Source organism: Strigops habroptila, chromosome 9 (genome assembly GCF_004027225.2).
Source record: "Strigops habroptila isolate Jane chromosome 9, bStrHab1.2.pri, whole genome shotgun sequence".
Taxonomy (NCBI): domain Eukaryota; kingdom Metazoa; phylum Chordata; class Aves; order Psittaciformes; family Psittacidae; genus Strigops; species Strigops habroptila.
The window spans coordinates 37,430,145-37,502,233 of record NC_044285.2 but is presented as its reverse complement, the minus strand read 5'-3'; the positions used below and the strand labels follow the sequence as shown (position 1 = coordinate 37,502,233).

Below are 72,089 nucleotides of genomic sequence, written 5' to 3'. Positions count from 1 at the left end.
CACATGTAAATGAACCACAGGTACTAAGTATATGTTATACACTTAGCTGCCTTGAAAAGGTAACACAAAATAGTTCACATTCTTGTACACAGGCAATGTGCTACTTTAATAATCTATTGATTTCCAGAAGAACTGTACTTACAGCAGAATGTATCTGAAAGAAGCCGATGTCATGTCAATGGCATCTTGCTGTCAGAAGAACTAGGCAGTCACATCCTTCCCCAAATACCCAAGTTTGGAAGGGGTTTATAAAATGAGCTAGTTCTATATTCTAAAATATATTTTAAAATATATTATTAAAATTGGAATGGAATTTTTGATATTCAACATCTTAAAATTTACATCATTCTAGTTGGTAGCGTGGCCTTGGAAGTGTTTTATACTTTGTTATGTAAACTGCATCAGTAAATGGGTTGTTAAATAAAGCTTTATAAAATATGTATGGTCTAGCAGAAGATAATACAGGTGCAAAATTGACTGATGCTGTTACCTAGCCTGTTTTTCACCGTCAAAATAAGAAATAGAATAATAACATCTGGCTCATGCCCCTTCTATTCATTATTTTTCATAATTAGTGTTGTGTACTACAGAATAAAACAATATGAAATATAATGTCTCATACATATGTGCTGTTTCCCTCAGAAATCTGTTTTGCCAGTGCTGGAGAGGGCACACCAGCCTAGGTACACTTGACATGGACTTTGGACGCGGTTCTGCTGTTCCTATACGCTAAATGTGTTAAGTGCACAACACAGTACTTCAGCAGAACTAATCAGTGAAAGACAGACAGTTGGGGAACACTTGGCCGAATAGTATCTCACACGAGAATGATGTAGAGATTATTTTGTTTTGCACAACATGTCTCAAATTTCTCTGTAGTGGGTAAAGTCGTATTTTATAACTGGACTTGTAACAGGCCTTCAAGGTTCAGCATTTCTGAACCAGATTATACAGCCTTACCTATCTTTTACTTTCAAGAAAGGTGTCTTAAAATCGAAGAGAATCCAGGGGAGAGTAGGAGTCATTAAATGCCAAGAAAATATGATCTATGCTATAAAATTGATGTAATATGGCAATTAAAATGGAGAAGCCTGAAAAGGAGACGCAACAGATTCAGACACCTTAATAACAGCTAATTACTCTATAGCCATGGCCTACCTTTTACAATTTCCTGTGAACCAGTATCCTCATCTGTTATGGCCATTGCCTGTCAGCTCATCTTGATCTCTGAGGCTGGTTGTTGGTTTTCTCCATGGGAGATGTCTTTTGTCTGGAACAGACATATTTCTCCCTCTCAAATTCTGAAAAAAATAGATATCCCAAATTATTACATCTAACTCAAGTACACTTTTATTAGAAATTATGTTTTTATGTGTTTAGAACAACTCCTGATGTTATAAATGCAAATTGTGTTACAAAACACATTTTGTTTTTCAGCTGTCTTCTAAGTATATTTATGTCTTTATATGTGTCTATGAAGTGACAGTGCAGCAAAATCACGATTAATTTATATGTATTTTCGCTTGAGACATTATAATCAAATAAAACTTTCAGGACTGTTGTGATGAGAAGTAATCACATGTTTGATTTTCAATATTAATATAAACTTTTGCATTTAATCACCAGGAGTTCAAGATTCATGGTTAACCTACTAGCAGAATCACTGTTCGTCGGAACAAGAGCTTCAGAAATTATAATGAAGGAATCAAAGGACAGACTCTGAATAAGGTAAGTGGAATGCATCTCGCTCAAACTTCGGTGATCAGAAACCATTTTATTATATCTAAGACATATAGTATAATGCATGTCAGAACAGAACATAAATTCCTTTGACAGAAAATTATACTGTTTAATGAAAACAAGCTACAGATGGATGGAAACTTCTACTGAATGCTCTGTCAACCCTTGCTATTCTGAGAAGAGTTGGCAACAATAAATATGGAGAAAAAGTGAAGATCTTTCTACTCAATTTTACACATCATTTAATGTACTTGTACTCATTTCCTTTTAAAAAATGGACATTTTCCAGTGTCACATGCAGTGTTTTGGAGAAAAAGTTAGTCTATAAGTTGTTGGAGTTGTTCAAAGTGAGCAGTTTGGCCAGTACTGGGCCCACTAAATCAGTAGGCTATATTCCCTAAGACAGTTACATACTTTCTTCATGAGAATTTATATCATTTTGTTTCAACCATACTATTTATGGAAACTGCCTGTTTCATAAGGCAACTCAATAGATTTAATTTGATTTGTTACACAGAGAAAGATTTACCAGTAAGAGAGAGCTTGTGCCCAGCATGGCTTATTTTGTGCTGGAACAGTGAACCAATAAGGCAAAATAAGTATACTACACTGAAATTCAGGTAGTTTTTGAGTACACAAAGTTCATTTTTGCATGTCTGTTAAATCTTGCTTTAACAAGCAAAATCTTGGTATCTTCCCATGCCCTGTTGCAGCTACTACTACGGTAGCTACCTGTGAGTTCTGAGAGTGCTTGAGGTATGTTCCTAGGTATAATTCTTTGTATTTATAGTATTGCTGATTGAACATCATTATGTAGGAAGAAAAGATAAAAGTCTGACTTTTCTATGTCTGCGTTTTTTCAAAGCAGTAAAAATTGTGTATACAAGGAGTATATTCCATTTTTCACATAGACTGGCTAGGCTAAGGACTCAAAGACATGTTACAAAGCACTTAAATACATTTCATTACTTCTAAACCCAGGCATTTTTTAAATATTTTCATATTGGAAACATCTCCATTTTTAAGTGTTTTTATTTCTTAAGGCCAAAATGTCGGGGGGGGGGGGGGGAAAGAAAGTGTTTTGGGGAAGTCTGTTGTAATCTGGATACATACTGATCACATTTATTATGTGCTTGAGCATAGATATTTTTATAGAACTGCTTGAAGCTTTTATGAAATGTTGATGTTTGTACTTCAACTCGCTCAATTTAATTCTCTCAAAAGTTCCAGTAATGTCAACTTTATATACATGTCAGTACATCCTTTATGAAATTGTTGAGCAGTCCTGTGATTCTGAACTTGAGATAAATCCTCTGCTGTGTGTGTCTTTGTGTAGAGACATGTGGGTCAATAATTAATGAAAACAAAATAAAACTACTACTGACAGGTGGGCTTTGAAAAGCAATCTTTGTGATAAATATAAACTTCAGTAGCTATCTCACCATTGATTCATAGAGTCTTTGTTAGCATCAAAAAATATTTGTTTGAGGCCCTGGAGAATTTCTTACACGTTGGCTTTGTCAGGTTGGAAAATATATTTACATATAACATTTATTTGAAGCTTGAGAATGCTGAGAAAGATAAAACATTCCTTTGGATTTAGTTTGCTTTCTGTTTCTTGATTAGATTTTCATTTCTGCAGTACGCTGTTGGGGTGCAGCGGGAGGAAAGTTAAAGGTGTTTTTTTTTTTTTATAGTTACTTGTTTCTGCACAATGTTCTCCTTTTTAAAATGACAGAGCAACTGTGATTTAGGCTTCCTAAAAATACTTTAGAGAAAAAAAAAAAAAAAGAGTTCTGAACTACCTTACCGTTTAATGACCAGAGTCATTAATGTTAGATGTTAATGTTAGTCATTAATGATAGATGTTAATCTATCACAATGTAGAATTTAAATCACTACAACAAACTTTGAACATTTTAAAAGCAGAACTGACTTTAGGTCCTCTCATCCTGTCATCTGTCCAGATCATCCCTCTAATAACCAACATATCTGCTACAGATACAGATCTACTCTGGAAGTTACATCTTATCCACTGTAACATTCAGTTATTTTACTACTCAGCATTTATTAGATTTTCTCTATCCTATGTTTTTTTTTTTCTCTTCTTTCTTCTGTATGATTTTGCAAGTACCTTTGACAGCTGAAAAACATTATTTTTCTTGCTTCAAAAAGTTTAAGGTTGTTGCATTTTTATTATTTTTTTTTTAAATCTTCTTCACATGAATATTTGCAAAATACTGAATGAATTAACAACAGATTTTAATTCACAGATTACATTTACACATATTTACAGCACAAAGCTCTTGGGTAGAAAATATTGCATAATACCCATCTGATTTTGTTCATCAATTTGTATTCATAATGCCTGTCAATATCAAGATTTTTGGTTCATTTATATTCCTGAGAAATGAATGGGGTAACTGAATCATGGCTTTGCCTTTTATAGTAATTTCCACACCAAAATTTAAAGCAGCTTATTCGGTTTGTTAAAGTAGAATTCGCAATGTGCAGTTCAGCAGAGGACAGAAACAGATTTCAAAGCATGGTCATTTCTGTGACTTTACAAAAATCTACCATGAACTAGGAAAGCATTAGGCAAGCACTCAGATTTTGACTGCATTGTAATTTATGCCAATAGAAGGTCTGCATTAGCATCAGTGAGCTACGGCTAAGTGCTAAGGTCAGTTGTGCATTTTATACTTCAGCTGCAGAGGAAGAATTTTATTGCTTTTCATAGTCATGGTGCAGTGAAAAAGGTGCTTTATGATGCCACAGACAATTAATTGAGGTACATTACCTAGAAACTAAAAAGGTCACACGTGGAACATAATTGACACCTCATAACCCCTATTAATGATTACAGAAATGCAAATTAGTACTTTTCAGTTTCCAACGAGTAGCATAACTCTTCTCCAGGTTTGAATTATGTTTCCATTTGCTTACAATCTTTACTCTTTAAAATGTTTAATTTACCTTTTTTTATAAAAAGTAACCTCAGTCTACATTAAAAATTATACATTATATAAATTATATTATTCATAAAAAGTCTATTAAGCCGCAATTATATTTCTATGTAATAGGCATAGAGTAAGAGAGAACTGATACAAATATCGGAGTAACACACTTAATGGTTCAGTTACCTCCCTTTAAGGTTACATCTGTTAATACCTTTTCTGTCTCATGGGATTTCAGAACAATGTTAGCCCTTCCTTGTGAAGACAGACTTGAAAATCTAACAGCATTTCAGGTACTGAAGTATAAATTATAGATTATTTAAAAGCTGTGGTGGTTTTATTGATGGTTGTGTACAAAAAGAGCAATCCTAACACAGGAGAATGGGGGGCGTTAACTAAGAGTTAGCTACTAAACTTGCTCCGATCTTACTGTCCCGTTATGTGCGACCACTTGTAAGGTTAGTACATCAGAGATCAGATCCGACTGATTTCACTATAAGTAATGTTACAGTTTATTGGTACTTTCTGGTGCTTGTATTAAACCTGTAGAATCACAGCATGACATGATATTACATCGCTGAACTCTGAGAGTTCCTTTCCTTGTAGGCTGTACATTTTTAACACCAACCAAGACCAAAGAAACATTTGGGGGAGTGTGAAAATCCTCTAAAATAGGATATTTTCTTTAATATCTTGATGTAGTTCCACCTGAAAATTAGTTCATTTGCTGTTTTTCTGAAGTGAAGAAGCTGAAAGAGTAAGATTAGAGCACTTTGCTTTTACACTTGAGCCAAGAGCTATGCTTCCAGGGAAGTATGTTGGTCTTTAAAGTCCAGAACATTTCAAGTATGCAGAGAGACAGCAAGTTTTGTACCAAGGAGAAAAAGGGAGGAAAAAAAAAAAAAAAAAAGGCAAGATTTGTTCTGAAAATAAAATAGTGCAATAATGGAACTTCATTGAAATTGAAACTTCATGTCATAGACTCTCAAAGGAGGCCTAACTCTGAAATTAGATCAGGTTGCTCAGGGACATGGCCATACGACAGAGAAGTTTTTTCGTACATGTTTCAGAGAGAATGGTTGAGCACTGGAACTGGTTGCCCACAGTGGCTGTGTCATCTCTATCCTTGCAGGTACTCAAAACCTGACTGGACACAGCAACCTGCTCTAGGTGACCCTGCTTCGAGCAGGGCAGCAAACTGTAAAGGTCTCTTTTGACTTCAGGGATTCTGTAATTTCCACCCCCCACAGACTATTCCTGGACAGCCTGCATTAAGGCACAAATATCACCTTTCTTAATGTTTGTTTCACTGATGATTCGAACTTGTATCTGCCACTACTTGGTGCCAGCTAACAAATTAAGGTTTCAGTGTCTTTGTCTTTCATAGAGAGCGCAGGTTTGGTTCCTTTTCTCCTGCATTCCCACTGATGTCATTAGATTGCAGTAGACCTAAATGTAGTCCCCAAGCACCTTCCTTATGAGCCTGCGGGCACAGCAGACATAGTAAAACAAATGTAAAGACCAATGTGGCCTTTCTTGAACTTTCTTAATTTTTCCCAAGAGCCCCTGAGAACTGATCATCCACATCCAGCTCTCCATCCTGATCTGTGCTATCAGTAATTAAAGGCTATGGAGTACAGACTTCCCAGCTTTATTCACAGAATTTAAAAAGACAGGTGGGTTTCAAGTACTGCTTATATCTCCATATTGAAGAACACTTTACTCTTTCAGAGCACTGGTTTGCTGGTCTCGCATGTGGTTTGTAATCTTTGTTCTGCAAAGAGGATCATTGCACCAAGTTTTCAGGTGTTGTGAACCAATATAGCTGTATACAGCCTGAGTAAGCAATAGTGCTGAGAAACTCCCTAATTGTGACTGTAAAGATAATCTTTAGCAGTTTCTGACCTTTTCAAATTTTTACCTTGCAGAAGCATTTTAAAATGAAACCATTGATTTATTTGCTTTTCCCAGATGACTGGTATGTTGATTTATAAAGTCATTTGATGGAAGAATTTTTTCTAAGGATGTCTAAAATACAGGACTGTGCTAGAAACTATTTATTGTTTAGAGCTTTAAAGATTGCAGTAAAATTAACACTTTAGAGCAGGTAGCCATCTTATAATAGAGTTTTAAGCTTTCCTTTGTAGCTGTCTATGTTATGATGCAGTGCGAACGTTGAAGATGAGTGGTGCAGAACCCTAACCTCGATGATTGGTAAATAGTGCAGAACTGGTGTTCCATGGCTCATTTCCCGTTTGATTCATTGTGTTGTTTTTTTCCCTGTATTTAAAAGTCACGAAAAAGTCTCCTTTTGTCCCTTGCTTCTGTTTAAGACCATGAAGACTGTATGCTTGTACTGTACAATGTAAGAGCATGGTGGTGATGAAGACAACTGAAGAGTTTCCCTAAAAGAATTTGAGTTTTTTGAAGTCCTAAAGTTCCTACTGTCTTGTGGCACTAAACTTTCTTATTTTTTCAAAACAAAAGGCTACTGAAGTCCAGTGGCCATTCCAGCTCTTAACAGGTATAAAAATAAATAATAGGCTTAGAATCATAGCCTGGTGTGATAGTAATACTTTTCTTAATAACAGTTAACTGAAAAGTAATTTCGTTTAATAAACATGACAGAGATTTAATGATGGTTTGAATTGAGTCAGATATATCGTCATTATCCAGTTACTGGAAGTCAGTCCAAATAAATAAATATGCAGTAGAAAGAGCCACTTTTGCTTTAAAATGTTACACATTTCAGTATACTAATTAGCATATGAAGTTCTAATATGAGTTATCTTCCCAACCAAGTCCCTTTCCTCATTAGCATTTTGAGTAAATGGGCACTCCTTCTCTCTCCCAAATAGAAGTCCACTGTAAAATTCCCACATGGAGACAGTACTATCCTTTTGTAAGAGCTGTATGCATCTCTTTTTCTCAAGAAATACAATTTCCTGCAGTGAAGTCTGTTACTATTGAGACAAGCTTTTAAACTTTAAAAAATATAAAAGTAATGGATATGCAGTAAGGGATATGGCGTATCTTTGTTTCTTTCATTTAAAATGCTGCTTCAGACCTACTTCAAATCTTCTATATAATCCAAACCTCATTTCTCTTGTGTTCAAATGCAGTTTTTTCCTCCCTCTTCCTTTATGCTATCAGCCATACAGTCTGCTGTTTGTGGTATTCTTTTCAAGTGGAAATTAAATTACTGATACCATAATTCAATACGATATTTAAAAATTGATTTGCTTTGTAAAAATAGCTTGGTGTGCTATTACAGATATACTGGCTAGACTGTGTGACTTTCTGAGATATCGCCTGCGGGAGGCTAAAAATAAAACTTGTCTGCACTGAATTACAAGGCTGTTGTGCATGCCATTAGACAGAGATGAAATGCCAGGAGTTTCAAGTTGTAGGGAGTTGTAAAGATATAATGTTTATTGCAATACAAACTTTTCCTAAGACTGAAATGCAAGCAAATCCCAAAGTCGTTCATTCAAAAGGGTTTCAGCATGTATTGAGTGTTTTCTTACTTTTATTGAATGGTTTCAGTCACAGGGTTCAGTATCTCAGCTTGAATGATTTATTATTCTAGTATTGGTTAACAAAATATTAGAAGTCAAAAGGCATGTCATATTTTTGTGTGTGTTGATCCTTCTCAAATAATTTGTTTGCTAGTTTGTTCTTGTTTCATCCTTGTTAGTTCTCCATGGTAAGAGACTGAGTTTCATTTTTTTGTTCCTTTGGCAGTCACAATTTCAGAGGACTATAAGCTTAATTTAGGAGTTTACACCTAAATAATGTTTTGGAGATTTACCACACTGCTCACCTTTTTTTAATTTTTATTTTTAAACAGTATTGGTAAAAAAGTTGATGGCTGATTGTGAGAAGTAATATACTTCTTTTAACCTCTAGTAATGTCCACATGCTTCCTATGAAAACTGCAGAAGGGAAGAAATGCATGAAATCAAAGCAAATATCTTAAGCAGAATATAGAATCATAGAATTGTTTGGTCTGGAAGGGACCTTAAAAGCTCATCTAGTTCCAACCCCCTGCCATGGGCAGGGACACCTACCACTAGACCAGGTTGCTCCAACCTGGCCTTGAACACTGCCAGGGATGGGGCAGCCACAACCTTTCTGGGCAACTGTTCACTGCCTCACCACCCTCACAGTGAAGAATTTTTCCTAATATCTAATCTAAGTCTATCATTTTTCAGCTTAAATCTATTCCCCCTTGTCCTGTCACTGCCTGCCCTTGTAAAAAGTCCCTCTCCAGATTTCCTATAGGCGCCCTTCAGATATTGGAAAGCTGCTATAAAGAAACTAATTTTAAAAAAATCAGGAAACTGAAATATAACATGTAATGATTAGTTTTTCAAGATTCAAAAATATATTTGTATTTCTCTTCCATATCCATCTAGAAACTATGACACTGTGTGTTTAGCTCAAAAGAGTGTTCAAAATTCAATAGAAGAGGAAGTAATAGCAGAGAAATGTTGAGGATATAAAATGCTGGAGTAGTAAATAGAACAAGAAACAAAAACATTCATAGTAAAGTGTAAAAAGTGCCATGTAATTGCTGGTATATACTGTAATACGTATAGGTATGTACATATACATTATACAGGTAATTTATCATCTGGAGCATATTTCTTTCAGATCATTAATTTTGCTTTATTGGTTCCTCCCTTTTTCTTTCATTCAGCCTCATCTTATATACACATCATTATTTTCAACAATATCATTACTTTGACAGACAGCCTACTTAGAGACCATGGTGTGATCTCTAAGAAATCGAGAAGGTCTTTTAAGACTGCTATTGAAAAAGTGATTTTGTTGAGTTAATTCCCCCTGTTTGGGAATAAAGGCCAGCTAGGGACAGGAAAGCTCATTGTGTTAACATACACTCAGTTTTCCCAAGGAAAAATCTAGGAAACACTACCAAATACGTGCAGTTTGGGGGTGGACTTGCCATACGAACGTTTTAAAGAAAGATGCTTCTCTTTATAGTTTCAGTTCAGTTAGAAACTTCCACGTTGGTTGAGCTCTGCTTGTTTCAGCTTATGGTTCAGAAGCACCAATATGTAACTAGTAAGTAGCTCAAGATTTCCTAAGTTAAAGTGAAATTTCAGTAAGATTTTCATAGTGTAATATCAGAAATTACAAGTCTTAGACTAAAGAATTAGCCTGTACCCCACAGGAGGGGACAACACAAGACCTGGATCATAATGACCTGTGTTCACAACCGCAGAAATTAGACAACCCTCCCCTATTCTTATCAGCTGAGCTATACAGTAATAGATAACTTTTTTACAGAAATAAAGATGACACATTGTAATATGGGTTGTAATACCTGCAGTCTGCCATATCTCAAACCTGGAAACATGGCCACATATCTACTTGTATATGAGAGTTTTGGTATGTAATCAATTCCAGTCATAGTTTATCTTTGTAGTGGGCTAGATTTTGAAAAACTGAGAACTGAACTGAATAAATAAACAAACAAATTCCTTATTTTACTACTGCAGTGTCTAGAAACAGGGCTGGCATTAGGCTGCAAAAGAAAAATAAAAATGTCACCACATTTAGAATACATGTCTGCCAGGCACTTTATTTTAAAATGAAGTTCTTGTTTTCTGAAGTGCATCTGTACATTCCGTAGGTCATGAAACTTAGAAAATAAAATCTGTTTACTGAAAGAGTAAGCATGATATGATGTATATAACAGAGATTTATTTCTCTGTGAACCATAGAGCCTGAATTTATTTTATTTAACAGCAGTGTATAATAGGAGATCAAATGCACTTTTAACAGTGGAAAAGAGAAACTTTTAATACACCACACAGGAAATATGTTTTAATTTGCAAATCGCTTTTAGATTCTTGCAATGACCCTTGAAGTCCTGATTCTAGCAATATGTAAGGTATTTAAAAAACATGCTTGTAACTATTGCTCCTAAGAAGTTGTTTTCTATTTCCCTTTGGAGGCTTTACATCTATCACATTGCACTGTTTCTCAATCATTGTGCTCAAGTGCAGTATTTGATGTATCTGATGCTGCATGTCCAAAATGGGCACTTGGGAAATAACTGGGAAAGATTTTGAATGCAGTGTTTTATTACAGGCTGGTTTGGAGAGGCATTGGGTATTTTTTCCTTTGGTTTTTATTTTGATTCTGATGTACTCAATAGTTTCCTCTGGAAGCCTACAACTCTAGCAAATACAACAAATCTGAAAAACAAGAAGTTAGTTGCAACATCAAATCAACAACTTGTTACTTGTGTTTATCAATCAATATCCAAGTACAATTCTGCAAAATCCTGTGTTCACAGTCTTACAAGTGTCTGTTCTCCAATGAAAGTTTGAGAATAAAATGTCTAACTCTGTGGTACATTTAGAAACAAATGGACAATAGTTTGAGTTGTAGTTAACTTTTTATCTTTCTTTAAAACACGATTTATTGGTCCAGGTTGGATGTGAGATACTGTGGGGCCTGTAACAAATTCTCGCCTTGTATGTCAGCTTACTTTAATGACATTCTGCCAACCATTTTGAGGTGGTACATACATATACTATGTGAGAAAAAAAAAAAGAGGGTTGCCTCAGTAGTTACTATGAGGGAAATGAAGTGATCAGACTACATAAAGATATTTCAAGGTTGTTTCCCTGGGAAGACTTTGTTTTAAATAATAATAGAGTTATATAAATAAATCATGGGACTATAAACCTTTCAAGATAGTGACAATTATTGAATCAGTTTCCCAAAATTATTCCTGAAATAATTGTAGCAAAAGTTTACTTTCATCTCTAGGCACAGTACGTTTATGACAAGATGCCAATATATGTAGTGGAACTTGCAATATACCTGTCTCCTGAGGGCTGAACAAACTTGACAGTCGCGAGAGAATTATAAGGGCTTTATGATGACAACCTAGTGAAGAAAAGGGGAAAAAAAAAAAAAAAAGGCTTGACTGAACAAAAAAGAACAAATCTAAATGAAGTGTATGTAAAGTGAATGCACAAAGGCTGGTGTTTAAAATTGAAGAAAGTTCTATTGCACTTTGTATTTTGCTGGTTTTAAACCAAGAGTCAGTTAAGGCCCTTAAATGCTCTGTGGCTACATGAAATAAAAACCTCTTGGTGATTAATCATCATGAATTTTACCTTCACTGCTATGTCTGCATGCCAGGTAATTGAAAGATGAATATATAGAAAATTTTCATCCCTAAGATAATAAGTACAGAGTGAAGCATATTCCAAACAGCACATTGCTTTCTGATCTGACAAAATTATTTAGTCGGCAGGAAGAAAACAGGAAACAAGGCTGTAACGAATACTCTTGAATACTCTTAGAGCTTCATTGCTTCTGCTTTGCTTCATGGTCCTCTTACTTCAGTGTAGGAAATCATCAAATGAGATTTCATATTGTTTTTTATTGTATTTAAATGATGAAATGGAGTTTGAGGAGGCTCCTCAGAGGAGTTCTAATCTTTTTCCTCTAGTTTTCTTTTTCAATTTTTTTCCTGCTCTTTAGTATCTGTTTTGGCTCCTGACCTATTCTCGCCAATCTTTTTCATTTTTATAGAATATTGTTAATGAAGTGTGTACAATGTTGCTTGGGAAAAACATGCCACAGTAATTTTTCTTTATTTTTAAAATGTGTTAGATTCCATCTAGCAGCTGCAGGCCCCTTTTTTCACAAACGAATCTGATTACTGAGTGTGATTAAAATGAATTTTTCTTTATATGGCAAACACAGTTTTTCCCAACTGTGAATCTGACAAGCACATTTTTTTGAGTACCAGTGTAATACTTAAAGTTGTAAAGACACAATCATCACAAGACTTTTTATTTACTATTGTTCAATACCAACAGTGTTGAGTGAAAGAAACTAACGAGGTCTTTGATAATCAATTCTTATCAGAAATGTCTTGGGCAGAGTGTGGTTTTTCAATTATCATCAGTTGTTCAGTAGCTGTACACACAGGCGCTTTTCTCATCTAGAAGTGCTGATTTTATCTTTATTTTAAGAAAGATGAACTTGCATTTGAATGCTTGAAATTAAAACTGTTCCTACTTGGACTGCTTTCTTGACAACTGGCGTTATTTTATCTCGCATGATTCTGCATGTAAGCACTGTCATATAACTATTGAGCTCCATCTTTAGAAGGAAAAACTCTAAGGTAGGAAAACCATGGAATAGGCATGTAGAGGTTTGGAGAATTTGAGGGCAGGATATTTATTATTAAGGAGTCTATGAGAATAGAAGAGCAGGTGACGGTAGAAGAGCCTAGCCATTCTCTAGGGAAATGATGCTTCCAAATTTTGGAGGAAATTGGAAGAAATCTCCTGGTTGATGAGAGGGAGGAGAGGACAGGGAGGGAGGGAAAGACAGCCACTGAGGCCGCATATGTAAACAGTTGCATCCAAATACTGGTTCTAGCTTTTGAAAGAGACCAGTTGGAGGCTGAGCAGTTTGGGGAGCTGAGACATTGAATCCGTTTGGGTATTTGTATCTCTTTCTATCTCTGCTGCTTGTACCACAGAAATAAAGACCTTTTGGGGTTTCTTTGGCCCAACAGTTGTAATTATTGAGGCAATGTCGGAGGGAAGGAGGGAGACTGGCAGTGGTGTCCTAAAAACGCAAAAGCAAACTTTGCCATATAATACTGGTGGTTCATATCAGATTATTAGTACATTTAAGGTGATTTAACTTACCTAGATAGATGATAGTCAAAAATCTCTGAGCTCAAATCTATCTTGAGTTGACAGAACCAGTCAGTAATGAATAGTTATCCTTTTAATCAAAGTATGGCAGAGAAAAGGGTAGTTTTCAAGTAGTGTTATACTTCACTTTCCTCAATTTTTTTTTTAATATCTATTTAGAGCTGTCTTATAAACTGTATAAAGCTGATTATAAACTGGTCTCTCTTTTCTGAAAGAAATAATTCATAAACTGGATTTTTTTTTTAATGTTGTAGCTCAGAATTTCTTTCTGAATTTAAGAAGTAATATCACAGAATTGTATATTAATTCTAGGTGATAGGGAGAAATAATTTGCATATATAAACGCAAGTTGCAGCCCAGTGGTTTTGCAGAGAGGTGGGTTGAGGTAAGACTGTTGGAGAATCCCAGAAAAGTTGCATCCAGTATCGGGAAGCAGTCTTTCTGTTCACTGCTTACAGAAGAGGGATGATGCTCTGCTTTACACCTTATAGGTAGAAATGTTAGGATTATTTGTAGTTTCCTTATCTTTCTTGCAGAACACATTGTATTCACCTCTGTCCCCTTTATGACTCTCCTAATATGTAAAACTGGGAAATACAAAAAAACCCCACGTTCTATTTATGGTCTTAACTTTTATGGTTTGGTCTTGCTTAGAAAATATGTCCCTTTTCTAAAAGGCAGATGTAGAGGTTATACCGAGTCTCAGGGGAGCGCATCTCAAATGTGTCTGGGTTAGTTCAGGGAAAGGTGATGTGGGCTAGCTGGCTACTTGATGTGGGCTAATGGGCGAACTGGAAAATACAGGCCTCTCTTCGTCAATCTGTCCATATGACGCTGATTTTCATGTTGAGCCTTTGCAACTGAAGAAATGGTTTTCATGATTTGTGCTCAGCAAAATGAAAACAAAGTAACTCTTTCAATGTGCCAAAACAACAGGACATGTACAGGGCCAGCAATACCAACTGTTGCATTGGAAATATTTACAAGAAGTTGCTTTGCTGTAACTTTGATGCCAAAATTGCTCTTAAGATGTCAGCAGCATGTGTGTTTGTGAACTGTGTGTGGCAAAAGTGTAGGAATGGTAGACATTTTCTCTGCAAGATGTGGTAGGCTCTTGAGATTAGGAAATAGGGAAGAGTTTATTTATATTTAAAGGATAAATATTACTACAGGGTAGGCTCATATGCTCTTAGTAAGAGCCGGGATTCTCTAAAAATTGTCACATATCACCATCTTCTGAGCAAACCCTGTATTGCAATCTGTTAAATCTAAACTGAATTCATGAGCTGCAGTGGTCTCACTCAAGCAAGATGAGAAAACCTCCGTATTCAATACCTGACATTTCAAGCACTAAATTGTGACGAAACTTGTATCTAATTTTCTGAGAAAAAGGGCTTGGATTGTTAAGAAGTGGCTCTGTGTTCAACAGGTTGGTGTCTTCCCCGACTGTGAAAAATTCACTGACAAACAAAAAGTAATTTTAAGGAAATCTGCAATGAGAAAATCCTGCACAGAAAATGTAGCACGTGTGACCCTGTTGGTACAAAAAAAGATCCTCATGTTTACTGCAGAGATTGAAGAAATGCTGACAAAGTTCCTATAAGTTTGAACGTAGGCTATTCAATCCCTGGCTTCTGCAATTCTAAGACATCAGTTGAGATTGTGGTTTAGCTAAATTGTTCTATGCAAGAAGTGAAAAATTACGCTTTTTGCCTACTTTTACTGTGTATTTTCAGTTAATATCACAAAATGTTTTCTGGGTTATATATTTGGCAAAACGTTGCAGGGATATTGCAATATTTTTGTAATAATCTTTTTTTGCAATGGAATAGAGAGATACTTATGATGCTTTAAAGGTTGAAAATTATGTGGCCAAAGGGTACCAGTTTTATAATTGCACACAAATTGAAGGGGGTGTAGAAAACCAAGAGTAAACCCAGAAAACACATTCAAGGAAATTACCTCACGTGGCCTCATATATATATAAAAAACCTGAAAATAATATGCATATGAAATGGTAAAGTTCAAAAGAAAGGTGTATTTCCAGAAGAAAAGAGAAAACCTAGGTAGAGAAATATATTCTGTTGTGAAATTTATTCAGGGAAAGGAACAGCTTCCTTTCACCAACTTTATCTATGGAGCAGGAGACAAAGGAATAATCTGCTAAAAGAACTTCAGTCTGTCACCTGACAATTCAAAGGCATTCTGATTTGTTATTTGGTCTATGTATCAAGGTTGGGTTGTTGTGTTTTGGTGGGGTTTTTTTTCTTTTCTACATATTTTTCTGCCTACATGCAAAGAACAAGAGAATGTGAGAGGCTGCCTCTCCAACTGAGCAGGGAATGCCGCCTAAGTTACATACACAAGAAGGGATAACAAAGAGTAAAGATAAGATAGAGAAATCCTGCCCTGAAAAGCCCTAGTTCGTACAGTCCACCTCGATGATATTTTGGTTTTGTATTCCCTCTCATACAGTCTTGCCCCAAATTATCCTAGTAATTCCTCAACACTTTTTGTAACTTTCAAAATGCAGAAATGATTTGGTCTAAACCTTAGAGTATTTTGTTAATAACTCCTGTAAATTTAGACTTTTTTGGACATTAAGTTTGACTAAAACAGATATTAATTCTCTCCGCCAAAGAACTGACAATGTCTTGTATTAAGCTTCCTGCTGGAGTAACAGGCAAACACACTTTCAGATATAGTTTTTCTATTATAAAGTATGAAATATTAATCTATACTTAAAATACAGTATTTAAAAGATCATTCCTGGACAGTCTTTCCCAAATGAGTTGTCCAAAAAGTAAGTGGCGATGTATTATTTTCTTAGTCACATGTGGTTGGCATGTGAAAATCTTGATAACGTGAAGTTGCTGCCGCCCTCTTCTGTGCGCTCCAGAAACATCATTATTTGTATACACAACACGGTTCTTAATTCTTTTTGCGTATGTAGAACTGTGATGGAGAAAAAAAAGTCCTTGTATGTGGACATGAAGAAGAAAAGGTGTGCAAACTTCAGTGACTGTGTGCCAGTGATGTAGCGGAGCTCTATTGAAAAGTAGCAATGGTCGAACGTAGCATTTTGTTGTCAGGTTTCTTTAGCAAGAGGTGAGGTCAGCAGAGATAAAAAGAATATAATTTTACTGTGAAAAAAGCAGACCTTCATCTTTCTGGGGGGAAGTGGCAGTGAAAGGATTTCTGTTCTGATGGAATTCCCCCTTTTCTTTGTAAGAGGAAATAGAGAATAAGAGGTGAGGCTAGAATATCAACTGTAGGTATTTAGCATACAACCTCTTAAAAATAACAGTGGTGACTGTTAGAGAAATTTAGTTTAATCTCTCCAGGAATTAATTCTAATTGACAAAATGAAATTTCCTCATGGGAAGGACCCGTGCTGAAACGTGCAAATGAATTCAGTCTAGTTTATTTGGCATGCAATTTTTATGTTGTGTGGGATCAGAGAAAATGAGCCGATTTCAGATACTGAAGCCCAGATATTCAGCATCATTCACTCCACCTCTGAGTGAGTCTAGGGTCAGGTGGGAAGCAAAAGTTTCATCATGTGATAAGCATGTGCAGAAATATACATGTCAAAAGAGGTAGGATTAGCATCACATGACACTTCATTGATTCCCTTTGAGCAGATTACCCTGGACATTCCTTCCTGGCACATGCAGCCAGCTGTCTCCTTTCATGGTAAAAGATTAATTTTCACTCTTCAACCAATTCAGCCTGTACTGTAGAACAGCTGGGTTTTTAAGCTCCTCAACCAAGAATGCAGAAAAAAAGAGAAGGTGGCAGCATGAGCTAGTTGGCTGGGTAGCTCAAGTAAGTTTTGAATTTCTGTGAATCTTGCTGGCTTAATGAAGATACTGTTTGAGACAGGCTAGCCTATGAACTGCTCTGGGTGTTGTAATAATTGGGCCTAAGCCCTTCCCTTAATATATATATATATTTTTTTTTACTATGGCATCAGGGAAATAGTTTATTTTTGCTCTGATCGTTGTAAATAGCTCTAGTACGGAATGTGTCAGGAAAATGAGTGTTCCAGTAGTGCGGTTACATTACTGAAAGTAATACTGCTAAAGTAATGGAAGGAATTTTTCTGGGCTAGTTGGTTCTTATGCTCTTTGTTTAAATATCTCCTATTGGTAGATAGACATAGGATAGTGGTTAAGCTGAACCTTCAGTCTTTCCCAGAATTGATTTTGTGGGGGGTTATTCCTGATTCCCATTCGTTACCTTATATAACACACCTTTGCTGGTCCAGTTCATGTAGAAAGTATCACCCAGTGCAAAAGGAAAAAGGGCTTAAGGGCCAGGGCTTAAAAACAAAGAAAACACAATTATTTGGGCAGAAAAGAAGTAGCACAAATAATAATTATTCTGCCAGCAAGAGTCATGATAGAAGCACAGACCGATGCAAGGTGAGAGATAAGAGAGGGTGGCTTCCTCCCAGACTTGGCGAGCGAGCCAGCTGTGTATGCAGCTGTCAGGGGACCTAGCAGGCAAAGATGCTACATAACTATTGCACCTACTTGTGTTTGGAGAAACAGAGGAAATGTGAAGGGATGACACCTCATCACAGAATCTATCTAGCGTTTCCTCTCACCTAATAATGTCTAAACATCTCCAACTTCTCTCCAGTTTTCTTTTCTTCTATCTTCCTGTTAGGTGTCCAATTTCCTTTTGCAGATTGCTAGTTTCCTTTCACATGATTTTTCACTGCTGTACAAATATTATGGAAGAAAAAAACCCTAGAACTTTAGTACTAAAAACATTGAGGAACTGCTTTCTCTCAAATTCAGTTGTGCAATATTATTGCTTGAATTCAAATATCTACTCAAATTTTCGCTGGACATTGGCACATAAAAGTAACATGTAAAGAAACATACTTCATCACTTCTGCTTTCCATAGCACTTTAATAGCAGGTCTCTCAGTATCACTTCTTCAGATAAAGATTGAAGCTTGAATCTTCACTCAAGCAGAGGGACATGCAGAATTAGTTGTCTACATGTGGCTTTCAGATCTATTCTTTCCCATGCTGACTGCTTTAATTTATAAAGTTACATTCAGATTGCGCTGACTTTTGTCTGCTTCATACCTTTCCCATCTTTTCCCATTTCCCTTTATCCATACTTACCTTTCTGTTTTCTATAACAAGATACATGCCTAAACAGCCTTGCCGTACAAATTAGTAGGCCATCTTATCCCAAAACACATACATGCAGATATTTACCTACTCTACCTCAGGGGTTGTGGCTCATGGTAGGAAAAGCTACTGAATTTATCGAACTGATAAATGTTGCTGCATGCTGCTACAGTTTTTCTTTCTTATGCTATTTTTTAAATAAAACCTCATGACTTGGTTTCTTTAGAGAACAGTGAAGAAATACAGAAAGGGTAATTTTCTTCTAATACTCTTTTTGAGACTTATGGAAATGGTAGTATATTTAAAGATATGTTTAAGGGGATTGTTTACATCTAGGTGTTTTTCCTGTGTTTCTGATGCTTTGTTGACTGAGAAAGCATTTAAGAAAATCTGCAAGTTGAAGGAGGAGAGAAAAGCAGGGGAATCTATGGCATCTCTGCAGTCATAGCATTTGCAAGCCATCCGGCTCTCATAGGCTGGTCCTGTGTGTTTGTGTTAAGGTACTCACCCACAGTTTCTGTTCTTCAAAACTGGCTTCTTATATGCTCAAGTCTTCATTTTTCTTTCCTTACTGTTGACTCGATCAGGTTTTTAAATATGGCTTTATGTTCTGTAAACCACTCTACTAGTTAAGGACCCATGCCTGCTTTCTCTCACTTGAGGCCGTGTTTAAACTTCAATTTCCATACAAAGGCTCTGTGAGAAAGATGCACTGGTATTTTATCCATGTCTGTTATGATTTAGATATTAGGAAGAAGTTCTTCCCTGTGAGGATGGTGAGTGAGGCACTGGCACAGGTTGTCCAGAGAAGCTGTTGCTTCCCCTTCCCTGGAAGTGTTCAAGGCCAGGTTGGACGGGGCTTGGAGCAGCCTGGTGTAGTGGAAGATGTTCCTGCCCATGGCAGGGGGTTGGAACTGGATGAGCTTTAACGTCCCTTCCAACCCAAACCATTTTGTGATTCTGTGTGCCGCTTGCAAATATCTTTATTAGTTACGCATTAGTCGTATAATTTGTATTTTAGAGTTTTAAAACTGGGCATCCAATATCACTGGTTTCCAAGCAAGAATAGAATAAAGGAGGTTATATTGGCTACTGGAAGCAGTGATGTGCTGTTATGGGAGAACATGAGAAAAGCATTGTTTAGAACCTGATTCATAAGCAGTAGCAACCCTCTCCCTCTGATCCACACAAGTCTTCTAAATATATACACAGAAGTATTTATATAAAAGAGTGCACATGGCTATTGCATGACCAAAGCAGGGATGGCAATGAATAGAGCAAAAATGTTAGAATTTTTATTACTAAAGCTTAAAAGTTAATATTTGCGGCAAAAAGGTGTTCTAGGTGGGTGGCCAGATAGGTTCCTTATGGAGCAGAGGGGAAGAAAAATAAAATTAGCATCAATCTCACATTCACAGATGTCTTACTACGCAGATTCACTGTGAAGCTTCCTGGCCAGCCCCTTTGCATTTGCTTCAAATTATTGAATTGGTGGGAAATAAAAATACCTTCTTCTTCTGATGTGAATTCTCTAACCTGTGATCTTAAACTAGCCGGTTTAGGGTTTGTTCCCCATTTGGTTGGCTGTTGGTTTAGGCAGGGAGGGTTTTCTCATGTTGGTTTTGTTTGTTTTATTTTGGGTTTTGGTTGGTTTTTCCTTCCACAAAAATAGATACAAAATGAAAATAGCCATGAAAGCAAGTTTGTTTCCTGGACTGCCAAGCTAGCAAGAGATTGTGTTGATCTAGAAATTCACAACAGCATTAGGGTAGTTCTAAGCCGATATACTGATAAGTTTCTATTGTAGGACAGCTTCATGTAATAGCCCCCCAAAAAATCATCCTCAGATGTCCTGTACTTTCAGCCCTCTGCAGGCAATCGGCTCAGTTTGCCGAGGGCTGGGGAGTGTGAACCTCTTTCATAGAGGGGGCCTCCTGATGTGTCCTAGAAGGAAGGTCAATTTTACTTTATGTGGTCCAGATGCAGTAAGGAAGTAAGGACAGTAAAACAGGATCTTTTGTTCTTTTAGAGCACAAAAATGAGATTTATACTTCTGTGTTTTCTGTTCTTGAATAAATGTAAAATAAACCCCATAAAATTGTTAAAACATAGTCTAAATTTTCTTAGCAGAGAAAGTAAAGTTTATTTGACCATAGCATGCTATATATGAACAATTGATTTTTCAAGTTAAAAATGTTTTTTTCCATTTATAAATATGTTTGAGATTTCATCTTTATAAGCATTCGATAGGATTAATGCTATATTTTCTTTTTAATATTATATTGCTGAATTCCAAAAACTCAGTATTCTATCAGGAAAGTTAGTCTACACGTTCAGAGAATTTTCATCTCTGTCCTGAATTTTCCGATGCTAACAAAACAACAACATAACACTAAAGTAGATACTGTCCAAATATTGTGCTTCACAGCATAGAATATCTTACATACATTCTTTTTCGAAAGTACACTTTCAGCATTTGAAATTACAAAAAAATGAAATTAATGTGAAACAAATCAAAACCTTCATTAGAAATTGGCACACAAAAAGAAAATATCATGCATGTAGAATATTATGTGCTGTTTTGAGGTGATTCTTTCCCTGTTTATTCTTGATTCTTAGCATTCTCTTAATTTCAATTGAAACATTAACATGCTTATATAAATGGTATAGAACATTACACAGTGGATCTGTTGGGGGTTTTTTTCTTACCATATTTCTACTGTACATGAGAGAAAGCTGGTAATCTTCAGCTGAGGTCAAAGACTGTCATATCAATATGATATAGAAGTTTAATTTTGTAAGTTATATTCAAGGAATGTAATTATATGATTGTTTTTAAAATCTAATGCGTGGTGATTATCCCAAGAATAGTCAAATTAGTTTAACACATACTGACAGATGGTTAGTGGGCAAAGACAAATCCATGAATAACCTGACACCCTGATCAGCATGAAAATATCACATATCTATGCACTGTGAAAATGATTGCAAATTATGTTAGCATTGTGTTTTGACAAAAGAGATCTCCTTCTGTTGGCACACACTTAATAACATAAAGATACCTTAGGCCTACTGCTTCTTTACTTGCACCATTCAGTTTAATATACTGCTAAAAATGGATATTCTATCACAGTACTAACAATGCCGGGAGGTTGAATAGCAACCAGATTCTGTATTTCTCTGATATGTTTTTAAAGTTAATTTAGTAATTTAATTTCTTAAAATAGAAATGAAGTTACTTCTGCAGAGAATATTCTGTTGCCAGTGATACTGATGGGCAAATATTTTGTTCTGTGCAGTTCTTGGTTGAAGGTATTTCTCTCTAATTCATTTTCATTTACATAAAATATAAAAGCTCTTTATCAACATTAGCATAACTGCCACCATAGAAAAGAAAAAAGTTTATGAAATCTTATACACCCGTTTATCACTTTACTATTGCAGTTTATAAATAACAGATACACTTTTGTAACAAACCTGAACCATTTAAACATATTATTGATTTTTTTTTTTTTTATGTGTTAAGCATAATAAAATAATTCAGTTATGCAAAATTCTCTGATTTCTGTAATGCGGGAAGACACTTCTCTAATAGCATAATGGCTCAGAGATGGGTGTTCTCTGTCATAGAGGGTTGCTAAGATGTATATAGTCTGTACGGCTTTCTGGAATGTTTCTTATCTTCGTGACTTCACAAAACTCCACTCAGTTTAGTTTCACAATATTTATAGTCTTCAAGGCAACTTTACAACAACAACACATGCTCCAGCCCTTCCAATATTGACAGGAACTTCCTAAAAATAAAAAGAAAAAAATAAACATTTTTAGTTACTCCTGTGGATAGGACTAGAAGAAATTACTTGCAGATTAAAAGTAAATCAATTTGTTTATTCAAATTACTGCACTAAAATATATATATGTATATATATAAGATTTATAACATATATATTTATAAATATTTATAAAATATATTCATATATATTATAATCTTTTATATATGTATATAAAAATCTTACATATATATATATAAAAATCTTAAATATGTATAAGATTTAACCAGGACTCTAAAAATGCAGTTTGGGCTTTTGGGGAAAGGCTTTGGCAGCCTCTGAGAGGTAGAGGAGTATAGGCTGGTGTTGTTGCTCTTAACTTTTGTAAAAGACCCTTGTATCCTGTGTTCCAAAAACATAAACTGTGTAGCTACAAAAGGATCTTGACAGTTAAAAGTATTTCCTCTTGCTCTCAATAGCAATGGTCATAAACATAAAAACTTGGAAGTGTCTCCAGTAGAGGGCATTGCCCACAAACACATGCCAGCTCCAACAGCTGCCAGTTTAAGCACTTTCAAGCACAAAATGATTTGTGCAACCTGGTTCACAAGCCCATGTACTGCCTCCACCCTTTAATCTGAAAAATTTTACACAGGGGAGGTAACCAATATTTTATAAAGCCCAACTACACTATTACCCCATCCTAATACAGCATTTTTCACAAAACCAGTGCTAATTTTGCAACATAATATTTTTTGTTTTGTCATTATTTGTACAGAATTCTGCCCATCTGCGTGAAAAATTCTTATTTCTTAGGCAATTCTTCCAGTTACCTCTGTCCATTCATTATTTTGAGCATCATAAGACTCCACGGTATCCAGGTACGTATGGCCATCATAGCCCCCAACAGCATATAATCTGTCCCCCAGAGGACAAATTCCAACAGCATCCCGAGGTACACTCAAGGGGGCCACTGTTGTCCAAGCATCTGTTTTAGGATCATACCTAGGGTTTTTTATAATAAAATTTAGAAAAATACATTGTAGAAACACATTTCAGATTTAAATGACTGATATTTGCTTATTTTCTACTACACTGTCGTTCAGTTTACACCATGAGCTGATATAGATAATCGAGTAATGTGATTGTATATTTGGCCACCAGAGGGGTCTTCAAGCACATGAAAAATGCTGATATTTTCACTTTCTGATTACAGTCTCTTCATTTCTATCAGATTAAAGAATCAGTACTTTTTCAACATAAATGAGGCCTGAGAGGATGATAGCATGGCCATCAGCAAAGTTAATTTCAATATATTATTTTTTCTTACTCCTTAAAGATTTCTGTTTTTCCTGTCAGAACTAAAGTTTTCAGGAAATTTTACTATAAAATAAGTTAAATATCTCATAGAATTGATCAAAGTTTTAACACAAAATGCATGGTAGTATTTTGCATCACTGTTGATTTTATTTCTGATTTGTATTCAGTCAACTTCCACTGTAAATTCAGGTGAATTCCAGGGTAGCTCCAGGTTTACATCATCTAACTGGGAACAGAACTGAGCTATCATTATCACAACAGGGAGATGAATGCTTGCTCGGTTTGCCTTTCTCGTCCCCAGATGACAACAGTGTCAATAGATACCCATTGACATTTTGGTCAATATCACCTGAGTTCTTGGAGGAAGAAACAGCTGAAAAGTGTTTGGTTCTTACTATATATGATGCAAGTAGCCCAAGCCTGGGTTTTGGCACTTGAGAAACAGAAAGGTCATGTGTTGTATTTGTCCTACTTGTTGACTTGTCTTTACCTGGGTCCGGGGCAGCTCAAATAGGAGGAGGAGCTGGGGGGAATTTGTTTCTGAGGGGTTTTTGTTACCACAGGTGCATTGGAAGTCAGTTACTCTGTTCAAAATATTATTTTAAAAAGTGTAATGTTTTGCAGACGTAACATTCCAATTGTGAAAAGATTTCCCTTGCTGCTGTAGGTTATTTAATATTTCCTTCCTGGAATGTATTAAAAAAAAAAAAAAGGAAAATTTAAAAAGAACTCCTTACCTTTCTACGCAGTCGGAAAGTCGAGAGCAGTGGTTGGAAGCAGGTGCATCATGACCTCCCACAGCATATAAAAACCCATTGTATGTTGCAACACCAACACCACCTCTTCTCTTGGACATGGAAGCACATATGCTCCACTTGTTCGTGTGTGGATCAAAACATTCCATTGATTTCAAGCAGGAGCTCCCATCTCGTCCACCAACAGCATATAGTCTGGGATAATTACCCACAAGAAGGCAAACAATTTCAGTCTTTAGACTCTCATTTTAATAGGAATTTTATGTGGTTAACTTCATTCAGACCCCTTTAACATTATCTTCAGGCTCATTATTTGCTGTCTGGCAGCTACGCTCTGGAACTTCCTTTGCACAAACTGTTTTGCATATTATATGAAGGAAGGTATATTCTTCATTTGCAGTGTATATTTTCAAACAATCTTATTTGAAATGTAAACTTTAAAATGCATATCAGCTTCTTTAAATGTGAGCTATAGATGGAATTTGATAGAAAGATGCTACATATGTTTGAAATATATGGGTAGTATTCCATATGACAGGCTTATGGAGTATTTGACATGTTACTATTGCATTAAGCATTTTTTCCTATACTGTTATATGTAAAAAAACTTCAATAATACCATCATATAACAAAAACATATATCAAAAATATACTAAATATAGTTTCCCCAGGGTTTGTATTTAAGATGATCTGCTGGACAGATGTTACCATACACGTAACTTGTCTGCTCAGCCTAAAGGTACTCAGCAAATGACCAAAAATGGAGATTTAAACTAGCTGATGTTGGGACAACATGTAAGAATAAATGATGGAAATCCACATTAAGAAGCATGGGAGTTCTGTTGCTTTTTGTCAAGGCATTTTGCAAAGCCTGAATTTCTCTTGTGTTTCAAGCTAACTTGTACGCTGCTAGCCTAATGATAGTATGCATTCTGGATGTAAAAACAGCAGAGGTGTTTAGATGGTGAGTGTGCCGATTGTTCTGGTCCCTTTAAAACTTGCCTAATACTTACTGCCATGAAATTGAACTTACTTAGTGAATGTAATTAAGAGACCTAGGAAACGTGGACTTTTCCAAAATCATTTAAAACAGATCAGTTGAATTTTGTTTCAAAAGTGCCTGTTTTTCTCCAGTGGCTGGGGAAACTTTCAAGCTGCTCTTTTGTATAATTTAACTAGAAGATTCTTGATCACTCTTAGAATAATACAGAATTTCTAGCACTCTCTTCTAATGTTTGTGAATGGAAGACAGACTTGAGTTCAGTTGTGCGGTTTGTTGCCTGACCCATAAAAAACTTGAGGATTTGATTGTTTTCTTTTCACATCATGCCATTAGATACAGACTACTTGTTTACACAGCTTTCACAGGGAGAGGAAATCACTGTATATACAAACAGATTGGTTGAGATCTTTTGTTCTCTGTAACATTTCTAGAAACATGGTTGTGCGTCCCATTCTCTAAGGAAAAGAAGTCAAAAAGTGATCAAAAAGTGTTATTCCACAGAAACTTAGTCTTTTCTGGTGGGGTTTAAAGAAAAAAAAATACAGTGTGACTTAGGGAAGCAGGAAAAGGAGAAGCATTCTGCTTGGTTAGACCATAGCAGTAGCACTGAGTGATGGACACTTGACCTCGGCTTCCCCTGGTGTGCCAGAAATGACATCACTAGACTAACAGACATGATTTAAGCCAGGCTGGAGACAGCTTGTATCAGGAGTGATTGAGAGCAGAGTCAAGATCAGGCTGGATTTCCTCTTTGACAAAGTGGTTTCCTGCATGTTGCTGTGGAAGGTACCAACAGGAGTTTCTGGTGAAGTTTATGCTGAGAACATTTCCTCTGAGATACAAAGGGACTTGAATAGGCAGTTCTGTCTTTCTTGGACTTTTGAATTGATGATTAAAATTGTGTTGTGTTGGAATGCAAAACCCTGACTTGTATGTGAAGAAGTTTTTGCACTTGCAAATACTGGTTTCCTGACATCTTTGTTTCTGCTTCTTATTCTTTTCTTTCTCTGGAATTTAAGTAGTAAACAGGGAAGCCAGTGATAAAGTTTCAATATAAATGTAGTGGTCTGCCTGCAACTGTATAATATTCCAGGCCCCTACAAACTCTCGCTGCCAAGAGCTTTCCACAGATTTAAAGAAGAAAGGTTGGCTGAAGCCATGCTCTCCATCAGAACCTAGGGCCTGTTACAAGGGTATTTTGTATTTCTAGCACCAGACTCTGGTGCTGAAGAAGGAAAACAGAATTCTGTTTGACATTACTTTATGAGTTATTCCTCCTACTTTCTAATAGGAACATACAACAAGGTGTAATACACTGTTAACTGCAGGCTACACAGTAGATTGGTACATGTGTCTGTTCCCATGTAAAAGTGCTTGAGTGACTTTAGTGTCTTAGGAGGATTTTAAATACATTTTGAAAATCTTTGTAGGAAAACCAATGTACAGTGAGCACATGATCTCATTGTATTTAAGCAATAGATGAAGGGCAGAATAAATCTGGGTAGGATAAGACTTATAGGAGGCTGTTTATTCAGTACCTAATTATGAAACCTGTCTTCCTTTCATTGAACACAACATATACTTTTCAACATTTAAAAATTGTTCATGACTGTGAACTTGTACATTGAAGATGTAGCTGCATGCAGGAGATGTAAAATGACAGAGGAATGACTGTTTCTGTATGTATTCTTTCAAATGGTGCGCCCTTAGAAACTGTGATTGAAAAGTGTAAATACAAACTTGGAATATTTTTTTAAAGTACCTGATCTTTTATCCCATAAGTTATATTCTAGGTAAAATTCTGATACACATGTAATAACATTTTCAAATTGTTGTAACTTTAAAGGGCTGAAATATGTTTAAAACATGACTTCAAGTTTGAAAACAATTTACCACACAACAGAGGAAAAGCTTTCCTTTCTTCTTGTTGTGCATTGTATTTTCTCTTTGTTTTCTCAAGGTGATTAATTACTATAAGATTGAAAAGAAAATATAAGAAACTATATTTGGAAGAAAGGAAGCAAATGAAAAACCAAAGAGCAGTTTTCCTGTTGACATACTTGCTATTTAATGCTGCAACCCCTACGGTGCTTCTAGGGGTTGACATGCTTGCAACATAATTCCATTGCCGTGCTTGTGGGTCCCATCTTTCTACGGTATTAAGGTAACTCCATCCATCATGGCCACCAACAGCATACATTGGTCCTTCAAGCATTGCTACTCCTGAAAAGATAGAATTAGGGACAAATTACAGTATCTAATAATTTCAGTGACCAATAGTGTATTAACTTCATACTTTAATTCTGCAGATTATATGAGCAATTTCAGCTGGTATTAAACTATCTAAAAGCTGCCTTGTCATTTGGCAGAATAAATAAAGATAAACAAAATACTTCATATACGGTGTTGTTCTGAATAAAATTATCATTTGCCAAAAGATTAGAGGAAATCTGCTTTAGTTCTGATGTTCTCTTCTTGGAGTTTTGTCTCTTCCACTTCTGTTGACCTTGTTCTGAAATGGATTTGAGCCCCTAAATGAGAAACATTACTATTCTTTTAAAGAAAGGCAAAGGTTGAGCCAGGCAAGGAAAAATATGCCCAAATCAATGACCTATCCTTACTCGGAGCCAGCTGAAGCTCTGTAGTCTGGCCAGCATGAAGCCTGAGTGGGTGGGTAGCTGGCTGTCCTTACGAGCTAAGTACCATAACATTTTAATGCCTGTAAGGGGAACACACTTTTGGATGAGAGCTGGCTTGCATCAGTTGTCCTTGAGGCCCAGGAGAATGAACTTGGCTGTCTCTGCAAAGCTCTGTGTGGACATATCCTTCTCCAGAGAGAAGGGCTTTGGTGCCTCTCCTTTGGGGAGCTGTTGCTGCTGCTGCTGCTTCCTTTGTTGTGTAAGGCAAAATGTTTAGATCTGTCTGCTTAGAAGTTTTCTAAATCTTTTTGGGCCTAAATATACATGGCCTGATTTTTTTTACAAAAGTGTTAAGTCTCCACAAAGTCACACTGAAGCTAATAGGAGTTGTAAGTGTAAGGCACCATTGCAAACCAGGCTGATGCACACATAGAAGCCTAACTTTGGGCACTCTAATTTACCACAGTGACCTACTTATTGGATAGAATTATGCCCCTGCAGTTGGTAATTATAAAGACTTCAATGAGAAGTATTTAATCTGTTTTGTCATCTTTTCCTCTGCTACCTACTAGTACTTGTTTTATAAATCTGACACACTAGCTGGTAGTAACCCCTCACCATACTTTCTCCACTCGTGGAGAAGGTGATATAGGCTACAGAGGTTTAGCAAATAATTCTGGATTAACCTTTTTCTATTATTCATTCAAATAAAAATATTCTCTATCATTTGAACTTGCCAAGGATTTCATGCAATACCTGTTTCTGTAAACTTAAGAGAAGCCAGCTTTTTCATAAGAACTGTGATATAGAAATTTTTCAGAAATCATCATATTCCCTCCCTCCCTCTTTAACTGTAAATTTATACTTATTTTTTAATACTTCCAGAAGTAAATTCTGGATTTCATATTCATATTACTCATTCACTGTGAATAATGTTAAGGAATATTGTGCAGAAAAGAACCATAGATACTAAGCCATGGCAGATCTCTGTAAAACTTCTTGTAGTTACAGCATTAGAATTAGTGAAGTTGTACTGATTTCCTTACGCCAGTGTTTTCTTCAGTGTGGGTAATTCTCTGATCTGATTTTCACAGGTATTTGGTACCTATGGGCTCAACTTAAGTTCTAATTTTAAGAAAATTTAAATCAGACTATCACTGTATCACAGACATATATACTGTTAAAAACTGTTAAATACTCTCTATACTGTTAAATTAGACAAAGAGTTGATTATTTTCACTGTTGCTTATTTTTTGTAACTTTCTAAAGGTGAAATTAACTTTGGAAGACCAGTGCAATAGAAGAATCGGTGAATACTAATAAATATCACTGTCATTAAATCATGGCAATAGGCAACTCTGTCTTTGAAAAATATTTTCTACAAATATGTCCACATGTTACTAAATGCTTAAGAAATTATGTCAGCAGTGTTTGCATCTACCAAAATTGATTTGTATGTGGTGTATTTACAAGGAAAGAGCACTTCTTACCTAGGCCATGCCTGTGTGTTGACATAGGAGGCATTATAGTCCAAACTTTGGTGATAGGGTTGAAACATTCCACAATGTTAGATGTTTTCAGACCATCTCTTCCCCCCACAATGTAGAGCTTGTTGTCAATTACTGCAACTCCAAACTGTAATCGTCTACCATTCATAGTACCAATTTGTATCCAACTGTTAGTCCTAAGGTCATATTTTTCAATTGTAGTGGTACCTATAAAAAACATAAGCATTATGAGACAGCCATGAATTAATCAGTACCCAGCAGTCAGTGGTCAGCACACTGCAAAACAGTATTAAATTGTTTTAATTCTGTGTGTGGACTTTAACAGTGGCTTCCCGAGAACTTCAGTTACGAAATGTGAACCTAGTGAGAAAGCTGCATTAATTGCATGCATGTGATTGTCAAATCTATGAGAATTAACTGGAGGCAAGAAGATGCAGAATTACATGCCAGCAGATTTTTTTAATGCTGAAAATTTTGGAGATATGTTAAACCTGTTACTCACTTAAATACAATGTTGGTAGTTGTGGCTTTTTAAATATTCCTTATGAATACAGTACCTCACAATTATGTACTCTTTAAACATGTTTGTGCTCAAACTATTAGTCATATCAGAAATGGAAAATGTATCCATGTGTCTGTGTGTCTTAGGACTTGGGCATGCATCTTCATGAATAGTTTGGATATTTCCTTTTTATGATAGGGACATGCAGTAGACTGTGTTGTGTGTGAGTACGCATTTGGTTCCCACAGGTAGCTTCACCGAGGTTCATCTTTGCAGCAGCCTTGCAGTAACTGCTTGTCTGCTGTAACATATAAGTTGTATTTTCAATTTTTTCAGGTCACTGAAATTCTAGTGATGTTTTTGCTGCAATTATTCTTAAGGACCTAGCTCTCTGCCATTCAGAATGGACACTTTTCCATGCACTGGGTCCTGACAGTCATTCAGCAGCTGTAATTGCTCCTTTGAGAGCTGATTTAGCACAGTGGGGAGATGGCTGAGTAGCAACCAAGCTAGAAGAGGCAATTGCCAGTTGCATATACAGTGCACCCTGGAGCTCAGCTTGAGCTCAGCCGAAGATGAGAAAAACAGAGCTGATTTCCTGTCTGTTCCTTGACTGGGACTTGACACTAGAGAAGTAGTATTTTGAGAATTACAATAGGTAGGTAGTGGCTGAGGAATTATTTACAACAGCAAAACAACCATGCAATAAAGGAGAAAAGAAAGGTATCATTTGGTTTAGAGATCTCCTAGAGATCATCTGATACACTCAAGTAATTTAGTGAAATAAGAGCCTATCTCAGGATATATTTTCTCTCATCTGTATGCTTTTCCAGAGGCATAGACTCAGAAAGAAACTACCAGACCCATCTGCAATAAAAGAAATTCTACCTTTTTCGCCTTTCCTGTCCTCTTTTACTTTGAGTAACTGAATTTCTTTGACTGTTCTTCCCATTTTGTTAGTCTCTTTGCTTTGATTCCTTCTCATTTATTCCATGCTAGTATGGGAGTACCCCAAAGTTCTTAGCTTCAAAAGAAGTTACTTGCACACTAACTAAAAGGAAAAATGCAATAAGGTATACAGCGTGTTCATACGTAGCCTGTAGGCTGCAATTTTTACAGAGGCTGGAAGGTAGCTTTTGAAAGTTAAATGTGGTTTAGACGCATTCACGTTTTTCAAAATACCAGCCCAAAGTAGCTCTTTGATCTTCTTTTGATCATTTGAAGTTGAGCTTTGACTTCATATACCACCTGAGATAAGCACAAAGCCAAACCTGGCATTCCGTGAGAGTTTTCTTTATCACAGAAAGCATATTATTGCCAGGGGAGGTTGTTGCGCCCTTCTTGGAACTGTTCTTCCAGTGAATCGTTGTCTTTTAGGTGCAGTTTCCTTTATCTTACAATCCAATACAAACTCAAAGTATGAGTCAGAGCTGTAGAGGACAGCAGGGAGGAGAGGAAGTGCTGTTCTTCTTAACCATCAAAAGGCAAAAGTTCAAACAATTGGCTTTGTTCCAAGGTAATAAGTAAAAGAGGCACCAACAGGAAGTGCAGATGTTGACTGAAATAGCCCTTTCTTTGCATAACCTTTACTGAGGAAAACCTATTAGATATTTTTTTTTTTTTAATTTTGGTAGAAGTTAGCTTAAAGATTACCTTGAATTCTTAGATGTTTGCTATAATTCGTAAATAATCAGTATCTTAAATGAAACTACACTAATTGCTATGGTTTAACTTCATTTTGCTGAATTATCCTAGAAATGAGTGTTTCCATGATGCGATGGTGATGAATGTGTATTTTGCACCTGATTTGATTGCACGGAGCCAGGAAGGTAGCACTGCCAGACCTCTCATACAGGAAAAATCAGTCATCAGCAACTTTTTGCAAACCATGAAATGGATTAGCTTCTTTGTATTTCTATTAAAAGTGAACTCGCACAGCTAAAAGTAATACTGTTCAGCAAGTCACTAGACTTTAAACTAATTATAGTTCTTTGGCTCCAAGCTGTGGGTTTGAAGTTAAGGTTGCTGTAGGAAATTATCTAATATACAGCTTACTAAATAGAATAGTGTAATATGTAAAGCTGTAAGCTGATTGCAGTTGTGAAAATCGAATAATAAAAACTGGAATACCTTTACAACATTTAACTTTCAACTGCAAACCTGAATAAAACCTGTGTATGAAGTCCTGAAAAAAAGCTGCACTTACTGTTGCACTCATGATAAAGTACAAATCTTTCCAGCTAAAATTTTACAGTAAGGATTGATAAGCTTTAGCTAAGTGTTCTCTATAGTTCAGTAATGCTTTTTGGGTTTATTTTCATTTCTTTCAAAATGTTTCCAGCCTTCTACCTTTGTCAAAAAATGGAACACAGGCTTCTAAACCAACATTAAATGAATCTGAAAACATCCTGAATATTATTTTTTTATTATGAATTGTAAAGTCAAACTATATGCACAAGTTCTTACAAAACTTAATTTTAAAATCACTATCTGAGTCAGAATTCTTTAGTCTGCATTTCAAGATGTATGTACATCATTTTGAAACATATGATTCTTGCAAGAAGAAAAAACATCTAATACATAGCATTGTGTTCTGTGATTATTTTTTTCTTCTTTTTCATCCCTAAATTGCTGTTTTCCTAATAAATCTTTAAATAATTCTCTTATATTGTCTGGGTATCTGTAATACAATTGATTAATACAGTTAAATTAATACAATAAGTTAATCTCTGAACTTACCTTTAGTGGCATCCATACCTCCTACAGCATAAAGTGCCCCCACGGTAGATTTTCTAGGCTTAGTTCGAGGGCTTTGCATCATGGACCGTCTCTCTGGTAGAAGGTGGTACTTCATAGCCTCCATAAGAAGCTTCTGACACTCTAGGTCGTCTGCAAACATTGGGCTATTTTCTAGATCGGCTAGTAACTGAGAAATGAAAATTTAGATAGATATCTAAATCATTAAAATGGTATGTACATCAGTAATTAAAGTATTTGTAGCTACAAAACTCATTTTCGGTTCTCCTCTCACTCAAGTTTTGCTGGAAACTCTGTTTTAATGTAAGCAAAATAATATAAAGGCAAGCAAAAAAGACTTTATATATTATGTCTTTGCTTTTTCTCCCCCCCCCCCCCCCCCACCACTTTCGTTTAGGATTTAGAAAAGATTAAAATTGCAAGTGTAGTACTGCACCCTCTGAATGCAAAACTCCTTTTGATGTGAGTGTGAGCAAATCTAACATATAATACTGGACATCTCTGTGAATATCACAATATGTTAAATATATTTCAAATGTACATAGTATTTTGATACTTAATCCAAAGCTGAATATTTGCAGCTTCAGTCATGGTGATCCATAAAATAGCTGTAGCATCCTGACAGTCTTGATACTCCTATAAGCTTTTCTGATGTGATCCATAGATTCTGTACGACACAGATACAACAGTGTCAGCTGACTATAAAACAGTTGTGTCTATCTCTGGAACTTGTTTAATGAAGCATCACTTTCAGTCTTAAAGGACAAGTAACACCAATGCTTGGAACAGTCAGTAGTAATCTAGACCCTTTTATTTTTGTCTGCTTTTTATGGCAATGAAGAAATAAGTATTGTGCCTTATCTGTCCTACAGTTTGGTAAATGTGAATAAATATCTTTGCATAGCATCTATGTTGCTATGTTATTAGAGGAAAAATAAATACTGCAGTTGCTACCCAAAAAAAGAAACACTGTACTTTTGTAACACTGTTAAACTGACGTTTGTATAGAGGTAATTCTGAGCCTAGTATTTACACTGGAATGGTGGGATTTTTTTCATCAATACAAACAATACATATCTACTATACAGGTAAAAAAAAAAAGGGGGGACACACCCAAAAAAACCCCCCTAAAACACTGCAACCAAACCCACAACCTTTTCACATAACTCTCTTTCTCTCTCTAAATGGTGCTTGAGGCAAGCATTTCTGCTGGTAGTTAAGCTCTTGTTAGCCCTTTACATTCATACCTGGGGGGAAAGAAGAGGCAGTCTAATGTAAGAAAGAAGCATTCCTAGATCTCGTTGCCGGTTTTGCAAATCATGCCTCACCCACATCATTAATGCTTGGAATATGGCTTCTTCATCTGGAACATTGATGTCATCACTAGACAGCAGCTTTGCAATTTCATTAGCAGGGAGCAGCAGAAATTCCTGGTTTTTTATTACTTCTGTGAAGTGGTCCTAAACAGGAGGAAAAAAAAAAAAGGAGATTTCAATGCACTGATCCTTTTCACACCTTGAAATAACTTTTTCTTGGATAATGTAGTCTTAGCATATATTTTGTTCCTGTTCTCTTCTACAGTATACTGAAATGCAATATATATTCTAAAGATCACTGCATCTCATTCTACCAGTTAAGAGAGATTTTGATTGCTCCTTGCTGCCTTACTCTTGCAGAACCGAACAGTAATGCTCATCTTCACCCTGCCATGCTTACAGATGTGCTTGTCAGGCTTCTTGTCAGTATGTCCTGTCTTAGGGATTTGCCACTGGCAGTTTTGTCCATCAGTGTGATCCTAACACTGCTGCTTAACAAAACCACAATTAGATTTAATGTGTATCTTAAGAATGCCAAGGGGGCATTCAAATAAAATATGTACCTTCTCTTACAATCGGATTCAAAAGTTTTAAGCAAATTACATTGAAACCTTTCAACCCTTTTGCAATGAGCAGTGCCAGGTGCTGTCTGTATGTCTCCACTCTTAGGAGAAGCAAGGGAAATTAAAATCACTTTTCTAAAAGTACTTTCGGGGCAATAGAAAATTGGACCTGTCCCAGCAAAGGACTCTCAGTCTTTAATTACTGTGATAAAACTCACCAGCTCCAGAAATGGCAACAAATATTAAGTCCCTGGAATCTTTCAAAGTAGTACTTTTTTATAAAAATAATAGGTTGCACACTCAAGTTACAACTGTATTAGAATTGATATTAAAATATATGAAGTATCCTTGCTTGTGCTAACTCTAAAGGAAGAAAAAAATTTTGTTAAGAGAGTTGGGGGTTTTATGTTACTTGAAAAGAAATACACGTAGGAATTCATCACTGCATTTGAGATGTTAATTTGTATACCTGGAAGAAATATATCATATTTGGGAGCCAGATTGAAATAGGGCATGTGGAGAGATTTTAGTATAGTTGATGTTCTTATTATTTGTTTTCAGTAGTTTCTTAGCTTTGTGTAACTCTTTTCAAGAGTACCAAGGATGTAAATATAGAAGTATCAGTGATTAAAGGAGATGTTAACTTTGCTCCCTTATGGATATCCTGCTTTAATATTTTGTGACAATCAGAGAATAGGAACAGGAAGGCCAGTCCACATGTACTTACAAATATAGCACAAGATGTTTATCAGAACAAGCTCTATCTGCACGAAAAGATACCAGGCAGGAAACTGTTAATACTTTGCATCAATGGCTAAAGTAATTGAAGGGGAAGGTTTCCATTGTATCTGCTTTTATTGAATGGATGTGGTGTTTACAGCTGATTATCTTCTCAAAATGTTTAAAGACTACTAGTTCATTTGAATGGTCTATATTTACGGTACAACATTGTGGTCTTCCCGTAACGTACACATTTCAAGTGGGTGAGCTTGGCATGAAACAAAACAGAATGTTTTATTTATCTTCTTCCACAACACTTGGGTGTTTATACATTGTTACTCTTATTCCCTCAAGTGTTCTTTAATATCACTTTGAGGGCTTAAAAAAAATTTTCTTTAAGGTTATTTGGAAGAGCTGCAAATTTCCTCTTCTGGCTCTAAATTGTCAGTAGCTGCAAACCTGGTAGGTGGTTTTGTGACATGCAAGGCCCTCTTTCTTGGCAGCATTCTCAGTCTGTGTTGCTCACAAGATACTGGAGGTGGTTCTAGAGGTGGAAATGCTCCCGGCTGTTTTCGGGAAGACATAGTGTAAAGCCTATATGCACAATACTGCTGAGTCTCATTGATTCACCATGATCTCTTCACATAGAGAGTGAACTTAAAGACCCAACTGCCATATCTGTGGCACACAGTTTTAAACATAGAAAAAGTCTTAACTCATGGGGAAGACTTGAGGATTTGAAAGGTTAAAAAAAAATATAAACAAGGTTCTCTTTTTGCCTGACATCATAAAACCATTTGTCTAACCACATGGTTTTATTTCAGTTTTGCAGAAATCTGGATTGTGAATTTTGAATGCTTAAAGTTGATGCCCGTGTGCTAGGGCTGGTGGGAGAAAAGAGGCCTCAGAGGAAAGGGGGGATTTCCTGATTTTTAGCTGAGTACAGAATAGTGTATACTGGTTTATAGAGGCTGAGTGAACCTCTATCTTAAATGTCCTTTTTCAGACTTTAAAATATAAAAGGAATCTAGATTGCTGCTAAACAAACCATTCATTAGTATAACAGGAGGGAGCACAACCAGTGCCCTCGTTCTGCACAGGCCACTCGTTTATTTCAGCATGTGGAAGTGTACAAGTGTACTCTTGCTGGAACGCTGTCAGCATATGAAGCCTCTAAACTGGTTTCGACACACTACACTAATATTTCAAGCATAAAGCTGCCATGTGTATCCTAACAAGTAGTTCTTTTTATATTTATTTAGCTGTAGCAGTTGCTCTTCTTTTTGTGTTTAAAGTTGCTATGTAGCACATCTTGTTGCCCTGAATATTTATCCCTTGATGTGGTTTCACAGCAAGCTATCTTGCTTCTCTGTTTCCCACGCTCTGAATATTCATTTCTCGCTTTAAGCCAGAGGATTATGCTCCAGTCAGGGATATGCTTCTTTTTAGCATTCCAAATCTTTCTGATACATTCTTTATTTTGGCTCTTTTTGTGTGTGTCTCACTTTTAAATCAGCTTTCGAATTTTCTGTGAGTTGAATCAAAAGCATAAGAATGGGTCATTGCTGTTTGCCTCTTGACATTAGCCATGTTAAGGATGTGTTACTCTTTTATTTTTCGAGGAAACACATCAAGTATCATACGGCATACTGAAGTTCAGTAAGTAAGTCCTTCTAAAAGGCAATACTCTGAAGTGGGAAAAACAAAAGTGAGTATTTATTTTTCTAAGCATGCTTTTCTCTCCTTCCCATGCTTCTGTAACAGTCACAGCTCTTAAATTTCCCTTCAGAGACTGAGGTGGGTGGAGATGCCCATGCATCAGGGACTTTATAGAACTGACCCTGCCAGCATAGGAAGAGCAGAGCCACTGCATCAGTCCTGGGGAGAGCAGCAACCCTGAGCACGGCTCAACTGGCTCTGCTTTGCCAAACCCCATATGTTTTCCAGGAGAGTATTCACACTTGCTGTTAACATTAAAATTGCAAAGCAGTTAGATTGTTCATCTTACCATAGTGTATGTGTGTGCCACCTTCAGGAGCTCTGTGCAGCCCTGAGCATCTCCAAAGGAGCGAATTCCCAGGCAATTGGAAGGATGGAGCTGCTTCATGAGGAAGTTGCAGCATACCTCGATAACCTGGGATAGCTGGAGAAGACAAGCTGCAGCTAGCAAACTTTCTATAGTGTCTTCCTTTAACTCCAGAATACCTGTGGTGTTTGCATATGGGGGAAAAAAATAGTTTTCAGTCATTTTATTTGTATTTTTATTACTTGAAAGCTTCCCACCCCCCAATTTTTCTCCTTCTCTGAAAAGCTTTAAAGTGTCCTGTGATTCACAAATTCACTTTCTTTTCTTGCTGAAGGATTCTATAAATATATGTTTTAACAGAGAGGAAGGATTTGGTGGGTTTTGAATACAGTGATTGGAAGATTTTAATTGGATCTTTAACAGTATTAACAGATTTTGCCTGAAGAAAGTAAAAAAGTTAAAAGGAAAAAATAAAAAAGGTGTAATTAGAGAAAAACCTTTCCTAAAATTATTAACACATAAAAATTATCTGTCAGAAGTTTATATTACACACTAGAACTTCAATTTCAAAAGCTAGGAAATGCCAGCAGTGTGTGCAGGAAACCCAATTTCTTCCATCATGTACCTGTGTATTTAAATTTTTAATGAAATTAGTACATGGCATGAGAATTTTATTATGTTCACAGATAGATTGGAAGGTGTTAATTTAATAAGATCTTCCATCCTTGCTGCTTGGTGGATGGGAGAAGGGTGGTGTTGGGAGATTGTAGTCAAAATTATCATCAGAGTAGAACCGTAAAAGTTTTCTTGTCCAAAGTTCACTTCTGATTTATTTTAGCAGAATATGTAAACAGTTCTGAAAGTTACAGCTCTCATCTCTGAAAGTCATATTTGTATTTCATTATCTAGGAGAAAAGTAGTACTCAGTTTAGAGGTTTGGTTATCATCACATGAAAACATGTGACAGAAGCAGTAGGAAAACTTGATTTTCCATAGCAGTCTTCAGCAGTCTTACCTTATCATAATCCCATCTCTTCCTGATGGTCTTTGCTCTGTAACTTAAACAATACCTTCCAAATTCTGCAAGAAATGAGGAAGGGCTGGCAGGGTGCAGAATAGGGCAGTGTTTGGGGTTTGTTTTTTACCATACAAATCAGAGCGTTTACTGAATGTATACAGCAGAATTGGTGCATGTTCTAGTAAATAAGGATTACAATATAGTGCCTCAAAGCAAAGAGGGAATCCTTATTTCACAAGCAAACTTACAGTTTTATAGCCTGGTGTTTGCTTTTGTAGTTTTATATATGTTCTTTCGTAAGGTTTTGCATTAAGTGAACTGAAAGAGATGAAATTTAATGGAGTGGGATGATTTTGAGATACACGTGGATAATAAGCAGCCCACCGCCCTGCTGCTTTGTGCTCATACTAATTTATTTCCTCAGGTAATGTATGCTAATTTAGTGGCACAATATCACTGCATTATAGATGTTATTCAGCATTCCCTCTCGCCCCTGTATTTATCCCTTTGCTTGTACCCACAAACAGGGTCTATTTTGTGTACAGAAACATGTTTTCGATCTGGGTTGCGGATTGCTTAACGTTCTTGAGGTATCGCTCTTTATGCAAGTCCAGGTTTATGAAGTGCCTGACCTAGAAGGTAAAGAAGTCTCCGATTTGTAACAGTTATGCTAATTGCAGTATGGTGAATATAATGGGGTCTTTGTTTACTTTGATCTTGGTAAAAAAGACTATACAAATACTGATAGATGCCTGTGATACATATTCAGACCTCCCTGTCTCCATATTGACATTGTGTTCTATCACTCAGAAGCAAACAAGCGATGTCTGGTGTGGGACACCAGGTGACAAGGACCTAGTGTCTGATATTCATACTAGCAGTTAGCTGAGAGGATGGACCAGTGTACGAGCCAATGCTCATAAATTCAGAAAGTTGTTATTCTGGTCAGTGAAGTGTTGTTACTTCCTTTTGAGATATGGGCATTTTTTTGTCATGGAACTGCACAGCTTGGCGGGGGGAGGAGGGGAAGGGGTTTCCCTTTCACCTCTCTGGCTGGAATAGCTGCCATCTGCATTGAGAGGCTTCCCAAATACTGGAATGTGCAGAGTTCCAAAATCTTCAAAAGGTTTGAATGATCTGGGTGTTTCTAATTACGATATGTACTACCATAGTGATCATGTTCTACAGCACTTTTCCCCTCTTCACTACAGAGCAGATGAAAGTTCTCTGGCTTAGGGTTAGGGTTAGAGTTCTCTGGCTTGGTATTTTTGGCTCTTTGGTTCAACCATTTCAGATTCAGCAATACAGGGGTAAATGTTGAAAATGGGAGAAAATATATTAGGGAAAAATACATATACAGCATTCTGGTATTACAGTAAAATATTTAATTTCATAATGATAAAATAATTTTTCAAGAGAACATAACTAAGCCTTTTTCAGAATGTGGTGGCACTTTGTAAAAGTTGCTCTACTTGTGGGTCATATTCCTGTTTTCCACTGATTATTTCTACTCAAGAACTTTGAGAGAGCCAAGTAGGTGCCGCCCAGGCAGACCATTTCTCTAGCTAACCATGACAAGAAGGTTCATGGTACACTCTTCTGTGTCACTACAGGAGTCAACTGTCAAAATATGTTCTTCTCTCATTAAAATTCCTGAAATAATTTGTACCTAGATAGAGACAGATGTCCAGTATGAATTTATATGTTAACTTTTCTTCATATCTTATAGAATAAGTTATTATATAAGCCAGTAATGTTTATTAATCCTCTCTAGAGAAAAGTTTATATCACATATGTATGATTTATGCACTAGAATGAAATGGAAGAAGTGAGGATTATGTATGCAGTGAATAGATCTTGTCTTCCTTTACAACAAGGATGAGGGTAATGGAGGAAGAATTACCTGTGTAGGCATAGCGCACCAAAGCTTTCAGTGCATCAGGGTCTACTCCCTCCATCTTGATCTCCTCTTGTTTTGCTTCACGCACATCATTAGTAAACATTGCGGCAAAATAATCAGACACTGCACTGAGAACCAACCTTGAAATAAAAGCGTTATAGGAGGACTGCAAATCATTTCTTAAGCTCAATAGCAAGCATGAAATTCAATGTTATTATCTAATAAACTGTGTGTGTGCAATAGAAACGTCTTTAGCATAGGATTCAAATCTTGTAACAGTGAACAATAAAGTTAATAGGGTAATTAGTAATTAATTTTCTCCCATAATACTGCTTTGGGCAGATATTTTCACTGATCTTGCTGTAGTTTGACAGCAGCAAGAAGGGAAGATGGGCAGTAGCAATGGTTCATATTTGAATTTCTTTCTATTTGAAATAATGAATATGAAACGTTGATCACATAATTTATTCTGTTGTTAGTTAATGTCCTAATTATAGTAGCTGTTCTTTCATAACTGAACAGGGTGGGCATAAATTGAAGTAGCATTTGGAAATTTCAGGCTTTGAAGCCCTGTAAGCAATACTGGGAAATGTACCTGTGAGCTGGAATCTTTTGGTCTCCAACTATGAGTAGAACATCACACAGCTGCTTCTGCTGCAGGTAGTTCTCCATTTTACGGAATGTTTGCTCTGCATGGTTTGTAGACTGGAAATATTCATCTGAGCCGTTGGTGTTCATTCCAAGCAGTGAGCTGGTGGTCGTTGACAGCCTGCAAGGGGAAGCAGCAGTGTGATGAGTGGAGCATTAGAAATGCCGATTACGTTCTTCATATAATTTTTGTTCAAATGGCAGTACAGAAATGTTTAAATTTGTGAAGCTTTTAAGATCCTGGTCTTACTTTGCCTCCCATGTTTTCTCTGTTTGGTATCTGCACATAAACTGTAGTTTACTACAGTTAACTGTAATAGATGGGGGTACAGAGTTTTCTAACTGTATTGGGTGGTGCTACGGAGTTTTCTACTTCCTATCAGTTTTGTGTCTATGATGCTGTTTGCACAGCACTGACATGATAAATTCACAAACAGAATACACAAAAAATAAACCTATTTTCCTGTGATACCAATAGCTAAAATATCTTGTGGTGTGAAATTTTGGATATTACAGGTCTTTAGGTCTTTTTTCTCTTCATACTTTGTACATTAAATTACTAAATAGGAATGAATCAGAAGACAATCTAACAAGGACCATATAATTCCAGACAAATTACCAAACTAAAAGCTGATGAAATCAGTGCAGTAAAGAGCCTTTAGAATCTGAATGCAAATAATGAAGAAAAACTAATTTCTCTGCCTTTTCATGGAAATACAAAAATATTCCTCCCACTCCAGAACTGTGGTAGCTGGCCCACTTACAAATACCTATACTGGTTTTTTTAAGATACCATTCCTTACTGCCTTTTAATGTGGATTATGTTGCAGATTGAAACACCTTTTTGACATTTTCTTAGAGAAATATCTATTTTTATATGCATGTGATTTTAGCAAAATAGGAATGCATTTGTTGATACACGTGTTTATCACATATCTTGAAAATGCTGCAATCTTCGCTATTTTAGTTAAAGACTTTTTTAGAAAAACATTTTTCAGTTCAAGATCATATATTATTAAAACGTAAAGCACCCGTTCTTTAAATCTCCAAGCCCAGCTAGAAAATAATGGCAGCTGGTTGACGAAATTTACTGATTGTCTTTGGTACTGTTAATGCATATTCATAAATGATTAGGAGAGATAAAATCTCTTCATGGAATTAATGTATTAAATTTAGCAGAATATTGGATTACATTCAGAATTGAACATTTAGTTCAGAAAATACAGAAATAAAAATGGGTAAATCAGGTTGAGACATTAATACTATCAGAAGATAGATACAAGTGAGATCATACATTTTCAGAGATCATACCACATTAAATAGCTAATCCGAATTCCAGGGGAAGAAATAGAAATCAGATTATAACGTAATACTGAACTGAGACATAGTGGAGTTTTTCTGTCCCCTCAGCAATACAAGCAGTGCTTTTCAGAACAGTCCAGAACAAAATCTTGGTGAGTATGACTGTGGTGTGTCTGGGTTTTTCAAGACGTATCTCCTTTTTCAAGCTGAAAATCTATGAAAATGAAGTTTTCTGGATTTCTGTACTGCATTTATAGCCATCCCACAGCCCGTTTGGAATATGGCATCTTTTGGGCACTGGTATGTGTCAAAAACCTTAAGACCCCCAGTGTATCTGATGCCTTTCAAATGCACCAGAGTTCAACATACTTATTCAGGTTTTGCGCGGCAGCCTCACTGGGTGTGTTACAGTCTGTGGATACCAGTGATTTCTGGTATAGTGGAGGCATGTCAGCTCTACAGCGTGTGGATGCGTCACCTGATGCACCTGAAATACCTACATGGGCTGCTCGTGTGCACAGTAGGTGCAGGCATGTTTGTCTGGGCAATCTCTCATTATACTAATTGCAAACACACTAAGATAACATCAAATCAGGACAACAAATTTTCTAGCTCTCTTTTGAAGCTCTTTAGTATAATTTCAAATGCCCTTTTTTTTTTCTCTTTTGTTTTTTAAGGAAAAGGGGCAAATCAAGTTCACCTATAATGTGTATCCTTTGTACTTCACAGCTTACAAAAATTAATTTGTCTCAGTGAGTTTAATGACTATAGTTTTGTATTTGTTTTTCCTTCAGTGCTTCATTGAAAATGAAGAAGCTGCAAAATTGGATTATATGCTCATTAGTTTTGCATCAGCTTCTTGGTGTGAAACTCATACTCTGTAACATTCATGTTTTCCTATTTACCTCTTAACCTTTCTTTAGCATTTTCCAGAAAATTATTCTTTCAAAAATATCTTTTTTCAGATTCATTATATCCATTCTAAGTGTTGTATTTAAGTATGTATTACATTGCGCTTATCCTTGATATCTGGAAAAATCCACTAAAATAGTACTCGGCCCATCCCTATTGCAAATGCACAGTACGAGTTTCTTGAAATAAATAATTCCCCATAGTGTGTTTATAGCTGTGGGTAGAACAGTGATTTTTAAGCTGCAAATATTTAGAAAGGGACCTAAAGTCTAATAATTTCCTTTAGTCCTGAGTACTTTTTTCACATGTTTTGTAGAGTGGCCTTTAACTAGAGCAGAAATATCAATAACATAATTATTTCAAACAGAAAGGTCTTCAGAGACTGAAAAATACTGGAAGCAAAAAAAAAGTGCTCCGTTACTTTGTTAATATTAATATTATAATTGGTGGTTTATCTTCAGCAGCTGATTCAAAATGGTAGCCATGGTATATAATGAAAGGGAAAAAATAAATTCAAAGATACATTTTTTCCTTTGTGTATGACTGTCATTGCAGAAAACTCAAATATTAACCTTCAGAATATAGTACTGGGGATCAGTGAAGTAAAGAAGATGGAAATTAAAGTATTTTAAAGAAAGAAGTCAGTAAAAATATCCTTGAGTCTGATGTCTTTATGTTGAATTATAATAGGGAATGCTGTGCACTGTAATGCAAAGATAGGCAAGCTAGCTGCAAGTGTGCTAGCATGAATATGTCTACCTGTCATCTCTTGTTCTGTGTGGTATGGGTTAATGTGCTGAGAACAACACATTAAGAGAACTCAACGTTCATGTGAACCTGCTCAGAAAGAAAGCATGTAGAAGATGGAGAAATATTTATTTTCTATAAAAATTTTGCAAGTTTGGACAAACAAAATTGATATGTTGAATAATAAAAGTTTCCAAAGGCCCCATGGTGACCAAGGAATTAGTTTTCCACTCAGGCAGGGAAATTACCAATGAACTGCTCTAAAAAATCAGAAACCCCAGTTTCTTAATGTCATCTTTGTGTTAGCGTTCAGTAGGATGCTGAGTTGCATTAGCACCATTAGCATTAGTAATAATGGCTTAAGGATGTGGATTAGCTTAGAGAGAGCAGACATAAATCTATATTTAAATGTTTCCAAAGTATCTGAGCTCTACAAATTTCATTTTAGGTAGAGAGCCAATGGAAGTAATTTCAGTTTTTCTGTAAGGATTCACTGTCCTGTAGGAATAGTGAAAATACAGTATTGTTTTAAAAAGAAGAAACATGAAATTTTGAGACAGACCATATAACCTGGAAACTTGAAGAAATAATCAAAAAGCATTAAGCATCTAGACGATAACCAGGAGATGAATACCAGTCAGCATGGCTGTTCAGAATGAATCATGTCATAATGATTTTAGTTTTTCAGACGATAACAAAGCTTACTAGGAGAAAAACACTAGTTGTCAGAAATCATCTTGACTTTTGGGTGACTTCTGACACTACTTCACATGGCATTTTCAAAATTGAACTAGGATGGCATGTTGTAAGTGTAATAAATATGAGAGATATGAATAACTCATATAGCTTAAATATGAGAGATATGAATAACTCATATAGCTTGAAATGTGTCGGGGATTCACTTTCAAAGGCAGACAATGTTCTGAATGCGTTCCAGGCAAATTCTGCTTCTGATGCTGCTCCATATTTTTATTATAGACAAGGATATGATAGAAAGAGGGTTACATCAATATGTGATAGCGAGTCACAAACTTTTTGGGAACAGAATTTAAATTGACAGCCTTCTTTGCCCTTGTCCTTATTGACACTTTCATGTGAGTAATAACCTAAATGTAACACATGCTAAGAAATGACAGCTGAGGTAACAGGTAGATTATACTCGACCCCAGGCAAGCTGTGCCCCAAAAGTGGTGGTGTGGAGTTAAAAATGTCATCTTTTCTTTGGTCAGGAGGATCAGTGTGATGAGTTTTGTGATTCATTCCAGGCCTACAGTTCTTCAAATTTGCGAATTATGTTAAAATTATCTTCTGTCTTCATAAAGTACTCTTCATTAATCAGCACAGCACTCTTCATCAATCAGTATATAAAGGCTAAATTCAATTTTCCTCATTATTTAATTAGAACGTGATAAAACATAAATGCTATTTATTTGCCCTGTCCTTTTTAAAATTCAGTATGTTCTTAAAATGCCTCATTAAGTGTGCCTATGGCCAAAAAGCCCATAAAGTACTCCTGATGATAAGGAAGCACAGAAGCATAATATTTCATGAAAACCAGGTGAGGGAATGCACTATTTTTATATTTTTTTGTTCTTGTTGTTATTTGTATTATGGTGATCACATCTCCTTTGAATGTGTGTTGAATGTACCTATTTAACCCGCTATAGTATTGTGAAATTCAGTAACAGTTCAGTTACCAGTGTCACTTACAGATTTTAATTTTGGATAACCTTTCCTCTGCACTGGAAATCATAGCAGCCATCAGCAGCAACCTGGATTCCAGTTAGAGACGTTAGACATCCCAAGGACTTTATCATAGCTGAAAGCACCAGTGTGACTTCAGCTTTGTGCCAGTCCGTATGTGCTTTAATGGTGACAAGGCATGAGGCAAAACTGCAACTTCATCAGTTCAGTTTGTTTGTGCAGCAACATTTACAATGCAACCCATCATTTTTTTTTTCCTCTCATTTGTGTCTGCTTATTCAAGGAAACTGCAGTCACCCCACACAGTCATACTCGTTTCTGTGCAGCTGTTTGAACTCTGACCCTGTCTGTTGGGCAGCGTCGTGGGGTCGGAGGGGGAGAAGTGCTGTTTTCCTGTGTGAAACCCTAGGACCGTAGCATCTGCTAGAGATAAACCACATCAGTTGGCTGAGAAAAAAGAAAAATATTTCCATTAGAAAGCCATTTCTGAACACTGATAAAATAATGGTAAAGTTGATGCACCTGTTCCAACTGCTTGCTGATATAATTTTACCACATCAGTAACTCTCCCAACCTTCTGCCTTAAATTTTTTACTGCAATTGTCTCCTTTATTATTTATTCTTCATAATTGTGACAGCAGAAGATTGTGTTGAAGTTTTGGGGTATGGGTAAAAAACATTGATCCAAAAGAGTATGGAATATTGTACTGTATGTTGATGACTGCTGAGGTAGTAACATTAACATGAGGCAGTAACAATGACAGAAAATGATGTAGCAAACATAAAAGCAATTGAAATGTATAACTATTTAAGTTAACAGAGATTACTGACTTCTACCTAAATTGAAAGTTCATACGGACAATTCCGTTAGAACTTGGAGCTCTTGAATATGCCTGTAATAATTTTTTATTGCTAGTATTAATGTAAACCTGCCAATTTTCTCAGTTGGCATTAGTTAAAATAACTTTTCCATTTTAGATTACACAAAGTGTGTATCATTAAACACCAGAGCTTCAGCATACCACTGAAAGTACTGTAGCTGTTTTGAGTTGTGCCTCCCCCCGCGACATGGTAGTATACAGCTGAATGCCATTATGATTCATATCAGGATGAAGTTGAGTTATGATATTTTGAATTCTCCTATGAATAGAAAGCATGTATTTGGTGGAGTGATTCCACTGGAAAACAGAGGCTGCAACCAAACTGCAGAGCCCCTGAACACTGTGCAGCCCTTTATGCTTTATTTCAGCTGTGGACACATCATGACTTCACATTACAGGTAGGGGTAGATACAAGCGCTCTCCCCAGTAAGCTGTTTTCCTTTGGAAATTGTATTTTTTTTTCTTTTAACAGAGATTAATTGTAAAATTATTTTCCAGGCTCACTGCAGTACAGATTGTTCTTATTGCCATGTGTGCTCCCTCAGTTGTTGATCTTTAACTACTAGGAAGACATTTTGTTGAAAGCTTCAAGCATTCTTTTATTGGCATCTTGTGTCTACAGTAGTTTTATGCTTGCAATTTGCTTAATACAGATAGTTTAGAAATGGGATATTCCTGTGGACATGGAAAGTAGTTCCTGTAATTTATTACTGTGTTAAAGCACAGTGAGATGTGGTGTAGCTCTTCTTTGGTTGCACTAAAGCACTACGTGAATAGTTTCGTTTAACTGCTGAAGACAAAGATTTAAAAATTTGGCTATTACATAAATGACTGTTCAAGAGTCAAGGTCTCTGGGATTTTGTTCCTGAGATTTGGGGCTCCATTTTGAAAATTGCTCAGCAATTTATTGCAGACCCATTCACAAATTTTAAGAAACATTAAAATCAGGAGTCAGCTGGCCTTCAATTCTTATAAGTCTGAATGATTGGTTGGGAAAAGCCATGGAGCAAGTCCTGTTGGCCTGTGGCTTTGCATGCAGTGCCCCACGCTGCTGTCCCGAAAGAACTCAGGGAGGTAGTACAGCTGCACTTAGAGTGCAATCCACAGCGCTGAGATAGCTGCTCAAAGTGCGATATTCATAGGCTGAACAATGAGGTTTCTAGTGAGCTGGTTGAAATTGCTGAATTCACTAAAAGGGGCTGGAGGAGCAAAAAATGGCCAGTCTATCTTCTGATACGTGAAAGCCAGTGGATTACACAGTGTATCTAGGGACTTTATCACAGCGACCTGTCAGTGTCAAAATTTGTAATGTGGTAGGAGTCTTCAATTTAAATGATTCTCTTCCTCATTCAGACTAATCTGAATATGAAACTTTACTACAAACATTATAATGGCGTGACTTAAGAACACTTATTTCCATAGCATGAGATACTTACTTTCTTAAAAATTGAAGCTCTAGCAATATCTAATCAGCCTGGAGAGCACACTGTCTGAATGTCTGAGTGTTTTATAAGAGATATATGTCTATACTCAGTGATGAAGTGCGTATCTCAGAGAAATCATTTAAATTAATGCCATCTTAAATCACCATTCAAGAACATTATCCTCCCGGAGAATTAGCACTGTATTCATTTACATTGTGTAATAGAGAATAATAACTGAAACATTCCTGGTAAAAAGCTGGAAGTATGCATATTGCCATCTTAAAATTAACCTTTGTTCTGATAATGCCCAATGTAGAGGGGGCATACTCATCTCAAATACCCATGTGCATTTTTCTCAAAACATACACAATTCTTGAGTTCACCTTTTACTCTTTGTGTGCATGTATATAAACGGTATCATCTTACTGTTCACAAATAGAAAGTTTTAAAGTAAGTATTTTGAAATGAGTTTAGAATGAATCAGATGTAAAGTCCGTGTGCCATTCCTTTATATTTGCCTTGATAACTTCACAGGTTAAGTAGATGCCATATAAGGATGAGGAAGTTACAGAAATTGAATCTTGCTATGTAACTATGATTCATCAGGAACAAAATCTATTTCCGTACATTGATATCACTAGATCTTTTTGAAATAACTTAGAAGTTTGATTAAAAAATACTAGGTTAAATGCTGATGGAGGAAGCAGCAATTTCATAGAAACCGAAGACGCTAGCCATGATATTGTTTATTCCAGTGAAGATTAGGACCTGTATTTATTATTTATTATAGCAACCAAAATCTTATTCTCTGAACCAGCATGCTTAACCATTAATATGCTGATTCAACCATTTCCTGCAGAAGAAGGAAGTGTTTCCCTGCATGGTAATATGCATGCTATGTCTGGCATGGTGCATATTGTTTTGTAACTAATTTTTAAGCAAAATCATATTTAACGTTCATTTTTCCTAAGACAAACAAGAAAATCAATATTAAGCCAGTGTACATTGACATTTACCATGCAAGACTATGAGGATATAGACGATGAGGATTTCATTGTCTCAATTAATGCAGATTCCAACAGTACAAAAAGCATTCTGCAGTCGTCACTGCAATGCATGATTTCTAATCTAATGTTTATATTACATGATTGTGTTGGAGGGAAATTAAAAGTCATGGGGGAGAAATTCAGTGGGGGTGACTACTTCTTGCTCAAGTTTCTTGTAGCCAGTGATAATATTGTTAGATAATTTAATAGCATCTGTCTAAAGAACAAAAAATGATGTGACCAGAGGGCATGATATAGCACTGTCTCAAGCTGCTAATGAGGACCAAATGGAAACTAATGACTAAATGCTGAACATGAGCTTGTGGCATTTTTGTTTAAAGGACATACAAAACAAAGTACCAAAAAAACAATGGCAAAAAAATTTGTTTTAAATCAAAGCATGACTATTGCCAGGTGAAACTAATTAAGTCCATGTTTCTTACTTTATTAAACACCTTTCAGAAAGACTCCTGAGGGGAGAGATTGTGGGGAAGATACCTGCTTTATGCTAGCCCCTTTCACTGTTGGCAAAAGTGGAACAAGGAGGTCTTGGGAGATGCAAGTCTGAGGAAAAAATGAATGTGAAGTAGTTCTGTTTCCAGTGAACAGAATTCTGAAAATCCAAAGAGTTCTCAGTCTCAGTAGCAACTGTCCTTGCCCCTATCATTTTGAGCCTTACAGCTAATCAGATAGGGATACAGATTCTTAAAGACATCTTGAGTTATGAACACTCAAACCACTACCATAATTCCTTAATACATGCTTCTCATTTTTTTCCTTCATCAAAGGGATTCTATTCTTGTGCTTGACCATTTCACTTTTTGCATCTTTTTCTTTTCTACTTTTATCTTTTTAGACTCTAACTAAGCAATAACAAGACTGGGTTTCACTTAAATTGGAAAACGTGTTAATCCCCATTTCAGCTGAAGGCATTTTAAATTTCACTTCACTATACATGGCACATCCCCAGACATGTAAAATTCTACGGGCTTGTTCCAAAGTATCTCCTTACCTGATTCAGCTGATCTGCTGAATACCTCATTGAAAGCAAAACACTACTGCAATGGACAAAAAAAAAAAAAAGTACTGTGATTTTTAAGCTATTTAGCCAGTATGCCCCATCATAATTACAGATTTATTAGAAAAGAGTGAGGGAGAATGTATATAAAGGTATAGTCAGCCTCACAGACAGAGAGCGCACTGGAGAGGTAGACTGTAGTTTTCTATTCTGTGAGGTTTTGTTAGCTACATAATTTTATCTGTGGTCAATTCCTTCCTTTTCTTAATTGTGTAATTATACCTTAAGAGTTTTTCCCTGTTATAGCCAAATATTTATATGAGTTCATAAGTACAGGTACCAAAGTATTGTCCAGCCAGTTTTCTTCTGGTTTTCTGTGTCAGAAAACATAACACAAACTTAGGTCTAGAGTGGTGTTAAAATAAGTTAGCCTGTTGTATTCACATCCGGCTCAACTGAGTGAATTTTCTTTCAAGTCACTACAATAAAACCAGCAATCATTGAATACCCTTCCATATATACTGGAAGGAAGTGGTAGTGTTATAATTTAAGTAGACTATTGTGCTTTATCTCCTGCTCTTATCCTTGGCCACCGACTTTCACTTGTATAGTATCTGAGAAATATCTTAGTATTTGTTATTATGTACATTTTGCTGCTGTCAGAAATTAATGTCCACTGAACATCTGGCTCAGAAAAGCAGGTTTTTGAGATAGCAACTTACAATAATTGCTTATAGAGGAAATCTCTGTTCTTGAGTCCATAGCATCTTTATAAAGTAAAGAGCTGTCCTTACAACTTTTACAGAAAAGCTATTAGGTCTACTTTTATTTGACAGTATCAAGTGTATTTAGCACTATTTCTGACATCTTAAGAAAAGCTGTGCTCTTGATGCTCTTGGCAACTTGGCATTTACCCTGGCTGATAATAGCGATAACTGCTCCAACAAGCTAGGGTCTGTGTCAACAATAGCTCACTGTAATTGAATTTGAATAAAAATAGTATTGAAAGAAAAAAAAAAGCCGAAACGTACAAATTGGAACGGATACAAACTGTGGAAAATACTGCTTATAATATTATTATGACAGATTTTTTCCTGGAGGACCCATACCACTCACTATTCTAGGCTGAATGGAGGTAAAATTGTATTATAATGTGATCTTACAAAAAATAGGAGAGTAATTTTATCAGGTTTATTCAATAAAATATTTATTACAACTTTTGCTGAGGTTGAAATATATCAATAGCCAAATGAAGTGTGTGATAATATGCTATAATATCTAACTTGATAGAAAAAAATATTTTTTTTTTGGCCTCCTGAAGCAGGAATTGATTATTTAGCTTGCTTGCAATCTGCATTGTTTCAGTGAAAACATGCTCAAGATATGCCTTAAGACTATTCACCAGGTCATGTAGTCTCCATCCTTAGAGGTTTTGAAGACCAGCAGGATAAAGCAGAGCAACCTGGGCTGATCTTATGGCTGACCCTGCTTTGAGCAGGGATTGGGCCAGAAACCTTCTGAGATCCTTTCCAACCCAAATTATTCTAGAACTCCTGGTAACTTAAATAACTGGAAAGAGGTAAAAACATACTTAATGAGGATTTCAATTGGAGGGGAAAAAAAGAAAAAAAGCTTTATGTAAATACTAATGTAAATACTTACCTGTTACCACCTACATGTTTCAAGTTTGTTCTGAAAGCATCGATCCTCCCCTCTCTGGAAATTTTTATGATCTAGCTTCTCTTTTGGGAAGTTGCTCATTTTCTCACGCAGTTTTCTCTTATGACTGTAGAAAACTGCTATTAGTTCTTAATCTTCATGCAATATCATAACATATATCTATTGTGTTCTTACTGACCGTATTTCCACCAGCAAGAAGATCAAATGAGAGCTAGTCAAATGTATTAAGGGTAGGTCAGCCTTTCCTGCGCACCTTTTGTTAGACACTGCTGAATTTATTGAATAAAAATGATGTTCCTTCCAAATTTGATGTATTAAATTCAACAGGCAAAGCTGAAACTATATTTATATTGCTTCCAGGTCAGGACCCTTTTTTGCTGGGGTCTTACCTTCCTTTCTTGCCATTAGTCTACAGATCGCATTAATATATTACAACTCTTTCTTCCAATTAATCTACGTTAGAAACTGGTCTTGCATTTGAGAGAAAGTATTTGGGGCATAGGAAAACCAAAAAGACCTCACCAACAGCTTATAGAATAAAAAAGTAACAGATGAGAAAGTTAGGAGTCTAGAAATTAGAAATTTTACATTTGAGCTATGTTGCTGTCCCAAATTATTTTAAAATATTGTTATGCCAAAAGGTACATATTAGAAAAAGAAAAAAATTCTTTGTTCTACCATCACTTGATTTATGAAATGTCACAGCAGTAGCCAGTAAAAATGAAATAGCATTTTCACTTAATGGCTTGAAATACAGGGAATAACAAAGGATGTTTTCAGAACTTTAGAGACTTGAAAGAAAACAACACGTGAAAATTCAAAGATGGGGTATCAATCTGATATATTGTTTAAAATGTATAAGAAAATAATTCCAGATGAAGAATAAAAAGCTCGGTAGTATACTAGTAAAGGTATCAGAGCTTTATTGCTCCACTGAACAGGGCAAACTGTTCTGCCAGTCCTGACTTTGTTCTTTTACTAATTGTGTTAAGTTCAGATTCAAGTTCACTGTAACACTAAGTGAAAGAGTATAAGGAAACTCTAAATAGCTGGCTAATAATTGAGCTGCATATTGAATGAGGAAGTAAGAGGCGCATATGAGCTCTACTGCTTTGTGGCATCCCATGGGGGCTTCATGCTGAGCAACTTTATGGGCATATTGTAACACCAGGCCACTCTAAATTTTTTTATAGATGAATTTGGGATCCTTGAGGTGAATGAAGAAAACATAGTAAGACAAAAAATTAGTCCTGACTTACAACCTTGTTCCTTTGTGCTTTTCTCACTGCTTCACTGTGTTCCGATTGAACATTTTGGCTCCTGCAGTATCGCAATGCTGGAACTTTCCAGGAAACTATCTTACACTGCTTGTAAATCCACTATGACAAGATATATGAATAGACTGAGTTGGCTGTACTGCTAGATGATTTTACTAGGTCAAGCATCTCAGCCAGGAAGATCAAAAGTCCACCCTAAGCCACTGTACTAGCACATGTAAGGGGAGGTGGGGTGTCTAAGTAGTGGAATAAGAAGGAATTTCTGGCTTTATATGTAGTTTTCTGTAAACTGAATGATCCAGCAAGAAAGACTGGAGGCAATCTGATGTGAATGTCCTCTCTGAGACAGTCACGAAAATCATGACTCAGAACAAGCATTTTAATCTTTAAATTATTTTTACGGTGTATTGTTCTGAAAGATATTTCTGTATGTTTTTCAGTAGTGCCAGGCAATGGGACGAGAGGCAAGAGGCATAAACTTAATACACAGGAAGCTCCACCTGAGCATGAGGAAGAACTTTGCAGTGAAGGTGACTGAACGCTGGAATATGTTGCCCAAAGAGGCTGTGAACTCTCCTTCCCTGGAGATACTAAAGAGATACTAAAGAGTTGTCTGGACATAATCCCGAGTAGGGTACTCTAGCTGACCCTACTTGAGTAGGGATGTTGGACTAGATGACCTCCGGTGGTCACTTCCAACCTCAGCCATCCTGTGATTCTGTGGTTGTCAAACACTAGGCTGCCCCGGGAAGTTGCTGAGTCACCATCCCTAGAGATATTTAAATGACATGTAGACATGGTGCTTAGGGACATGATTTAGTGGTAGAGTTGGCAGTGCTGCATTAATGATTGGAATCCATGATCTTAAAGGTCTTTTGCAACCTTAATTATTCTATGTTTGGTTTATAACTCTTGATAGAAGCATACATCAGTCTTTACATATGTTTTGAATTATGCTTCATGACCCAAAAAAGAAGCACAAAATTCTCCAGTGTATTGGACAAAATAGAGAACTTTCTGCAGAAAGCTGTAGTTGTGATGTCCAAAATAACTGATGGTTTTTATTACTCCAATTAAATTACTTTGTAGCAAGAATCAATTTCTGCTTGTTTCCTACCTAGCCTGAACCTCTTTTGGTAGTCTACAAGCTGAGAGTCTACAAATCTGCAACCTGCTATCTCTATATTTTACATTACCCTCTAATATGTAAACAGTATGGTTCACGAATAGGCAACATTGGCAAGTTTGGGATCTATAATTATTGATGTTTGGTTAGATCAATATACATCCATTATAAACATAATTCCAAATTGTAGAATATAATATGTTTTTGTTCAGATTATATCTTTATTCTCTATCTGCAAGTAGCTTTCTGGTTTATTGAATAAATAAAAGGCATGTGCCTTTAATAGCACATTATGGGGCATCAATAGATGGGCTTATTTTTTAGCTTTCTGAAAAATGTTTTCTTAAAAATATGTTTTATTTTAGCTTTTTTTATTTTGTTGAGGACAGTTCAAACTTCAAATTATCATTAAATTTTAAGTAAAGCTTCAAGGCCTTAGGAGTTTAGTACTCAGAATCCTGGTTCCTGGCATACCATATGGTCCAATAATAAAACTCCCTAAAGAGCTTCCTGAGCTTCCAGGACTAGTTATATATCTCTCATGTGAGTGCATGTGCATATGTCCTGAAAATGTGACTCTGCATGTATTTGCAGGTCCATCCTGCACAGGGGTTACAATTCTCATAGCTGAATTCATGAATTGTTTTAATGCAATTTTGAAGTACCTTGCTTGGCTAGACAGTGAGAATACATTCTCTTTGTAGTGCGATCTAAGGGTGCAGCAAGAGCAGATAACGGTATGCAGTAACATATTCCCCAAATTATGAATAAGGTCTTTTAAAACTGAGAGACTGACATACTGCAAAATATTAAAAAATAATATTTTTCAAGAACTCAGTTCCTGTGTTTTCTATATTTATGGAGCTGTGGCTCTCTGAAAAAGAAAAGGCAGCACACATTTTTATGCTTAGTGGCATGCTCATGGTTTGAGCTCTCCTGCCCGCTCAACAGAGAAGCAGGTGATCCTCTGATCGCAGCAGACCACAGCTGCCTTCCAGGCCGGCACCTGCCTGGGCACTACAGAGGTAAAGGGAGGATGCAGAACGCTGTGGCAGTAAAGCCAGCATGGAGCAGGTTATATGACATGTTTCAGCAAGTCACATCTGCCCTAGGGTCAACAGGGTAGGCCAGAAATGGGATCACCAGACCTGGTCTTTCTCCTTGCATTTTCACCATGTATTTGCAAAGACAGATCTTCTGCTCTGAATAGATGAGTATCTAAAACATGAACCAAAATGGGTCAAAACTGAAGGTAATGTTTGAACAAATATCCTCAGTCTGGGAACAGAAGGTTTTCAGTACAAATCTTGAGGATTATCACTGTGGTAGAAATGGAAAGAACTAGCTTCCACCAAAGAGGTAGAACATGACTAAGATAAAATTACAGCGATATTTTTGTCTGCATGTATGTATGTGTGCCTCTCTATTTCTTCACATTCTGAAGCATTCTGAACTGGTATGACATAGAGACACAGAGCTTTCCTGAGCATCTGTGCTAAATGAACACTGTAAAAGAGGTTTCCCTAGCAACCCAAACCATATGTAATAGCTTAAAATAGCTTTTCTCCAACTCCTAGGATTTCTTAGTGGTTTGCTCACAATTTCCATTCAAATCAAGATATATTTGCCCAGTTCAAAAAGGTTCTTCATTTTCTCAAGTTCTGTTAAAATGAACAGGATTTGAAAATGATCATTTCTTGCAAGAATGCCTCATTTCCTCTCGACTTCTAATTTATCAGGTAAACTGCAAAAAGCATAGCAAATGGTGACAGTGGCTGTCCACTTTATCAAATGCTTGCTGTTCAAAACATTTTGTTATAAGTATATTGGTGGCTCCTACTGCTTATTGGAACAGGAAGAGGAGTAGTAGTTGATTTTTGTGATATCGTGAGAAGATAAACTGTGCAACTGTGTAGTATAATGCATCAATCATAATTTTCATGCATTCCACTTTGCATTTTAGCAGCAGTTTGCAGGCAGATTCAGATATTTGAAAACATGGATCTGTTCTTATTGTGTCCCTAGGAAAATAGCTATCAAATGCTACCTTTACCATGAGTAAACTGTGATACCAAGATGCTAAGGGATTTCTCCAAGCAACAAATCTGAGACATAACCCATGGATATCTATTTTCAGTTTTTAATTCAACTAGTTGTAAAATAATACATTTACAAAATCAGAAGCTGGCTGAGAGCACTTGAATCTGATTAAATCAAGTGTTAATACACAAGATACCTACATTCTTGTCCAAAGATTTTCAAAATATATACAGCAAAACTGAAGAAAGAACTAGGTATCAGATGTTGATCTCTCTTCCAATAAATATGTTTGTTTAATTAAGAGAACTATGGAGCAAACTTTTAATCATGTACTCTTCATGTGCTGTTTCATTTCTAAACAAGGTGGCCTTTTGCAACTGGAGAACGCAGCATGAGAATACAGACCCTATTTCCTGACAAAACATTTTTAAACTGTAGTCATTTAGATACTGTATCATATATTTCAACCTCAGGTGAAGTACTGGCTACAAGATAAGGTGTTCCTTTAAATACTTCTACTTATCTTTCTTGTTACCTGTGAGCAGCAGACAGACTTTCTGTGAAATATCCTCTTACCATACAGGATGGAAACTAAAATGAAGTGAAGGATATTTAATGATAATAATTATTGGATGGGCAGAATTGTTGGAAGGAGTCAGGCTTTAAGGTCTTGTTCTATCTATTTTGATTATTATTGAACTGAGTTTTGACTATGAAGCACTTGCTTGGAAAAGGAGGGAAGGGGGTGGACTGGGAGATTTGCTCTCAGAGCTGCGTGGGAGGTTTTCGTGTCAATGTATCTGACGATAGAGTCACTGAGGTGGTGTATGATTCCAGAGAGGAGGAAATTTTGTAACAGCCTTGGTTTTGAGGTTATTTTAAAAATTTATTTCTTATACCTACCATAAACTGTCTCTTACAGCTTCATCTTTGTATTCATTTAGCCTGCATACCTACAAGTATGTCTTACACAAGCCATGTTCTTTATCTTATCACCTGATATAGTCATTCTCTAAATATAGTATTATTTTATTCTAGCAGAATGAAAAGAGCTAAACTAAACTGGTATATACTGGGCTAACTGAGCTGTATAACTATAACAAACAAGTCCATTTATTTCTTTGAATATGAAAAAAATTAGTAATGTTCCTCATTACAGTATTTCAAATAGATCAAAGTAAACAATTTAGCCACGAAACAGTGGTGAAAATAAATTGGTAATTTCTTTCGGAATGCTGTCTAGCAATAACTTTCAAATCAAGCAAACTCTCCCCCTTTTCCAAGAATGCTTCAGCAACCATACGATTTCCTGTTGATCTTACAATTGCATATGCTCAGTACATCTGTAAAAACTGCTCTGCATTGGTCACATGTGTTTAATCATCTCCTTAACTTTTTCTGGAGACATTAAGAAGTGATTTTAAGAACAGTAATAACTCTTTAAAAAGTAATTTACCAGCTGTCTTTGCTGAGAGCAAGCTGTATGGAGTAGAAATGAGAAGATAATTGAATCATAAATAAATTGTTTTGAAATGAATAGAATTGTCCTAGTTCCTTAAATTACTATTAAATGGTATTTTTTTTCCCCTTGCCTGTAATAATTAATCTTTGAAGGCTATGCCTTCATATTAAATGTAAGCCTGTAAAATATTGTGTGGTTTTAGTAAGTCATATAATCTCTCATTATAGCCTTCTTGGTGAGGGGATGGGGTTACACTTGATGACATCCAGAGGACCACTCCTTCCACAAGCTAAATAAATTTAATTTCAAAATACAAATGTACTTCTTCCTTTATTTTTTAATAACTGTTGCAACCCACTTTAATTTTGCATACTTTTGCCTTTTCAAGTTCCACATAAGATGTCATAATAGGACAAAGTAGGAATAAAATTTGCTGAGGTGCCTTTGAGACATGTTAATTCTAATTTCTGTACTAAGCTCTTGTATGAGGCAACAGCATTTGTTTAGTCAGAATGGCCTCACTGGTCACTGTTCACTGCATTTGCAGATTAGCTAGAAGGTCCTATCACTCTTTGTGGATTACCAGCTTCTGGGATAAAGGTAATTCTCCTCTTAGATTTTATTCCTGCATCAGATGCCACTTGCTATAACTTCACAATTATGTACACTTAGCAAACATTAGATATCAAAGGAAAATTTTCTTGGTTACTCTCACCTGTCGTTTTTCAACCATTCATGAGGGAATTTCCATAAAATACTATAAAAATTCAGCTTAATGTCACTCATTATCTCATGTGGTACATGTGCCTTTGTTCAGTTCATAAGTAAAGCTGAAGTAAAACCAGCAGATGCAGCATCTCAACCATGCCAACGGGGTGTTCATAAACCAGCATTGCCTAGAGTGTCACCCTTGCTCCCCTGCTGCAAACTGATCTTCCATTGTGCTAAGGCATTGAAAGGCCACGTGAACTGTTCAAGTATCACTTCTGGGAGGAGATCAGCAATGATATCTGAAATAACCCATTTCAAATGCCTCCAGTTTCAAATTCATATTTTGACCTTTAGTTAAAGGTCATGTTTAGAAGGCAATTAGGTTTTGCTTGTCCCTGAGGTAGCTGTGAAGCATTTTGGTTATCCATAGCAGACTGGCATAAAATCATCTTTTAAAAATGCACTGCTGGAGTATATATAAAGTTGTTATAAGTATTAAAGAAGCCTCAAAATTCTCCACAAGTCAGGAACATAATTTCATAGCTCTTCTTGCCAAATTCTGCAGTGTAAAAGTAATCTAATTATTATTTCTAAGCACTTAGAATTGAAAGAGAAGTCAGCAAGAACCTCTCAAGAATTTAACATGTCAAAATAAATGGAAGTCCTTTACTAGTATGTTGTAGTAGGCATTATGGAGAACAGAAAAGAAGTAGATGTTATTTGTATCTTGGACATGAGACCTTGATTCTGTCTCATATCAGGTAGTACTAAGTTCAACCTGAAGAACTGTTTGGAGTCAACCACTATCGAATGGGTGCAGAACTGGTTTGAAATCATACCTTTAAAGCAATTGTCATCAGCTCACTGATAAATAGGAAGCTAAATCAAACTATTTCCGTAAGAAACTTTTCACTGAAGTTCAACTATGACTTTTCATAAATTTTCTAAATTACTTGGAGGGAGGAGAAAATAAAAAGGCGGCTTTGATAGGAACCTTAGAACAATTGAAGATCATGCCAAGCTGGGAATAGCTGCAAGTATATTGGAGCATAGGATCAGAAATTAATATTAAATCAGTAAACTGGAGACATTAAGTAGGATCAGAACTGAATATTAACTCAGCACATTGGAGGCATTATCTGATAAATGTAAGATGGAATTCATTTGTGCAAAGCATTATTTAGGAACAAAAAACTGCAAAAGTGTACAGATGGTTAAGGAACAGGCCTTCGATACAGGGTCAGGAGTTTCACATGAATCACACACTAAGCATAAGCAATAACACCATGTTGTTGACAAAAAAACCACTGAGCAGGATATTCAAACAGATTTTTAGACAGAATGACATGTAAGTAATCCTGCCCTCTACACTAGAATTGTCAGTCTTTAACCAGAACATACCCAGATCTGACCACAGTCCTGTACGTACAGACAGACATGCTGGAGAGAGTCAGGAGAGCAATGGAAATTGTCATAGTTGTCTAGCATGGGATTTCTGAAAAAAGATTGCAAGAATTGCAGCTCTTTAGACTTGCAGCAGTTTTCAAACATAAACGAATGCCGTAAAGAAGAATAGTGTAGAAATAAGAAGAATAAGGGGAACAGTATGCTATTATATCCATGAGGGAAAGGTCAAGGAAATAATGAGCTTAAATTGTACTACAGGTAACCAGGGAAGCATCTAAATATAGTTGATCCAACTTTGTCATAGAAGGATTGACATGCCATCTGACTAGATGTCCTGTATTCTTTATTATGTTGGCAAGCCTTTTATTTGTCAAAGTTAAGCTTTTTGAAAGCTCTTTTCTCAACATGATGGAAGTTCAGTGAAAATAAAATTGGAGCACTTCTGTTTTCATTTAAAAATAAAGGCTGCTGCTGTGTGAGATCAGGAATAATCATTTCTAAACTTCTACCTTAGGCATCACAGATGGTTCACAAAACTGAGTTCTTAGTCATGAGGGGAAAACAGTGTCATGACGTACTATTCTGAACGCAGCACTTCTCTGGAAAGGATACGTCATAGTCCTACCATTTATCAGATGCATTGTCATTAATTATCAGTCATTCTTGTGAATCAGTGGTAGGATTCTGCTTATTTGGATACCCAGTACTCCACTCTTAATGCAAAAAACCCTCTCAATCTGGTTTGACCAGAATAATTTATATGTTCCATTTTCACCAGGAAAATTATCACCTGTTTTCTTTTTTTTTTTTTTTTTTAATGATCTTTTGTGTTGAAAAATTAAGCAGACACAATTTTAATGAGTATCTGTTACAAACTTGGGAGGACATGATGAATGTGTAGCATTAGCGCTCTCCCCAGAAAAGTTCTCAGTGGAAGGAAACATGGCAACATGTGTACTTGGCCTCTGCCAGGTTAGCTAACCAAGAAAATGGCATTATGGGTGCAAGAAGTTGGGGTCAGGCACAGGACACTGATTTATTCATTTCCACCTGTTCCGTATCTTCTGAGATACCGCAATAGTTAAAGGGGTATTTTTTCCATGTAGTACCTTTATTTCACATTGGAATGTGAGCCAAGGCTATTATCTTCTACTGGAAATAAAAATAGAACTTCAGGGAAAACCCTCACATAGGGAATGATATCCAAAATAGACATATATTTGTATGTGTTTGTATATGCATATGTCAGAGACGGGAAGGGAAATGGTCTGTTAGTTATGTCCATATGGCTGGCAACGAAAAAAAACAGATGACAATCAGATGAGTTTTTATGTCTTAAGATGAACTATCAAAATAACTGAACATCAGTTAAATAGTCACTATTGCCTCAATTAAGAGGATACGCCTCCCAAATATGTTTCCATGTACTGACTGCTTGGATTATGACGTCAAAAGATGCCATTAAAATTAATTAGAAGTATATTTTGTCTCATATGGGAAAACAGAAAGTGTGTATTTTTAGCAGAACTAGGGCTTGTCAACTGAGCTAGAGTTTGTCAGCAATTTTTTAGCCATATAATTAGAAAAAATGCATAAGTGAAAAATGGTAAATGGATGCTACATTCATTATTGAAATCTAACTGCCTTTGGGCAAGTAGGAAAGGATGTACACACAGAATTTGCCAGCACACTGGTCTTCAGTAGTATACTTATAGGATCATAATATGTCTCCTAGCAAGCATGCATAAATTAATGTGGAAGTGTAGCATTATGTTAATAAACACTAAGCCTACTGCTCCTGTTGAAAGGCCAATACAGTCATGCCTGTGACTCCAAACTTTATCCAGGGAAGTAATCAAGGTAATTAAGTATCATAGATTCTTCTCATGAGGAGGTATCGGTGCTTTTCCTGTTTGCGTGTGCAGGAGTGTGTGTTCTTGTGTTGCATACAAGAGCAAAGTTTTGTTGACTGTCAAACAAAATCTAGCAATCAAATCCTCTGAGGTTTTTTGTGGATGTCTCTGGACCACTGCCAGATCCCTTACTTTCAATGAAATAGAACTGCTTCAAGCTCGTCCTGATGGAGGAGCCTGAACCTCTAAAGATTCCAGAGAGTTAGAGGAGGTCAGAGATGATCACCAACTAGCTAAAGTGCACAAAAATCCAGAAGCAGCACTGGATAAGTCCCCAGGCACACAGGGAGGCTCTACTTAACCTTCTCCAAATAAGCAGTTTATTTATCTGTTATGCACCTTACGTTTATTGGTTGGTCACATCTTAACTGGCTACTGTTACTACAAAAGTAGTGAGTTTTGGTCACTTAAGCTCTCATTTACTTTGTCATTTGTCATGGAGTATCATTCAGGAGCAAGCCTGTAGGTCGGAAGGGTTTCTTCAGATTTTATGCTATTTATTTTGGGTAGAAGAGTACCAAAAAAGATTGAAGAAAGCAGAAACAAGTGTACTTATGATAGTATATTCAAAATGGACTTCTTGTTTGGAACTTACTTACCTTTCCTCCTCCTCCTTACCTTTCCACCCTATTGCATCAAACCCCAGGGTGCAGTGTCTGTATCACTGAAAGCGTGAAGTCCTGAGATTTCTAGAGAGAGGCATTGCAAGTTTTTCTGAAGAAATTGAGGATGTTGTTTTCCGTTTCTAAAACTTTTTCATAGGAAGCATTAAGCTACTAGTAGAAATTGTGTTCATAGTCTGCTGAAGATTGAGGGTTTGGCCTGATTATCTATCCCTTTCTATTATTTTCAACATCCAAGTGGTATGTGGCAGTGCCCTGCTTTACAGTCCAGCTAAAAATGGGACTTCTACAGACAGGCAGAGGTAAACTCTCTGGATTAGAGAACTCTGAAGGTACAGTTCCTTTTATGGAATAAAAGGCAAATTTGATTGAGATTGTGTTTGATGTCCTCAGGTATGAGTGTGAAAGAGCATATGGCTGCAATAATTGTAAGGTTCATTATTCGGTGGCTTTCACAGTGTAAGAAGATGGACTTGGGATCCTGCAAATGCCTGATTTTTCAGATGTGTTAATTAGTATCAGATCCCATTGATTACAATCAGTTGTTTGGAACTTCCTTAAAAGAAAAAGGAGGCCCAATATTATTTGAAAGGATGATTTCAAAGGCATAAGATGAGGCATTGTACTGAAGAGGTGAAAATATATGTGGCAACTAGATAAAGGTAAACACAGATATAAAGCAGCCCAATCAATTAGCATATGAATTCACATGTGGCCTGTGCTGGATGCTGTAGGGCAAGAGAATAGTGATTTATGTAATGATTGGTGATGGTACGTATCTGAGACATTTGAGCTATGTTATTTTTAATGATACATATTATTTTCTTGAATTACATTTTAATTGTAAAGAAAGTCATAACCATTAATAACTTTCTAAACAATTTCTTACAAATTCAGCCTTTTAAGGTGTGTGTTAAGATGCATTTTAACCTGCAACGTGCATAAAACCCGATAACTTTACAGAAAATGCAATTATTTGAATATACCAATACTCATATATACATTCCCAAAACTATTCCAAAAACTGCGAATTTAAACAGCTCAATAGAAGAACTTAAATTTGAATGAATATGAAGGCACATATGAAAGTTTATATATAGCTGGGGAAAATGTCATATCTTATTTTAGAAGCTAGTGGCTTAGTGCCTTCCAAACTGAATTGATTATGCTTTTTTTACCACCTTCTTCACCTGATATAGAATCTTATTTTTATTATTCAGTATTCCTTATTTTTCTTTAAGTTAAATTTACTTTCTTTTTTGAGGAAATTTGTACTGTCATTCGAAACAAACCAGTACACTGGTAAACAAACAGAACTAGCACATTCCCACCTCAATGATTTTATTCTGTAATGATTTTATGTAGTACATATTGACTACTCATACTGTTTTCAAAATGACATTTTGGAATGCATTTTTTTCTGTTCAGTCTGCAGATGTTCCCTACACCAGATGCACAACTTGAAAAATACTAACTGCTAAAAATACACAAACTGTCAGCTTTGTTTTTACTGAGAGAAACTATGACTTCAAGTAAGACAGATCTGTATTTAAATGCAATGTAAGAAACCTAAATTATTCCTAAAGACTGATGGCAATCTCATCAAAAGGTGCAAATAATCACATTACAGAGGCATAATTTGAGTCCAAGGTGGGGTAACATTGTTGCTGTATAGCTAACAACACTGACATCAATTTTGGAAAAATAAAATCATAAAAAATAAAAGGCATGCTTATGAAAATAACTGGTATTAATATTTTCTTCTCTGTATAAACATCTTAAAAATAGCTCTTCCTTTGTGCTTACACATTTCAGGTCTCATAGCTGTAAGGTTTTTTCACCTGACCTTGCAGAAAGTATTTGTCTTAGTATACTAAATAAGCTGTGAAAGTAAAGGGATTTAAAATAAACCTTTAAAAATGGCAAGTAATGGTGCTTCCTTTCCACTTAGTTCAATGTTAATTATACTTGTCAAGAAGGCAGTAAAAATAAGCAGTGAGGAATTTGACAGATCGGTGGCAACCACAGACTATGCACCTCCAGCACTTCCCATTTGTCAAAGTTGCACCCATTGATAAAGTCAGAATGAGGACAATATTTCAGAAGGCTCATTTTTTCATCACATTTACACATAATAAATCAAGAAAAAAAAAAAATGTGCTGTAAACTGTAATAGAGACAGTTTGACAAACTGGCAGATTTTATTTTTATGGAATAGTTATGAAATGATGCTTTTGTTTCATTAAGCAAAGATCAAAATTTCATGACAGTGTTCCTGCTCATTTTTTTAATGTAAATGTGTTCCTATTAGTTTGAGTGTGGGTGTGCACATATAGAAAGTGAGACTAATGCAGTAAGGAACTCAGGTTAAAAACAAAGACAGTTTCAGGGAATAACTTGGATAGAACTATGGCTTTCTAAGTGCAGACTTTAAAACTCCTACCTCTCTGCAGCTTCATCTGAATTTTCTTCTGTGATCATCTGCAACTCCTGTGTGGTTTTATTTGAATCTTCTTTGACACAGTTTTCCTCTGTGCTTGTTTTTGGAATATCCTCATATGATCGAAGCTGTTCGATGAGATGTTGCTGATGCCAGGTTTGAATAGATCGGTGGTGCACCGGGGTTGGACCTGGCACGGGTGCCAGTATATTGTGGTGGACAGGACTGCTGTTTTTCTTCAGCCCATTTCTGTCCCGAGAGTGGTTCTTCAACCTGTTCTGAACCGGTGTCCCTCTGTGCTCATATCCTTCCTGCTGATGGCAGCCCCCCGTGCCTGTGGAGCCTTGCGAGGGGTGACCGAACCACCTCCAGCGGAGCCTCAGGATCTGCTTCACATCAAACTCTTTCTTTCCAGATACTGACATTTTTTTTCAGGGAGAAGAAAAAAAAAAAAAAGAAAAAAGCCTATTCTTTCAGAAAGGAAACGGATTCTTTGTTATCTCTTGTGTTTCAACTCCTCTTCTTAAGAAAAGACAACAAAAGAACAAATACCGGTAGCTCTCTCCCTCTCTCTTCTGATTAATACACTGCAAGCTCTTCAAGCCGATGCTAAGCTGCTGCTAACTGTATAGGTGGGAATCCATACTGACAGGATGATGAGGTCAGACCTTAAACAAGTAAATCAGCTTAGCACAGGAAAGCAGCAACCATAACACTACCCAGCTGCTAGGCTTACACTCTCACAGTACTATAGCACAGCTCTCTAATATATAACCTAGCCTCACATGATCCTAAGGGATCCGAAGCTGCAACTTAAGATGCAGGAAAGCACATACAAATAAAGTGACAAGACTTTCTATCTCACAGGGTTTTCCATCAAGCCTGTTAATAAGCAATGCTGCATTTCACAGAAGATACATAGAACATAGAGTCGTCTTACGCAGATTTTTGGTAACGATTCACTGTGAAACTATCCTGCAGCTCATGTGTTTCCTTAAGGGGTTTGCATTTGTTTATCTTGCTGGGTAAAATTCCTACAAATGGCCTCAGTGTGGTAGCACTTCCCTAAAGGAAAAAGGCAGCATTTGAATACATTGTGCAGAACTGAATGTATTTTCTCACCTACAGATAGATTTCTGGATAAAATTAGAGAGGTATGAGAATAGGGGGAGGGAGCTCATGAAAACCAGAGATGTGCTCCCTGAATGACTCTGTCTGTGGAAAACACACTGTTTCCTGGCTGAGTGCCTGTGTAAACACCCTTTGCCATCTTGCTCTTAATTTCTCACGGACCCTGAAATGAGTGTGGGTTTTTTTGTTTGGGTTTTTTTTTGGGGGGTGGGGTGGGGGGTGGAGGTGTTGTTTTTGTTTTTTTGGTTTGGGGTTTTTTTTCAGCAGACACGTTTCTTTTGCTAGGGTGCTCAGTAAGTGTTCTCAGCAAATTTAGTAGGTGATGTATATTCATTCCCATCCATTTGTTAATAGGCAGGGCTGTGAGAAGTACTCCCTGTGTGTTTTGAAATAACGTACACAGAATGTTTTCATATACAAACTGAAAATAATTAAAAGGAATTAATTACTTTTTCTTACATTCTCCACAGTTTGCTACTGATGATCTGTGCAAGATGTTTTCACAGTTTAATGATGAGCTTTTGTAAGAATCTGACATTTTCTGGAGACACAAATGGTTCAGGTACTTTTTTCTTGCATTACAACTATATAATATTTAATTTAATGTTTCTTTTCAATTTCAGCCTACACATCTATGGATGTTATTCTGTTCAATTTCATAAAAGTAATGAGACCTATAAGTATCTATGTGTATTCCTCAGCATTGGCTACATGGCAATCCGAGATCTATTATAAGAGGGAGTCTCTATATACCAAGTTAATAAAATTATGTATGATAAAATTTTGTCGAGGTGGACAGAGAACATGGTTTCTCGCCACTATCTTAATCAGGTCATTGAGCTACCTCAGCAGCTCTATCGGTTCCTCTTAGCAACAGCTCTAATACATTTAATCTTTATTTTTTCACAGTGTCACAAATCTTCTGTGGGTTTCCTTTCCTTAAATCCCTTTTGCAGAAGTCATCCTTTTCTCTAAGATATCACCAAAGCACATTCCTTGAATTTTACTTGAAAAAGTACAAACAATACTTCTGTTTGTGAATAACTCCATTTCCTTTTAACTCAGTACATGTTTTGGCAGATGGAAAATGTGTCTACCCAAATTTAAAATACTAAACTGAACATTTGCTGAAGAGACTGTCTTGCTCAAAGTCAGCTTGGGTCAGCACAGGGTATGTGTCAAGTAGACCATATGTAGATTATTTTTCACACAGCTTGTTACCATTCTGGCTAAAATGTCAATGTGCTGTACTAGGACAGCGTAAGTGATTTGACAATCCAAAACTGCAGGCCTGAAATTATTAGGAGAAGGTATGTGCATAAAGCTGCACCATGTTTATGCATATATATGCCACATACCTGCTTTCAATCATTTTCAGTCATACATGGTTTCAATCGTTCGATCATAGTCTTCTGGTGAGAAAGCTAAATTCCTTTGAAACCAATACGACGTATTACTTGATCATTTCTTGATAAATAATGTATTTTTAGGTGTATGTCTGACTGGGTTCAAACTTCAAAAATGTGAAAAGATACAAGTTTTCTGTTATTATTATTCCTAATTTGTTTGGACTTATTTAGATAAACAGCCACCATAACAGCATTATTTTTGCCTCTCACAGCTGGAAATCTCCAAAGAACAAGATTTTCTAGGGCTACAGCAAGTCTAGCCAGGGCCACTAAGAGGGTCAGGCAGCTGGAGCATATGATGGATGAGGTAAGGCTGCTAGAATATGATTTGTTCAACCTCATGAAGAAAAGGCTCAGGGGCATCTTAATTGCTGCCTCCAGGTACCTTGTGAGAGAGTACAGAGTAGACAGAGCCAGGCTATTGTAAGCATGCCTAGTGACAGGACTAGAGACAACAGGCACATGTTGGTGCATGGGAAAACCCTTCTGCCTATGAGAGTGATCAGGCAGGTGGGAAGAGATTGCCAAGTGAAGTGAGATGCCAAATGGACCTGGTCGTTTCTAACTGCTCTAACTGGACTTGCTTTGAGCAGTGGTCAGACTAGATGAGCTCCAGAGGTCCTTTCCTGCCTGTTCTGTGACTATGTGACACGCCAGGGAGCATCTGAGATGTTTATCTAGTGGTTACAGTAGAGTAAAACTAATGTGGTGGTTAGTTATGAAGAAGAGATACATTTCTAGAAATCTCAACTCCAGTTTGGGAGCAAAACAGCTAAGAGTCTCTGCCTGCAGTTGTGGAGGATTTCTAATTGTTCACCTCATGAGAGGCTTGCTAGTAATTTGAGGAAAAAGAAGTCTTTATTACCTGAGAAACCTCTATTCAATTCAATGGGAATGAGCTTTTGAGGAAGATCTCTGACCAGGTCAGGAAATTGCACTCAATATGATGGTAGACTGGCATCTAGCAGGAAACTGGGCATAATGTTAAAAGGTTTCTATAAACGTATTGAGCTTCCAGGTAATTTGAAAGATATATATTAATAGTAAGAGTCTAAATAGCTGTTTATACTCATCTTTAAATTACAAGTGTAAATACTTAATACTACATTTGAATTAGCAAATTATAAAATTACCTTTGTCAGAAACTACCTATAAGAAGGAATTGAGAATTTTCTTTCTGTCACAAACCATGTTTTAAATAGGCTTCAAAAACTACTTCTAGCTTCTGCTGCCTCCCATGTTCCTCTGCAATCAAAACACCTTCTAGAAAGGAGTTTTCTAATGCATTTCAAAATGTCTGGGTTTTCTAGCCAATACCTTAGTAATTATTTATTTATTTTTTTTTTAGAATTCAAGCAAGTGGAATATATTCATGCAGTTATATAATGTTTATTCTTCTCTCAAAAGAAACATAACAAATGATTTCTTACTCTTTTTCTGTTTGCCCTGAGCTGGTAATACAGTGCATGTATGAAAAGCCTATTAGGAAAATACCTCTGTTCCCACAAGCCTATCAGAGAATAATAAAAAGGAATCATCTAACTTTCTTGTAGAGTAATTAAAAAAAGATACTATTTGCATTCTATGAAGCCAGGAGTATTGCAAGGACTAGGTTACTAGCAAGAGCTAATGAAGTAGATCTTTGCTGGATGCAAGGCAGACCAGAAAAATTGTATTTTTTTATTAGATAAAAGTTGAGGATACCTTTCGACCAGAGGTCCTCAATGCCAAGCTCACTCATCCAAATAGGAAAAATCTGTATATGCTGAATAAGACAATCAAAAAAGCAAGCTAAGCACAGAAAGTTAAGAATGTTTTCTCATATTTTTCAAGATATTTGATGTGTATTCTGGCATTACATTTTTCAGAAAGTCAATTACAAGCTCGTATCAATACTGTATACTCTGCTGCGCTTGCATTGGGGGAAAACACATAAGATCTATGTATGTACAGACTGTTTAATTAAAGTGCTGTGTAAAAAACCTTTACGCTGTCTACCCAAACACTGTATTCTACAGGGTCTTCACAGTTTGTGTTCTCAGTCTGTGTGCTTACGCTGCATATGAGGGCAGATAAAGAGAACAAGGAGATGAATATTTTTATTACACTGTTTTGAAAACAGTGCTTCATGAGAACTCCCATTAGTCCATCTTTTGTAAAAGAGATATTCCAGGAAACATCTGCATAGCACAGCACCAGCACAAACAGAAGTCAAAGTTAAATGGAAAGGAACATGACAGAAAACCAAATAGCTATATTCAAAATCTGCAGGAAAGTTCAACTTTCTTTTAAAACATAACTTTGGATCCCAGCAAATGCAAATTAGTTAAAGACAATCAGTTACTTTAGATACCTCCTACTAAAGGAGACAGTGAAATGATCCACTTAAGGGGAAGTGTTAACACATTTAGATGCAATTGCTTCCTCAAATAACTGGAAACTGTACTACAGATTGCAACCCACCTACAAAGCAGTATGCCAAAATTGGAAAAAATCACATCATTTCTACAAGATCCAAGGAAATAGAATGTGAGAAGTAAGTATGGTGTAAGTCTGATTAAGATCTTCCTAAACAGGAAGAACATTTTCACCCTCAAAATTAAACCAGAGTATCAGAGTGAAGTAAGAAATAGCAAATTTGATGATGACTGGGAAGGATCTCTCTTGGACAAGGACCTGAAAGTGATGACATTAGTGCAGCAACAGTAAGCTCAAACACATGACTTGAAAATAAACTGTCACAGGTCAAGAACAAGATACAAGAGAATGGCAAAAATGTGGGTAGATGCAAAGAACTATAAAATATTTCATACTGATTTTTATGATATTTAGTAAAATTTGAGATTTTTTTTTCTTGAGTTTTCAATTTGTTGTGCTCAAAAGCCAATTATGACATGACTTATTTAATTATCTACTGGTAAAATCAAGGACCGCAATACAACATCGTGAAATGCAAGAGGTAGAAAAACAATAACAATTATGCATTTATTAAGAGTGTTCTGCTGCTGTAAACAAAAATATTAAATCTGTTGCCCAAGACACCAAAATATACCTGTTTTTTGCTATCAGGGACTGAGGCAGATGAGAGAGAAAAGATAATTGCCAACAGATTTGAATAATGAAACAACGTGGAAAAGGGTTAGGGACACGATTTGCCAAAATTACTACTTATTCTGGATGCCTTATTTGAGAGATCTGAGAAACAAAAACAGCACTTTCCAAAGCACAGTTATTTAACTGCTATTGTGTTGAACAGATAAATACACTGTTCAGTTTAGAGAATCTTTTCTAACTTTCATCTTTTCCCTTCAGGTTTACTATGGACCAGATGAGCTCCAGAGGTCCTGCCAACCTCGGCCATTCTGCGAGTCTGTGATTCTTATCCTGTCCAACACTAACAAGGAAAATGGTCCTGTAAACATGCTGCCAGTTTGCAGCATCCATCTTTTCATTCTGCAGGTATGTGGTGCAGCTGTAACACAGCCCTTCTGCAAGCACACTTCCCTTCTGCTGAAGCAGTGACTGTTCTAAATCTCTGCCAGCTGCTGTGAGAGTTGGAACAAAGTGTGCTGGGGGCGGTTTTCCTCAGCTTCTTCCTGGGCTACTTATGAAGTCTGCAGACTTTCTTGATGTAGCACATGTATAAACTCATGGAATTTTTATGATGAGAAATTATATATAACTATTCCTCTTATAAAAATCTGCCCTTATGAAGAGTAACACTCCCAACTATCAAGAGGGATTAGCAGAGCAGAAAAAGGCAATCTGTAATTATGCATGTACACATAGTGCTTTGCGTACTATTATATGTAAAGTACAAAGCTAATAGGTGTGTTTTGACTTTCTAAGAGCCCATTTCTATGAGAGCATTTTCCCAAGTGCCTTAAACAAGCAACTTCTGTCTTAAAATAGCTTTAAATATACTCAAGATGACAAAATCCGTATGAATTTTCCAAAGTGAAATTTCAAACTTAACATTGATTTTCTTTTGAGGGATAAAATTACATTTCTAGGGAATAGTTTGTAAAGCATGTCTCAGAAACTGGTGTTTTACTGTATGACTTCATAAAAATGCCTTTTGCTCTATTTTTGACTTTTACTAATTAAGTATGAGCAAAACTTCGTAGTCTGCAGAGATACTAGCCTGAATTTAATTATTTAATGGCATTATCTGGTTGGTTAGGTCTTTACTTTTAAGTTCTGCCAGCTATTTAAATAAATTATATTATTTTACTGATGTTTGTTCAGAGGAAATATGACTTAGACCCAGCTATGACCTAAAATTGGAAAAACTATTCAAAAAATAGAAGAGATATTTATCCAAAATCAAAACAATTGAATACAGAACTAAATATTGTATTTGTAATAGAAAGATCTTAAACTGGATTTCAAAAGAGAACAAGAAGACTTGACAGGAAAATAAGGGGTTTTTTACAATCAGTTTCCTATTGCCAATAAGTATGGTCATTTACCAACTGAGAACGCAGTATAAAGAGACATTGACATATATGCCATTACCAATCAGTGGGAAACTCAGACATAAACATGCCATGCACCATTTGTGGCTTTAAGATTAACAACGTGCTAATCAATCTATCACTTCATGGACAGTTGATACAAACTATATAGACTAAAACTAATGTTCACAACGTGATTGTATCTAAGCAAACTCCTAAATTTAAAAAGAATGGGGTCTTGACAACCAAGCTTTGTTATTATTAGCATAAAACTGTTGCAAGTCACTGTGCGATATGCTGTGATGTAACCATATAGCTACTGCAAATAATGTAAGGATAGTCTTTCAAGGATAAGAGGTAG

General features: G+C 36.2%; 1 protein-coding gene across 3 annotated transcripts; it reads right to left on the bottom strand.

Annotated features, from left to right (window-relative positions):
• Positions 1-20,696: 20,696 nt before the first annotated feature.
• On the bottom strand, positions 20,697-65,699 carry KLHL4 (kelch like family member 4). 3 transcript variants are annotated; one of them, XM_030497305.1, is made up of 12 exons: positions 64,735-65,699; positions 40,966-41,139; positions 40,374-40,510; positions 37,435-37,631; positions 34,075-34,287; positions 32,810-32,996; positions 29,551-29,775; positions 27,531-27,644; positions 27,482-27,494; positions 24,401-24,613; positions 23,177-23,348; positions 20,697-22,367 (listed from the first exon to the last, which is right to left on the bottom strand). In XM_030497305.1, exons 1-12 carry the CDS (start codon positions 65,154-65,156, stop codon positions 22,308-22,310), a joined length of 2,127 nt encoding a protein of 708 aa, XP_030353165.1. In that variant the 5' UTR covers positions 65,157-65,699; the 3' UTR covers positions 20,697-22,307. The 3 variants fall into 3 exon arrangements, with proteins under 3 accessions (XP_030353165.1, XP_030353166.1, XP_030353163.1); XM_030497306.1 differs by lacking the exon at positions 64,735-65,699 and adding exons at positions 41,715-41,720; positions 57,096-57,099 and having other exon boundaries at positions 27,482-27,644; positions 40,966-41,141; XM_030497303.1 differs by having other exon boundaries at positions 27,482-27,644; positions 64,735-65,698.
• Positions 65,700-72,089: the final 6,390 nt, after the last annotated feature.

Coding starts and splice junctions, on each gene's coding strand:
- KLHL4 (XM_030497303.1), bottom strand. CDS start 65,156: ATGTCAGTATCTGGAAAGAAAGAGTTTGATGTGAAGCAGATCCTGAGG. Junction 29,776..32,809: donor AGGTATGGATGCCACTAAAG/GTAAGTTCAGAG, acceptor TGTTTTTTATAG/GTACCACTACAATTGAAAAA. Junction 24,614..27,481: donor GTTGCAGCATTAAATAGCAA/GTATGTCAACAG, acceptor TAATTATCCCAG/ACTATATGCTGTTGGTGGAC.